The sequence below is a fragment of the Phacochoerus africanus genome, chromosome 1 (genome assembly GCF_016906955.1).
Source record: "Phacochoerus africanus isolate WHEZ1 chromosome 1, ROS_Pafr_v1, whole genome shotgun sequence".
Taxonomy (NCBI): Eukaryota; Metazoa; Chordata; class Mammalia; order Artiodactyla; family Suidae; genus Phacochoerus; species Phacochoerus africanus.
The window spans coordinates 262427315-262499403 of NC_062544.1; the positions used below are offsets into that span (position 1 = coordinate 262427315).

General features: G+C 37.5%; 1 protein-coding gene across 3 annotated transcripts; it reads right to left on the minus strand.

Annotated features, from left to right (window-relative positions):
- Positions 1–5771: 5771 nt before the first annotated feature.
- C1H21orf91 (chromosome 1 C21orf91 homolog) lies at positions 5772–39235 on the minus strand. 3 transcript variants are annotated; one of them, XM_047794784.1, is made up of 5 exons: positions 39139–39235; positions 37797–37930; positions 12014–12550; positions 10961–11023; positions 5772–9491 (listed from the first exon to the last, which is right to left on the minus strand). In XM_047794784.1, exons 2-5 carry the CDS (start codon positions 37921–37923, stop codon positions 9325–9327), a joined length of 894 nt encoding a protein of 297 aa, XP_047650740.1. In that variant the 5' UTR covers positions 37924–37930; positions 39139–39235; the 3' UTR covers positions 5772–9324. The 3 variants fall into 3 exon arrangements, with proteins under 3 accessions (XP_047650740.1, XP_047650731.1, XP_047650749.1); XM_047794775.1 differs by lacking the exon at positions 39139–39235 and adding an exon at positions 38843–38998; XM_047794793.1 differs by lacking the exons at positions 10961–11023; positions 39139–39235 and adding an exon at positions 38843–38999.
- Positions 39236–72089: the final 32854 nt, after the last annotated feature.

Here is a 72089-nt window from a genome sequence, read left to right on the forward strand (position 1 = left end):
TAATGGTAAAAAAATAAAAATCATTATAAAATAAGTCACAGATCTGAAACTCTTGTGTTTAGCTGTGTCTGGGCTTTCTTCCACCTTGTGCATACTGAGGGCCTCTGTAAACCTCCTTTTATCTAGGTTTCACATTTCCCCACTTCCTTCTGCTGAAGCTTGATACTAACTGATCTATAAGGTCTTAGCCTTCAAATCAGTCTTAGTCCGCTCTTGCCTTTAGGACCAATTACTGAGTGGACAAATGAAAATAATTTCTTGGAAATTATTGCTTAAGTTAAAGCTACAGAATTCATTTTGTTTCCTCTATACTAGTTAGAGGAGCTTTTCAAATTTTTCATTTTTCCCACACTTGAAATTTAATCTATTGAGTGGGGTTTTGTGAACCACTAATTTATCTTAGGTCCAGGTTCTATGTTCAGTAGTGCTTTCAATTTAGTTTTCTCCAATTACAAAAACACTCCCTCCCTGTGTGTATTTATAGCAACAAAATCTGAATGCAAATTTAGAGAAATTCAATCAGTGGGTGCCAATCTCTATCTCATTTAAAAAGTCTGGCAACCATCCCTGCTATAGCCAGGTACCTCAAGAAGCAAGTATTTAGCACTTTATCACTTCCCTTGAGCAGACCCCATCATCTTTTCCTTTTGTCTCAAAGAAATTAGAAACAGGTACTCTCTGAAGTTACTCTCCAATGAATCGCCCTCAGATACTTTCATCTGCAGTTTTGCATTCTCTCCAATGGCAAAGTCTGAGATGAACCTAGACCTCTTCAAGGACAATTCATTTTAGGTGTGCTAGACTGTTCTGCCTCTTCAGTATGTTACTCCTTTATTGCTACCTCTCCATCCCAGCCTTTCCACTAAATCTGTCTTCTCAGTATTTATTCATGTTTAACTACTTCCCAACTTGAAAGCAAACCTTAGACACACAATCCTAACTTCCTCAACTTTATGGTTAAACTTTCTAGAGCTCATACCCCAAATCCAATACCCTACTTTCTTACTCACACTCCAGTTCTTGCCATCTACTTTTGGTCCCATAGGTCCATTGAAACTGTTCTCATTGAATTCCTGGTTGTTAAACACAGTGGACCTTTGGACCTTTTTCAACCCTTATTTATTTAATCCTTGGGCAGAATCCTTTTCAGTTGGCCAATAAAGCCCTATTGGCTTTTATGTCCCCTAGCCCCGAAGCCTACAGGCCTTGTTAAGAGTTCCTGGAATACAATCTCAGTTCGATGGAATAATTAAAGTGGTATATAGGTGGGAGCCAAATGGTGAAGGCTTTTAATGCTGAGCTGTGGGGATTGCTTTCTGTTCTCTAGGTAGCAGTAATATAGGAAAGTCTGAGCAAGGAAGAAGAGATATCACATCTTTTGGGAAGTAAACTCTGAGGCAGTGGATGGTTTGGACCAGTGGTTTGCAAAGTCCTGTGTAGACCAGCATGAGCAGCATCTCTTGAGACTCTGATAGATGAAATTCTTAGGTCCCACTTCTGACCTATTGATTCAGAAGCTCTGGAGGTGCAGCCATGTGATGTATGCTTCCTGAAACTCAAAGTTAGAGAACCACTGGTTTGGAGGAGAAACAGAGACAGAACAAATGCAAGTCATCAAAGGCCTGAAATAGTCACAGAGGTGTTGTGGAGAGTGGGGTGTGTGGATGAGGGCCTTAAGTACTTTTGTGTGGGGGTAGTAGCTATTGATTTAGAGGACGTGCAATCCTGGTGCTGCATTTACTCATTCATTCAACATATGCTTTACTGGGCTGGGGCCATTTAGTATCATCAGGGAGAACAGAGGTCAAGCCATAGCTGAAGTTATGATGATCACTGTTTGTATTCAATCACTTCCTCCAAAGTCCTGGTGGGTACAAACTGTGATCGTGGTCAGTAATTAGTGGAGAGCAGTGAGACGTGCTCCAGTCACCCCACCTGGGAACAATGAACTTTTTTTAACAGGAAAACTGACATCAATGTTACCAAAAGCTTAAATTTTTTTTTCAAAGTCTTTTCATTAGTTTCTGCTGACCCAGCAGGTGGACCAAGTAGTCCTGAGGGATAGTTGAGGGAACTTGCAGTAGTTTCATTCTAGAAACCAATTTTGTAGGATCTCAGAATGGGACAGTACTGGCCATGGATTCCATGGATGAAGTGAGGTATAACAGGCTCTCAGTTACAAGCCAGAGAAGGTAACTGATTTAGGCTAGAAAGAAATTTATTCAATGCCTAGAGATCGCCCAGGAAGCTTGGAAACCAGGCAGCAGCGAAGGTGATTGTGTACTAGGTTCATGGCCAAATTCACACAGAGCAATGGCTACTGTTGCCCTCACTGGGTGTGAGATACCAGATGGTTCCCCTACTGGTAGGTAGATGCTGCTGCTCTCAGCTTGAATCCTTCCCTACCCAGCTGTTTCACCAGTTTCACCAGTTAGGGTGGAGTGTCCCAGATGCAAGGAAGTTGGGTTAAGTTTTTGCTTCCACAGGTAAAAGTGGCCTGTGACATTTGAACACTGGAACAAGATTCAGATGCAGAGCACACCCCTCCCACCCCCCAAAAGACAAAAATCCACTGATGGAATGGAGTTTAAGATAGAAGGGACCTAAGACATCTAGATCAGATTCCAAAGATAAATTAAAACCTGTTAAAATTCTTTAATGCATAATTTAGAATACCAGTATAGAAATGATATAAAAGCTGTGGCAGCTCTCCTTTCTATCCAACATATTCACACCTACTTGCCAGTCCCTAAGACACCTGCAAAAGATTCTGGGTCCTATAATGACATTTAAAAATGAGGACAAATGTGGAGTCCTGCTGTGGCACAATGGGATTGGCAGTATCTTGGGAGCCCTGGGACGCAGGCTTGATACCCGGCTCGGCACAGTGGGTTAAGTGTGTTGCTGCAACTGCAGCTTAGGTTGCAACTGCGGCTTTGATCTGATCCCTGGCTTGGGAACTTCATGTGCTGGGGGATAGCCAAAAAAAAAAAAAAAAATGAGGGCAAACAATCATACAAGTGTTTGAAAATTATTTTTTTGGCTGTTCCAGAGGCATGTAGAAGTTCTCAGGCCAGGGATCAAGCCTGCACCACAACAGCAATCCAGGCCGCCCCAGTGACAATACAAGATCCTTAACCTGCTGTGCCACAGAACTCCTGAAAATTCTCAGGGAGGCTCGGAATCTGGGCAGGAACAAAGGTGATGAAGCAGCAGTAGGCTTACATTTTACTACCTGTAAAGCGTAGTGAATTCAGGCTTAGAAAAGTTTAAGTGAGGAGTTTCCCTTAACATCAAGGAGTAGTTAAAGCTAAACAGGAGAACAATTTCATTTGTGGTCTGACGTTCTTTCCAGTACTTTCTCCGAAACAGATTCTCAGTCTTCAGTGCTTCTTTCATAAAACAGTAATCTGACTTAGACTGTTAGGCTTTGAAGAGACTTTCAATATTCTCTTAGCAACCCATTAAATATTTCCATTCTCAAACATCCCTGATTTTGTAATCTGCCTCTGATCTCTTGCACAACTGTCTTTGTTTCTTAATGTAAAATTATTACCACAAGGTATATAAATTACTTTAAAAATCATTTGTGGGAAAAATGGTAATTTAATATTCAGATTCATAATGCTAACCACAAGGAATCTTGAATATTTTATTTTTTCTTTTTTGTCTTTTTAGGGTCACACCCAAGGCATATGGAAGTTCCCAGGCCACAGGTCTAATCAGAGCTGTTGCCACCAGCCTACGCCATAGCCACAGAAACACCAGACCCAAGCTGAGTCTGCGACCTACACCACAGCTCACAGCAACGCCGGATCCTTAACCCACTGAGTGAGGCCAGGAATCGAACCTGCAACTTCATCTTTCCTAGTTGGATTCGTTTCCACTGAGCCACTACGAGAACTCCTTGAATATTTTAATTTCTATTTTTAATATCCTTTTAAAGGCCAATTTAAAAATATTCACAACAGCTTTATTCCTATAGCCCTAAACTGGAAACAACTCAAATGTCCATCAACACATGAATAAATAAATTATAATATATACAACAGAAGACTAGTCAGCTAAAAAAGAGGGAATGAACTACTTACTGATCCTTGCACTAATATAGATGAATCTCAAAGCAGCCGGTTGTGTGAAAAAAGCCAGAGGCAAATGAATACATCCTGTAGGATAATTCTGTCAAGTTCTAAGGCAGGCAAATGCAAATTATGGTGATGGAGTTCAGAAGAGCAGAGTGGAAGGGAACTGGGGAGTGAAGAGATTAGAAAGGGGTTGGGGGAGAGGATGATTATACAGTTGTATACACTTGGTAAAACTTAGACAACACTTAACATCTGTGTCTTTATTGTATGTAAAGTACACTCCAATTAAAAAGTTGCATAGACATCTAGAAAGCATGGGGCAGAGAGAATATTAACTATCAAGAAAAAGGTTCTCACAAAAAATTAAGAAATTATTAGATAGCAATTCTAAGAACAGACTCCCTAAGCCTGAAAAACAAAAACTTTTCATTTAGGCCAGTCATTTAAAAAAAATATAAGGAGAGTTAAAAAAATCCACTGAAGCTAACAGATAAATAAAATATTTATTTTATTGTTGTAAAATTAAAAATAGTAGACAAGCATAATGGTTCCAAAGCAGAGCAATACAAATATATAAATTATTGCAGTTCTAAAAAGAAAGTTCAACAGCCAAGCTAAATAAACTTCTTTGAAACCAACTTGGTTTTCATCACTGTAGCTTCATTTTCTTTTCTTAAAGATCTTAGCACAATTTGTATGCATTTCTATTCAAATTAAGCAAGGTTAACACACACACATAAATTATAATAGTGTGAATGGCATTTAGTATGTCACTACAGAACACTTTCTAAAATGCCTCTTTTGGAGGTAGTAGAATGGAAATAAACATTCTACACATGTTCGAAAGGAGAAATACACCCTTTCCTTTCTGTGTAGTTAAGTTTAATGAACACTTTTTTGAGGGGAGGGTGGAGGGCAATACTCATCTTCATGATTTTTTAATGTTTTAATTTGATAAGGTTAAAATTATGGACTAATTCAGTATCGTTGAAATGTATTGGTAATTTGGATTTTTTTTTTTTTTGGTCTTTTTAGGGTTGCACCTATGGCATGTGGAGGTTCCCAGGCTAGGGGGTCCAATCTGAACTGTAGCTTCCGGCCTACACCACAGCCAGAGCAGCGCGGGATCCGAGCCCTGTCTGCGACCTACACCACAGCTCACAGCAATGCTGGATCCTTAACCCACTGAGCAAGGCCGGGGATTGGACCCAAGTCCTCATGGATACTAGTCGGGTTCAATGCTGATGAGCCACGACGGGAACTCTTAATTTGGATTCTTATAAACTAAAAAGAATAGGAAAAGGGAGAGTTACAAACTAGATGTTAAAGAAATCTTAATGCCAGAGATTTGCTGATACAGTTCATAGCAAGGTGACCAAGTTGCTTAATAGGGTAGACTACACTAAAATAAGGGCAACTAGGAAAGGATGAAGTGAATGCATTGCTGGACGCTGGACAGAACCTTGTTATTCCAAGCACAGTATTATAGCCCTCCTCCAAGATAGCTTTACTTGTGCCAGAGCCACATTACCTTATTATTCTGGTAAATAAACTCTCTCCCTCCCCACCTCCACAAATTTCCCCAAATTATTATTTCCACCAACCTAAAGTTGAAAATGCAATGAAATGTCAAAGTGAAATAGTTGGGTTTTATAGCCACGTCTGAACAAAAGATATTTAAAAAAATTTGCAGAGTAGTACATTTTTTATTAAGTACTTAAAAATATTCAAATATCTTACTTTAGCATAAAAATAACACTACAAGAACTCTACATTGTACCACTTGAAAGTTTTCATGTCACGTAACCCTAATTTTATGATTACTGACCCAAACCTCCTATTAAGCTACACAAATAATTTATTCTTTAAAAGTTCCTACTGAAGTTTTGAGCATATACATTTTGTATTACATTTTACAACATTAATAACACAAGCAGATTTCTTTTAAAATAAAACAAAAATTGGTAAACATTAGCACATACACATTGATCCCTAAAAATCAATTAAAAAAAAAAAAAACCCAGCAAAAGCTGACAATCCTCAACAGTGTAAACACCGAAGTAAAAAAAAAAAAATAAATAAATACAAACAAAAAAGAACTCACTTTAAACCATTTTCAGTGGTAAGAAATATGGTAAAATGAAAAAACTCGAGAAATCTCAAGATGCCTGTCAAGGTGCCAGTAAGAAAATAGAATATATTTTGTCTATATTTCTGCAATCACTTTCTAACATGAATTTATTTAAAAATAATCCTCAAATGTATATGAAAATGAATACTTTGTGACAAAATGAACACATGATTTGAAAAACTAGTAACATTTCTTTGCTCCGCACTGTGTGTAAGGAACTACATAATGGCACAAAACACTATCCTGCCGCCTGCATGCATCATCTATTATTGGTGCATTATTTGACACGTGCATGCCTTAAAAAAAGGACTAATCTGGACATTAAGTACTGGGATTAAAGGATCATAATCCTAAAGTAAACAGATTTTTAGCTTAATTTAAAGGGCTAGAGGATTTTAAATATTTAAAGAAAATAATCTTGTGTGGTCAAAATTACTTTCCACTCGAAACTGATTTCTTAGTTCAACTTGTCTAATTATGAAATCTAAAGTGAAAAAAAAATTAGTCTTGTTTCATTCTCCTTAATCATTTGAGCTGTGAAAATGTTAGTAATGGCTGATTAGCAGTCTCTCTTTTGCCATTTTGAAACTGAAGTTATGTGTGAGATTTTCTTCTAAACTTCCTCAAAGGATACGAACAACTGTACAGAAAAATAGCCAAGTATGGTAATCAATATTTGTGGTATTTCATGTCCTCTCAAGGTAGAACTCGACTCTATCCTTTATTCTTATTTTAGCATATACAATATTGCATATTCAAGAAAACTGACATAGAAATATAAGATCACCAAATTTTAGATAAACTGCTGTGCAAAATATTTTTTTCAAAAATTTTTTTACTAGAATATCCATCCAAACTAGGTTCTAGTGCGAGTACCAGCACCGCAGATATTTTTTAAGAGCACCTTTCCTTTGAAGAGCTTAAGTAGAAATATCTAAATGGAATAAATCAGAATCCCCAATTAAGACCTTGGTACATATACGATCCCATCCAATTGTGCCAAACTCATTAGTAAAGCTATATATTTGCCAGAAACTCTTTAAGATATAAGCAAATACTTGCTTTGGGTAAGACTGTTGTATTTGAGACTGCACCATATGGCTCATATTCTAGAAACAAGCTACTATGTGTATCAAATGCAACATATCCCAAACTTTTATGACTGTCCCTAAGTGATCTAAATAGAAGCACAAATGTATGCAAGCACACTGGCTGGTAACATTCTTAATCAGTTATGACAAAAAAAAAAGTAAAGTCAAATTTGAAAATGTGATCACAGGAATGAAGCACTGAGATACTTACTAGTATCATCAGGAAGTATCTTTATTCAACCTATAAATTTATAGACATTTTGATATTGCACACATTAAATTTAAAGCTTATCAAAACTAAGGCAATGCATCCCCACTCCCTGGATTTTAAATTCATTTTGGATGACTCAATTGAGAGAAATTGAAAGCATCTTTCAAAAGCTCCCTCCAAAAAGCAATTATATTTCAAAAAAAGCAAAACAAAATTAGTGAAATATCAATTAATATCCTGAGGCAAATTTAACATACACATTTTAGCATCATAAAAGGCTGTCTTCTACTAGATTGAGGTGTTTCTTTGCTTAGCCAAATACTCTTTGTGTTTAAGACCAAAATCTGACCCAAGCCAGGGCCAGAGCCAAATGTAAGGCAGAAGTCATTCATACCTTTCTTTAGGCATGAAACTGCCAAGTTAAAGGGCTTTTTCGTAGTTTCTATTAAGCAAAGGATCCTACCTCATAAATACATTCTAAGCACCAGTTGAAAACAGAATTTAGAGCCCATTTTAATTCTGCATTGGTTGTAGCTTTTACTATAATACATTATTTGAAAACCTATTATTTACCTGTGAGACAAACTATTAGTTTCAGAACTCTTTGGAAACATAACAGGCAACTAATAAGAATATCCTCTTATAAATGGGCTTATTATTTTGGATTAGAGTTTTGTTTTGTTGTGTCAAGCAATCTTCTCTTTTCCTTTAGATTCTACAGTTTAGGAAAATATCTCACAATGCTTTCTTTGGGCTCAACTTTCAACGATGTTGACAGCAGAATTTGGACAGCTGAAGGATTCTTGAACTTTTATCCAGAGTGGCACACTAAATCATTTTAATTTTTCTCAAAGACAGGACAACAATTTCATGGCATATTCTATTTGAAGATAGATATTACATTTGACTTGGAAGTGAGGCTTGACTAAAACTGTCCAAATTCTAACACATCAAAGTCATTAAAAGTAATAATGATGTAGAATAGGCTTTTACTTCCAGAGACAAGCTGACATATAAAAACTAGATTAGCATTTTCTTCCTGAACTAACTCGTAACTGCCTTTGTTAGAAAAAAATATCTTCTATTTTCCTGCATTCTTTCTTTAAAAAGTTATTAATTCCTCTTTCCAAAGAGTTACCAGAAGTCAAAACAATTCAACTAGATAGATTTCTATGCCTAAATACATTTATCTTTGGAAAACAAGATAATAGTTGTAAAAACAGTGTATTAAGAGAATAAAATTCAGTGATCTGAAATATGGGCAACATATTCACACATGAAAGTGTAAATATAATATACAGAACCACTCAAATACACATTTATAAAGAGAATGAAAAGGTACCTAAAATAGCATTTTTTTTATAAAATTTTCATATTAAAATATTGCTCATAATAAATAAGAGGTGGTATTATGAATTCCATTTCCCTCTTAAAAATTATCTTTAGTAGTTCACACTAATCTAAGAACTCTGTAAACTGTCTATTGTTTTGACAGGTGAATTATATTAGAATATGTTTAATAAAATCACACTGTAACAGTATATTTAAGTAGTCACATGTGGTAAAAATTAGGGAGGGCCATTTAGTAATTATGGGAAAAAAACATTTCCCAAATGAACCAAAATGATTAACCCTAGAAGACTAGAGTTAAGATCTGCTTTATTTGACAAAGATGTTAAATGTTGCCTTAAGCTTCACAAATTTAATGACCATAAAATAACTGACCATAACCTTCTTCAGCTTCAAAGTGTGCATGCCTAACTGATCAAAAAATGGCAGGGCATAGGAAATAAGTGTAAACTGAGTTCAGTTGTTTATGGGTAGATGTAACTTCATTCCTGTTCGTCCCACTTGCAGACATGGTAACTTGGAAGAGTTCTTAAGAAGCTGTTCGATTGCAATGTGGCGGACATGGAGCTGTGAGGCCAAAGAATCTTTTTCTTGCACTTGGTGGGCTAACTCTTCAAAGACTTCTGTAAAGATTAAAAAAGCAGTTCCATTTTTAGTACATAGCAGGCTAATCCTATGATTTATATTTTAAGTGATATAACTGAAATGAATGTACAGGGCGAATGTTTGCAATGAAAGTAGTTGGAAACCAAGGAAAGAGTTGTGTTCTGATCACCCCAAGAAGCTGTATGCTTTGCATAGCCAACTGAAATATTGTATTTCTCCTCTTCTCCATTAAATGAAACTTGAGAGTCATAAGCGATGACTATAGAGATGCACAGCAGAAATGGCAGTTACAACTACATCTGAGACACTTTTCTGAGAAATCTGAATAGATAAATAGGCTCAGTCAACATCTAATATGCTTACGGACAGTGAAGTACTCATTAGTATCCAGGTCTGAAATCTCCTCTAAGAGGCATGGGAATCAGACTACTTGGATTTTTGAACCCTTGGTTTTGACTCTTATGAGTCTCAGGCAAGTAACTTATTATGTTTTAATTTACTCTATGTCTTTAATTTTCTATGTAAAATCTTGATAATGGAAGTAAGCACCTCACAGGGTTATCATGAGGATTAAATAACATCATACTTGTAAAGCACTTAACACCGAATAAGTACTTGATAAATGTAAGTTGCTATTACTATTACAATTTTATTACTCCGAGAGACTGTGGTCAAGAACAACCACTAGCTTTGGAGTTAAAAAGACAGGGGTTAGAATACTTAATATGTTACTACTGCAACTGTAAACAACTTAAAGTTTCTGAAGCATAGTTTCCTCCCCTATAGGGGAATCAATTGTAGGGGGAAATAAAAAGGAAGAGATGCCTGGGAAATCTGAACACTAACTGCTGTTTGTGTTAGCATCCTATTTGATGATGTTAACAGATTACCAGCCATTTATTTTTTTTAAGGTGTGATAGTGAAGTTGTGATTGCCTAAAAAATGTTATCTCCTTTAGAGTAAATCCTAAACTATTTATGGTCAAAACAGTATGTTGTCTGGGCTTTGTTTCAAAATAATCAAAGCTAAAGGTGGGGTGGGGCGAGGAGAAGGCTGCAACCAGAGATGAAGGAAAATTAGCTAAGCATTTGATAATGGTTCAAAGTGGGGAAGACAGGTTAAGGGTTTCACTGTACTATTCTCACTACTTTTGTGTTTGAAATTTTTAATAATAATAAAAATAGGGCCAATGCCAGCTGCCTCAGAGAACGGCTATGGAGCACATCTGTACAATGCCTGGCACAGTAGTAGGTGGTCAACAATGTGTTAGTAAGATGCAGAGATTAAGTTGTAGTTTGTTTTCACCTAAAAAAGAGAAACCCATTTGACCTGCTGTTCATTAAGAAGCTGTTTTCTTATTCTTTTTGCTCAGGAAAACTCTAATAAATTCTAATCCCATTTCTAAATTTAAATGCAGATGAAGCTAATAGGGGATTTTCTGTATCAAAAGTTGCACATATAAAAAGCACTGACACTGAATCTTTACCTTGTATTTGCTGTCGGAGCTCTGCATTCAGTTGCTTTACCTCACTAAGAGTCATTGAATTCACTGAAACATGAAAATATATTATTACCATGGCAATCTGGGAAAATAAGTTGTCTATACCACCAAAACAATATCCTATTAAAAAAAATTATTTGCACTTATCTCCCAACATAATGTTCAGCAGGATCCTAGGATTCATGAACTCCTATAGTGTTGAGTTTTCAAAACCTGACCACAAGCCACAGTAAAAAACATGTTTTACATCTCTGCCAGTCTACCTCCATCTGGAACAGAGTTCACTGAAAAATACTTTGTATCTTTCCCATGCTGTTTCAGTTTTTAAAAAGTGCTAGTCACTACCCATCAAGTTGATTTTGCTTGAGCACTACATGCTCCACGATCTGCAGCTTGAAAAATATTGAAGAGCTATGGAAATAGTTTGAAAAATCAGTTTGTCTATCTCCCTGTAGAACCTTACATAATTCATATGTAGAATCAATGAATTGTCAACAAATATACCCAAGGGCCCATCTAGCTCTAAGATCACTTGATTTTAAGTTAATTAAAATTATCTCAGCTTCTGTGAGTTTTTGTAGAAACTGATGCAGACTGAATGAGTCACCTTGTCTAAGTGCACACATTACCTCTGGCCTTTAGTAAATGTCAGATTTTTGCTTTCGAAATGCCACCCCCAATTAGTCTTGTAGGGATTAGCAACTTGACAGTGTGTGTTTGTCAATGGTTTGATGCTGTACTTTTAAACTACATGAACCCTGAACTTCCTAATTCACTTTTTGTTGATTCTATCCCATTAATAATTTAAAATGGCAAAATAAATGGTGGGACTGCAGAATTCTAATGCTTTAGGACATCCTGAGGAATATTCCAAAGAACTGAGGGTATTAAGATATCTCATTTTTGCTAAAGTGAATCTTTCATTTAAATACTGTATTTATCAAATCTATAATTCAGCAAAATTCTTGAAACATCACATATATAAAACAAAAAAATCCCAACAAAATTCCAACCTTTACATTTCCCCATTTTACTTACATTCCTCTCTGCTGTAATGTGGATGCTGGGTCTGGACGTTAGCCTCTGGGTTAGAGATTGTCTTTTCTTTTTTCTGTTCCTGGTTTTGACTATGAGGCCACAATACACTATTGTGGCACAGAGTGGTACTTGAATCTTGTAACACACTAAGCCCAAAGTCTGCATTTTCCCCTTGTTCCAATATTCTCTGTGTACAGTTTGCCAGACCACCTGCACTTCCATCTATCCACTTTGCAGAATACTTTGGAACTTGGGAGTCAAACTGTGGGAGTAACTTTTTATCTGATTTATGCCTGAAATTAAACAGGTGACGCTGGGGATTTTTAGAACATTCAGAGTCTGAATCCAGATCCTTATTTTGTGCATATTGTACAATCCAGTTTATCTTCTTACTTAAAATGGTTTTAACTTCTTCATAAGTACTTTTTGAAAGCTTAGATCGAGGACAATCCTGATTTGCAATCAAATGGTATTTTTCAAAGCAGTCTTTGTGGCCCCTTAACGATTTGGTGTGCAAGAGATTAGATTTTGGTATTCCTAAAGAAAAAAAAGGAAACAGAAGACTTGAGACAATTTTGTTTTTTATAAGTTGCATTAAGAAATACACATCTTGGGATTCCCTGGTAGTCTAGTGATTAAGGACTCAGCATCATCACCACTGTGGCTTTGGTTTGATACCTGGCCTGGGAATTTACGCATGCCCCAGGTGTGGCCAAAAAACAGAGAAAATACAAATCTTAAAAAAAAAAAAAAAACCAAATTTTTAGTAAAATAAGAGTCACTGATAATTTGTAAGTTAGGGGGAAAATACTAAAGAATGTTGATGTTAAAAATATAAAATATGGCCTAACAACTTACGCTTCAATTTAACTATATATTCAGTAATACTAAATTATTATGAATAGCAAAGCCTTTCTAAGGATTTAATAGTTCAACTTCAACCTTAGTCCAGAGGAATGTTATTGCACGATATAAAAAATACTACAGAACCAGCAACTTACATTTACAGAATCTTGGTCTTTATATTAAAAATAGTGCTTTCTTCACTTATCCCCCTGAAGTACACATATGCAAAAAATTTCTATTATAGGTTCAATTAGAGAAGTGCTTGACAATTTTTTTCTAATAAAAACACAGTAAATCATAGCCTCAAGTTATTATGTTTTTATTAGGGAAAATAAACCAGAACCAGAAACATACACATTAATAAAAGCCTCAAATTCATTGATTTTTTTAAAGTAATAAAAGCATCTAAAATGTTTTCACATTTGGTTGATACTAAAACTTTGTCAAGATAATTTTATCTCTCTCTCTCTCTCTCTTTTTTTGTCTTTTTGCCTTTTCTGGGGCTGCTCCTGCAGCATATGGAGGTTCCCAGGCTAGGGGTCTAATTGGAGCTACTGCTGCCAGCCCATGCCAGAGCCACAGCAACGCGGGATCTGAGCCAAGTCTGCGACCTACACCACAGCTCACGGCAATGCCAGAGCCTTAACCCACTAAGCAAGGCCAGGGATCGAACCCTCAACCTCATGGTTCCTAGTCGGATTCGTTAACCACTGAGCCATGATGGGAACTCCAAGATAATTTTATCTCTAGAAGAAATGCATTACACACAATTATTTTTCATACAGCAACGAATTCAATATACCAAGATATAATAGCCAGTATAATTCTTCAACTCACAAGTGTTCATCAGACACCAAAAATAATGGAAATGTTCTTATTATATTTTACCTTTTTAAAAAAAATTTTTTTGTTATTATGCTTTTTTATCTCCCAACTTTTGGTAGAGTTTACTGTCTCGATTTTTTTAATATAGAATACATTTTCAAATAGATAACACACTTTGAAATATAGAGTACATTCATACATTTTCATAAGTTTAAAGTTATGTAAAGTCAAACAGCAGTGCTTTATATTGAAGGTGAATAAGGGAACCTGACTAGTAACCATGAGGTTGTAGGTTCGATCCCTGGCCTTGCTCAGTGGGATAAAGGATCCCGCATTGCTGTGAGCTGTGGTGTAGGCTGCAGATGTGGTTTGGATCCTGTGTTGCTGTGGCTGTGGCGTAGGCCAGTGGGTACAGCTCTGATTCGACCCCTAGCCTGGGAACCTCCATATGCCCTAAGAGACAAAAGAAAAAAAAAAAGGGATGAAGAACTGAAAATTAATGCCTGCCAGAACCAGTCTACATCTGCTTAGGTTTGAAAACAGAGTAAGTGGAAAGCCACTCAGGTACTAAATTAGGAAAAAAAAAGTTTTAGCTGATGCATTAGAAAAAATTACATTCTGCATTCATCACTTGTTTTAAAAATTGAAGTTGTAACAATTTTAACAGAACTCCAAACTCTGGCTAACACTAAGAAAATGAGGTATTTGTACTTTGTATTAAATCAGGTACAAAAGTGCTTGCAAATATTAGTTTGTGCTAAAATGATGTAACATCAGCCAATGATGAGTCCTGCTGAGACTGCCAAAACCAGTGTGAAATGGGCTGTCAGTTCCCCCGCTAAGGAAGCTATGGAAGCACAGCTCCTAAACACTAACAGTGGACGTGGTCATGAACAACTGCTCTTACACGGTAAACTCAACTATCTCAGCCTTGTTTCTTCCACTGAGCGCAAAAACTGAAATCAAGCAGAATTTCAAACACATTTTATGTATCCATTTGGTAATTGTATTACAGTTGAGTGTGTGTGTGTATACACACATATACATATATATCTTACCAGTTATTGTCTGGCTAGGTCAAATTTCCAGCAAAATTAAAATATTTAAGTGCAAAACCTCAAAGTTCTACTTGACAACATGGTGTACACATTCAAAACCTGGTAAGTTAGCATAAAAAGGAAGTTCACAAACCTTGATTAGAATAAAATTATTCCAAGTTTGTTATTATGTAAATGTTGTATCATAATTAAGATAAAAAGGTAGTACCCATTATAGACCAAATAAGAAATATCTCTATTCTGCTGTTTGATTCTAATACTGTTAGGCAGAGAGAACCTGGAGCTTGCTTACTTTACTAATTTTGGAAAATTCATTAGTTTCTTTACCTGCTTCTCTATAAACTCTCTCAAGTCTCGCTGCCAACAGATGGCTAGCCAATCCCTGAAACAGTAAATGGTCTCATTCTCACTTGGTCTGTGGCCACAGCACTAATCCATGCAGGAATGATTTAGTTGAACCTAAACACTGTAAATTGGGTTTCTCCTTTACTTTATATGAAAGGAAATTCTTCAGCACAGAAAAAGAGTTCTAAACTAGACTACAGAGAGTCATTATTTTTTGCTGTTAAATTTTCTTTTGGATTTCTAAAAATTTGGACTGTTCAGAAATTGTATTAAAAAGGGTAAAAAATTACATGGAACGGATTTCCTGAGGCACCCCAGAGCTTCAATGACAATATAATAGATGTTTATCTGAAGAATAATGTAGGCTTTTAAAGGTTTTTTTTTTTTTTTTTTTAAACTTAACATTGCTTCTTAGTAAGTCATAGAACATAACTTTCTGTTCTCCAGGAATAATTTTTTCTTTTAGCTTTTACTTAAATCCTCAGATGAATGCTTGGAACCCAGTAAGCACATGACTATATGCCTATTGGTAATCTGCTGAGATGAACAGCAAATCAGAGAACTACAGTGTTCACTTTACTGTGAAAATACCTAAATAAAAAAAAATTCAGACATTTAGGTGAAAAATCCCCTAAAAGGACAATAAAAAAGTGCCATGGCAAGAAGAGTTCTGAATGCAGGGAGTATTTCTACTTAGCTGTCCCACAGCCTGGTACCTTAAACTCACTCTGCCTAAATGAAACTCCTCTTCCTCCATTCTTAACACCCAATCCTCAAACCCAATCCTCTTCCTAAGTCTGGCAGTGACCACCAACCGCTCAAGGAAGAAACCTGGGTGTGCTCCTTGACAGGGCCTCCCTGCACCCTCCGTCCACATGTTTTACTGTCTTAATAGATATCCCCTCTGAAATCTAGCAGCAAAACATCTTAAGTTCTTTCACCCTGTATCTGGATCTTCATCATTATCTCCTATCTGGTCCTCACTTCCTCCAAGAGCCTTTTCTAACCAGTAACACCTGAGTTAATCCCACCAGATTTTACAATTGCTTCTCCACTGGCCTTTATCTCCTGCTAAAAGCTAAGTTCTGTGAGAAACGGGACCAAACTGCTTTATGTCCATCTTCACTGTCATAGTGCCTGGCACATATAGAGTACTATAACAAAAACTAAATGAGTAAAGGATAACTAAAATTATATTAAAACACTTATTACCAATTATTATTTGAGATCTATTGCAATGAAGTTTTGCCCATCCTAGCAAGGTACCTAAGGATGTTTCCTTTCTTTTCCAGCCACCTTATGGCATATAGAGTTTCCAGGCCAGGGATGAAATTCGAGCTGTGGTTGCCACCTAGGGCACAGCTGCGGCAGCGTTGGAACCTTAACCCACTGTGCAGGGCCAGGGATCAAACTTGTATCCCAGCACTCCCGGGATACCCCCGATCCCGTTGCGCCACAGTGGGAACTCCAGGATGTGTACTTTTGTCAGGCTCTCAGAGGTTTATTAAAGGTATCTTCCAGTGAAGCTACTCCTATGTTTAGTTTAATGTGTCATCAGTCCCAGTAACTGATGAGTGATACTGACACAGAGATGGTATTCTTGTGGCACCATTCAATATGCCAAACATGAATTCCTACTCAGTTATGTATTTTTAATAGAACTATACATACAGTGAATATACAACAAGGCTGTTTTAATGTTAACTGTAGCTCATTCATCCAGGTCTGTACCTATAAATTTCTTTAGCACACTAAAAATTTAATTTCAATTTGAAAATATTTGTTTTATAAACATAGTTTAAGATATCCCATGCAGTAGCAGAGGAAACAAAAAATTCAAAAACTATAATACATTGATTACTTCATATACTTGAACGAAATAGTTTTTAATCTAGAAAAGAGAGTAGTTCACTTAATTTGTATCAACAACATGTGTCATTTTATAAACTCAAGTGATTGTTTTTTTCTATCTCATCGGTTCGAATTAATATGAGATACAACCACTGCTATTATCAGAGGTCCCAGTGAGTTTCAAAATAGACTTTACAATTTTAATTGCATTTACAAGTGTAAACAGCTCTAAGCACTAATTTGTTCAGCAGCTTTGGAAAGGGAATGAATCTAAATGCAATTAAATGAGTTGATATTTTTTAGAACCTGAGTTATAAGTAATTTCCAAACCAGTTCAACTAAAACTGCAGTACAACTTCCTAATAAAAATTTGGGAGGGCCAATGCAGTTGACATTCTAACTACTGTGAAAACTGACATACCCCAGTATGTCCATGTAACTTTGTGTCTTCAGTTCATGATTATTAGAGAACTAAGACCTTACTTGGCAACTATATTTGCTAACATTTTTTCTAAATTTATTTATTGTTATTTCCCCCAACACACTTTTTTTTCTTCCCCACTGTACAGCATGGGGAAACACTTTTTCTAAATTTATTTTTTACTGTTATTTCCCCCAACACCTTTTTTCCCCCCACTGTACAGCATGGGGACCCAGTTACATATACTTGTATACATAATTTTTTCTCCCATTGTCATGCTGCGTTGTAAGCATCTAGACAATAGTTCTCAATGCTACACAGCAGGATCTCATTGTTAACCCATTCCATGAGAAATAGTTTGCATCCATTGAGCCTAAGCTCCCAATCCTTCCCAATCCCTTCCCTTCCCCCAGGGCAACCACAAGTCTATTCTCCAAGTCCGTGATTTTCTTTTCTGTGGAAAGGTTCATTTGTGCTGTATATTAGATACCAGATATGAGTGATGTCATATGGTATTTGTCTTTCTCTTTGACTTATTTCACTCAGTATGAGAGCCTCTAGTTCCATCCATGTTGCTGCAAATGGCATTATTTCATTCTTTTTTATGGCTGAGTAGTATTCCATTGTGTATATATGCCACATCTTCCTAATCCAATTGTCTGTCGATGGACATTTGGGTTGTTTCCAGCTCTTGGCTATTGTGAATAGTGCTGCAATGAGCAGGCGGGTGCATGTGTCTTTTTTAAGGAAAGTTTTGTCTGGATATATACTCAAGAGTGGGACTGCTGGATCATATGGTAGTTCTATGTATAGATTTCTAAGATACCTCCATACTGTTCTCCATAGTGTTGTACCAATTTACATTCCCACCAACAGTGCAGGGGGGTTCCCTTTTCTCCACACCCTCTCCAGCAGTTGTTATTTGTGGATTTATTAATGATGGCCAATCTGATTGGTGTGAGGTGGTATCGCATGGTAGTTTTGATTTGTATTTCTCTAATAATCAGGGATGTTGAGCATTTTTTCATGTGCTTGTTGGCGTTTTTTAAAGTGTGTAATAGTTTCTTCTGGATAGATGCTGTTTAGAAATCTATATAGGCAGTATATTTGTATATGGGCAGCTGTATTTTAAAAAGAAAAGCTGTTTCTGTTTAATAGCTTTTTTTTTTTAAAGTCTTTTCCCACTTTCATTTCATTTCTGATTTTGTTATGCCATTCTCACATACTTTGAAAACCTTCCCACTAACCCATCTGGCATGCCATCCTCAGTTCTATTCTTTAAATTCCTCTTTAGGATCAATTTGCTTTAAGAAAACTTGGTTAAACCCATAAAAGAGCAAAAGCCATTCAGATATAAATTTTCCTTTCTACCTATCACTGTTACACTTTTGAAATAAAGATATTTCCATGCATATATTTGATATTCCTCTCATGTGACAATACTCCACATGGCACTAAAAAAAGTCTCAAAACCCAGAACACTTAACAAGTTCTATCACATGTCCCATCTCCCTCTGCTTTCACCCCTGGCCTCTTGAAGATCTTATTTATGATTTGGTGGTAATTAGGTAAGCTAAGCAATCATTTGCTGATGCCCAGCTGATCCTGTCAAATAGCATCATCTTTTAGCCAACTACATGGATGCTATATGGCTTTTAACTGCACACATTTTTTTTTTTTTTGTCTTTTTAGGGCCGCACCCACAGCATATGGAGATTCCCAGGCTAGGGGTCTAATCGGAGCTACAGCTGCTGGCCATAGCCACAGCCAGGCCAGATCCGAGCCGTGTCTGCTCACAGCAACACCGGATCCTTAATCCACTAAGCAAGGCGAGGGATCAAACCTGAAACCTCATGGTTCCTAGTCGGATTCGTTTCTGCTGTGCCGATGGGAACTAACTTTACACATTCTTGAATCATATCGTCCAACTGCCTCATGAATGTCTACTGTGCCAATTATCCTTCCTCTTGAATTTGACTATTTTACTTCCCAAAGGACTGGCTTCATATAATTTGGTATTCCATAGGTAAATATAATTCAACCAATAGCTGGATGCAAAGCTGTAATACATATTATCATATTAGTAGGAGACTGGAAAGCTCTAAGAGTAAGTGCTTCAACTTTAGTATTCTAATGTTAAAAAAAAGAGAACTGGCACTATTGGTTTTCCAAATGGTGGGTTTGTGTGTTCTTTCTTAATTTTTAAATAAGGCAAGAAAATTTAGTTATGATTTAAGTTCCAGGTTGTTAACAGGCTGTGAGGAAATTTTAAGCACACTGCCTTCAGACATGACCAACATTTGTGCAACAGTTTACACAGCACTGCTTCAAAATCTTTTTTATGGAGGCTCACATTTTGCCCAGCATAAATAACTTTCCAAGAGTTAAGGTGTTTTGTTTTTATGATGATCTTGTATTGGTTGCTAGGAAAGGGAGAACAAGCACCTACACATTTATGTGCTGCCCATGTTAAGCCATGTTTATGTGCTTCTCTAAGCATGTGTTAATTGTAAAAATGGGAGAAGAGCTAAATTTTGCTGTACCAAGAATGAAAGGATTGAGATACTATGTCTTTGTTTATGAGGATCAGATTCTCATTTCTGATAAAAGGAAAAGAGGTAAAGTTCTATAAGTAGAGGTGGCATGCCCACAGCGTGAAGTCTGGATCTGGACTGCAGCAAGTTCTGTTTAGCCTACAATTTTTTTTTTTTTTTTAAATCAGATCCACTTACAACTTCCAATTTCTTGGTTTTTCTTAAAACCAGAATTACCAAGATCTAATAGCAACTGGCTGGTAATGAGAAGCATCGACCATCAGAAAATTGGGCAAGTGCTCTTCAATTCAGTTTTTATCATTCCGTTTGAGTGTGCAGGTATACTTGTGACCTAGCAAGCTCCACAGCCACGTTGGTTACTGATTTTTACATGACATGAAGACTGTGATGATATAGGTCTGGACTGCTTCTGTGTAAATAACAGTTGTCCCAATGATGCTGTGACACTCACTGTGACCAGGCTACTCTGCATTTGATGATCTAGCAGCAGCAGCCATGCCATGATTCAAGAAGAGTTACTACCATTATACCTACTGCTAGTCATAGCCACTCAGTGAGAGGATGCTTGAATTGTCTATCCTGTCACTGATGAAAGGTAGATGAGATTGAAGCTGAGAAGGCAAGGATGGATAGCTGGAGCACCTCCTTCCTTCCTCTTGTTAAATTTTATGAGTTGTCTTATGTGCCTTAGTGATTACTGTGATAAACAGTGCCCGTTCCCCTCCCCCTCAACGCCACTCAGAGTCTGCCATGATCCAATACCCAACCTACTATTTATTTAAAATAGGTAACTGCTTATCTCTGCATCAAAAGCAGATGGAATTATTGGCAACTGTACCAAGCCAGTACACAGATGGATTCAGCAACTTGCTTTTCCACATTTTGAGAATCACTGCCTTAAAGAAAGATATACCAACAGGTGGTCTTTAGACAGCAGATTTCAGCTTAAGAGATGTGTATTCCATTTTAAAGTTCTTGTGTGTGCTAAAGAGAAGGATTAAGCAGTTAGTCAAAGCAGCTTTAATCCAATAAATGAGTTATAAGGGCAAATTTCAGTCACGGAGAGAGAGATGATGTTAAAAGATAAATCTCAACCTCAAATATCCAAGGTAGCCCAGGAGAATAGAGTTCTTGTATTGATGGATATATAAATTGCAAGTCATGTGTCAAAAAGAAAGCCTTTCTCAGTGAATTTTACTTTTTCTATAACACTTGGGAAATTGGGGAAACACACCTACATAACAGCTGTTTATTACTAACAGGGCATAAAAAAAAAATAACAATCCGCACTCAATTCTACTCTCAAATTTAGCTACCTGTTTTAACCAGAAATGTCCAATAGAACTCCAAGAAGATGGACATGTCCTTAGTCTGTGCTATACAATAGCCACACACGGCTACAGAGCATCTCAAATGCAGTTAGGACGACCGAGGAACTAAAGTTTTAATTTTAATTAACTTATTTTTTAATGATTTTTATTTTTTTCCATTATAGCTGGTTTACAGTGTTTTGTCAATTTTCTACTGTACAGCAAAGTGACCCAGTCACATGTACATATATGCATTCTTTTTCTCACATTATCATGCTCCATCATAAGTGACTAGATATAGCCCCCAGTGCTATACAGCAGCATCTCATTGCTTATCCATTCCAAAGGCAATAGTTTGCCTCTATTTTAATTAACTTAAATTTAAATAACCATGTTGTGGCTAGCTTACCAAATTGGACATGGCAGCCTGTCCATAGGTAACTGATGAAATAAAAGGGTACTTGGAAAAAGAACCAAATGGAAGCTATTCATATTCAGGATACCAAGCTCACGGCAGCCACACATATAAAAAGCTAAATTTGTTTTTCTAGCACATTAAAACATATCATATTTAGACTATAATTTTTAAGTGGTAAGTGGCACACAGAATTGAGTTATATTTTAAAGAATTTAATTCAGTAGTCCAATTGACCCAAGTAACCCTCTACTTGTTCTGTTTTTCTCCTAAATAGTTCTAACCGAATGTACTGACATTTAAAATTTTTGTGTGTGCATAAAGTTATCATTAGACTCCTAAAAAGCTACCCAAAATAACTAAAACATGACTAAGTTTTAAATACCCACTTATGTGGCATACATATGGAGACACTAGTGTGCAGGGGGGAAAAAACTTTCCTAAAAATAGGTAAGGTTAAAAAGATACACATTACCTAAACAAAGCTGGCCAGGAGAAATAGTCCTTCATAATAACACCAAATGAAAGAGGAGAGGTACACCGTTAAGACAAAGGAAATGTATGGCTTCAAAAGCAAAAAATGTGATAGCCTTAAGAACTTAGCCCTTTATCTCCTGAACTGCTTGTCTGCCCAGTTAAGGTTCTAACTTTTATTTACTTACTCACAAATAAGAAAAACAAAATGAAAAGATGCCCTGCAGCTATTTATAAAACATCATTTTTTGGTTTGTTTTTACTTATTTTTTGGCTGTCCCACAGCATATGGAGTTTCCAGGGCATGGATCAGATCGGAGTCACAGTTTCAACCTATGCTGCGGTTTATGGCAACGCTGGATTCTTTAACCCACTGTGCCAGGCCAGGGGATCAAACCAGCATTCTGGTGCTGAAGAAACACTGCTGATCTTACTGAATCACAGTGGGAACTCCTAAAACATGTTTTGCATCTCAACTTCTTTGCATACATTTGAATCACTGTTTCTGAAAATCTAGTTGTCTATGCCTTACATTCATGCTTTATAGAGTGAATTTGAAGGCATTTATAATTCAGTTACTACTATAGGTAAGTAAGTGGTAAAAATTAAGATTGATAGGGAATAATCACTACAAACTCACCAACCATTTGATAAGAAAAATTAAAGCCTGAAAAAGTAGCAACTGATGAACCATACTGCAAAACACTAAAATAGAAATATTATGACTATGTTATTATAACTGCATCATAGCAATTCTAGAGTAAAAAAAACTTCGATATGAACAAAGGGTTTGGAGAGCTAATGTATAATAAAATCTTTCCATGAATACAATCTTTTAGTTCTTAAAATTAAGGTCTAATGCAGTGCAACCTTTAAAAAAAATATCGTGGTAGAATTTTACCTATTGACATGAGAACGATACATCTGATATATTTAATAAAGAGACTGGTTATAGATTGTATATATAGCCTGATTTAATTTTTAAACAAATTTAGCACATACATGTATACATTCTACTGCAGAAAATAATTTAGAAAAACATGATGCAACTGATAAGGGCTTAATTTCCAAAAACAAAAACCCCAAATCAAAAAATAGGCAGAAGACCTAAATAGACATTTCTCTAAAGAAGACATACAGATGGCTAACAGGCACATGAAAAGGTGCTGAACATTGCTAATTATCACAGAAACACAAAACTACAACAAGGTACCTACTACCTCACACGGACAGAATGGCCATCGTCAAAAAGTCTATAAATAACAAATTCTGGGAAGATTGTGGAGAAAAGGGAACCCTCCTACACTGTTCATGGGAATATAAGTTGATGCAGCTGCTATGGAAAATGGCATGGAGGTTCCTCAAAAAAACCTAAAAACAGGAGTTCCCCTCGTGGCACAGCAGAAACAAGTCCGACTAGGAACCATGAGGTTGCAGGTTTGATCCCTGGCCTTGCTCAGTGGATTAAGGATCCAGTGTTGCCAGGCGCTGTGGTGTGGGTCGCAGATGGGCTCGGATCCCATGTTGCTGTGGCTCTGGCGTAGGCCGGCAGCTGTAGCTCCGATTCAACCCCTAGCCTGGGAACCTCCTTGTGCAGCGGGTGCAGCTCTAAAAAGACAAAAAAAGACAAATCAAAAAGCTGAAAATAGAACTGCCATATGATCCAGAAATCCCACTCCTAGGCGTATATCTGGACAAACCTGTAATTCAAAAAGATACCTGAACCCCTATGTTTATAGCAGCACTAGCCAAGACATGGTAAAAACCTAAATGTCAACAGAGAAATGGATAAAGGAGATGTGGGATGTGTGTGTATATGCATATAGGTAATATCACATACATATATGGATGCGCCTAGAAATTATCATACTAACTGAAGTCAGAAAAACAAAAGCCATATATCACTTATATGTGGAATCTAAGATATGACACAAATGAACTTATCTACAAAATAAAAACAGACCCAGAGACACAGAGAACAGACTTTTGGTGTCCAAGGGGGAGAGGGAAGGGAAAAGGATGGATTGGGAGTTTGGGGTTAGCAATTGCAAACCATTCTGTATGTATGACTGAATTACTTTGCAAAACATTATAAATTTAAAAATGTGATAGCCAACTGAAAAAAATTTAGAAAAAAAACTTAACCAAAAATACTGAGATTGGTAGATAGATGAGATTATAAATCTTAATATTCTTTTTGATTCCTATATTTTGATTTTTCTCTAATAGGCATAAGTTTGCTTTTTCAAGGAAAAAAAGGAAACTTTATTATGAGAGAAAGAAAATCTTTTATCATTTTAAATAGTGAAAATCTAAAACATTAAATATTTTGGTTTAGGAAGGAATACAGTGTTGTTCCTCAGTTCAAGACAAGTCAGGCTTTAAGTATTGTTCTGTGTGTGCCAATGAAGTGAACAAAAAAGATTCTAATGCAATACTGAAATGTTACAAGACATACATACCTAAAATATCCCAATATTCTGCATTTTTTTTAAGATGGAGAATTTCCTTAGGCTGACAATGTATCTAGCAAAGAAAAGTATTTAACCTTCAATGAAAGAAGTCCCTCTCCTCCAAAGTAATATTATAACCACAATATAGTTTTATCTGGCAATTCTTGTTGGAGACCCAAAGACTCTTCAGAGGGAGCAAGGGGAAAAAAAAAAAAAAAGACACTGATAAGTAAACACAATTCATTTTGCTGAAACAAAACAAAGCAAAGAACTGTAGTGAAAGGATTTTCTGGGCAGCTAATATATGAGGGAAACTATGGTGGTTAAAGCGGAAAAATGTGCTGAAAATTAAACCATAAAAAGGTAAACTTATGGGAGTTTCTACTGTGGTGCAGTGAGTTAAGAATCCCAAGAGAAATTCAAACCTGCTCAATATACATAAACATTGAATTATTTTGGCAAAGGAGGAGCTGTTCAAAATACAAACAAATGACAGCAATCTTTTCAGCAGAATTTCATCTTTTCAGATGAGATAAAAACCAAACCACTTCTACATTTCAATTTAAATCAAAACTAACATTTCCATCACATACTGTATTTACCAAAGAGCTCCTATACTCATCATTTGCAGTCCTCACAGCAGCTCCGTGAACAAAGGCAATGGTGTAATTTATCATCACCTCTATTTAATACACGTACTCCTAAGGTTAAGGAGTTGCACACTTAGGAGGAAGAAGTCACTGATGTTTAGGACAGAGGCAACTAGATAAGCAAAAGTACAGAAATGAGAAAGAAAGGGGAGAAACAAGGGGTGGGGGCACGAATGACTAACTGGCTTGTAGAGTATCTTTGAAGGGGTGAGCAGCCAGTTAGGCAGATACCTGGTCAAGAACTGTCTTATGTGACATGTTAGGGAGTTAACAGCCTAACCTGAAGAAAATGGTAAGGAATAAATGAAGAGTTATAAGAAAATGAATGGCATGATCAGATTTGCACTTTCAAGACCTTTCTGGTGATACTAAGAGAACTAGTGGTGTGGGACAGTGATGGGGAAAGGGAGATAAACTCCATGAAATTGATTAAGTGGGTCTTGAGGTGGAACTGGTAACAAGGAATAAGGCCTGGTCAAAGGTGTAGCAGTGGGAATCAAAGTCTGGAACAGACTGGGATGAATCAATAGGACGCAGAGCCAGACAGAATGGAGAGGGTGGGTGGGTAGGAAGTAGTGAGGGAACAGGGTTGCCACAAGTCCACAATGCGCCTTTGCAAACTGAAAAACCATTCCTACTAGGGCACACAGCTTGAAAAGCAGAGGTTAGGTAAGATTCTGGCAATAATTGATCCCTGCATCTACATAACGTTACATGGAAAGTCCTGAAGAAACTGGAACCATTCATTCACTACAGACAGTTTTCAAAGGTTGGATGTCAGACCACCTGCATAAGAATCAGCTGGGATTCTTGTTAAAATGCAAATTCTTAGAATCAACTATTGAAATAAAATCTCTGGAGTATGGGTCCCAGAATTCCATGTGAATCAAAAGTGAAGGAAATAAAAATGCATGTGTATATGGAAATATGGAGATAAATTTAGTTCAAGAAACTTAAATTCAAGACACCTGTAGAATAATATCTAAATGAAGTGGTCCAGCAGGCATTTGGATATATAGGTCTAGTGCTTAAAAGATACGGCCTGTGATATGTTTGTGGAGTTCCATCAGTTTACAGAAGTGAAGCCAATGTGAGTGCAGTATGAGAGGGAAATAAAAAATAAGGACAGAATTCAGTGAAACACTAGAATTTCAGGGACCCGTAATAGGCAACAGACCTAGGAAGAAGAAAAGAGGGCAGAAATAAGAGGCCAGACCTATTTTATTACAGAACCCAGGGAGCTCAGTATTTCAACAAAGAGGGAGATGTTAAATGTCAGATTTCAAAAATGGCAAGAACATGAAACTATTTATTGTGTTGACAACTAGGAAGTCACTGGTGAAAGCGAAGGAGGAGGCAAATTATAGAAGCACTGAAGAATAAGTTGGGAGTAGAGACAGAGGCAACCTTGAATGAAAACTGCTCTTTCAAGAACTACGGCTTAAGGCAAAGAGAGGAAAGCAGCTTTTTCCCTTGCTTTTTTTTCTCTTCTTTTAAATGTGGGAGACAAGAATATTTCTGCCATTCTAATCATCTTTTTGGTCACTATGCCAGGTTACAGAGAAGATAACTATAGGTGGCTAAGATGATGTATTAGTAAAAGGGAAAACAATGGAAGAGAGGATTAATAAATGAAGAGTGGGTGGTAGAAAACAGAGACAGGCTGTAAGAAGCATGAAATTGTTCAATAATTAGTCTCAACTGGGAATTGTGATACTCATTTCTTTCCCCAGATACTTACTTTCATTTGGTCAATAAATACATTGGTAATCTAAAACTGAAGTTTTTTGGAGAACTGTTTGATATATTATACAGGAGTTATATTTTATAATAGTGTATTTATTCTACTTTGTAATAGAAATATAGCCAAAATGTTGATTGATATTGAACTGAAACTCGACTGTTGGTATATTAAATTTGCTGAGCCAAAGTAAAATGGTCAAGATTATAAAGGATACTTAATATAAAAGAGTACTTCATGTTAATTTTGAAACACTTCCCCTCCAATACCACCAAACTTCCATACATGGGCACCGTTTTCAAAACAGACTAGCAATTGTCATTCACTAAATTCATTGTAGATAATATTCCACCAGTTATTGTGAATCTTAGCTATAAAAGATGTCATTAAAGTATACTTGTATATCACTTCAGGGGTCCAAAGGTACTTTTACTGTCTATTAAATTTAACCTCTACATTGATAGGAAATGAACACTAAGTGTGCATTTTAAATAATACATAGAAAAATGAATCAGCAATTGAATTTATACTACATAAAAGGTAAATAATCCTACATTGCCTTTCAATATACCATCTAACTTTATTTATTCCATTGTCCCATCTTTTCATGCAACCTTCACAATGGCAGGGATTCATGTTTGTTAACTACCTTTAGCTACTAGAACAATTTCCGGCATATAGTAGTTGCTCAATTAATATTTACTGAAAATATGTGTTTAAAAATTGCTATGAACAGAGCTTTAATTTTGAAATTCAGATTTTGATGAGTACACACAAACCACTATTTTGCCTTACTGTTATACAGTTGAGAGGGTAATGCCAAAAAGCTAACAAAGATAGTTTAAAATTTGTAAATAGACACTGTTATGAACTATAAATCCAAGGCTCAGTTTTAATGGGTTTATTGCCTTTATGAAAATCCTAACAGATGGTGTGACAAAGTGGATTAGAATAATTTAAAACCATTCTAACTAGAACCATAGTTGATAACATTTTGATAATTCTGCAATGTTACTTAACTACTTTGATTTCAATCATTTATACATTTCTCATGTATTACCTTATTTCAAATTCACACTTAATGTTAATTTTCTTTATAATGTGAAGATTAAATCTAAGGTTCTGTAAAAGCAACATTTAAAGTGCTATAAATATATAATTATGGTGTCTTACCACCTGTTTCTTCTCTCTATAAAGTTGTTCCAAGCTCAGCTACCAGGGTGGATGAGCAAAAGGAAGATGGGGTGCAGTTCCAGAATAGGTGCTGACATTTTCACTTTTGTTTGTACAGTCTGCCTTCACTTACTTAGAACCCCATTCCCTCTTGAGAAGAAAATGATCAGGCTAAGTATGTTAGCCTCCACTACCTGGATGGCTGGAAGGATTCAGAGCAGTGTTAGAACCACTACCTCATCACCAGCTGACGACATGTGCATGATTCTGTAATAAGTGTCTGTCTACAGCTCAACTTCCCTGTCCCTTCCAGGCAGGAACTAGCCAGACTGTTACTGTGTGTCTCTTCTAATTCTTTCCTCCTCTCTGATCACCATCTAATCCAAGAGTTTTATAGACTGTATTTTCTTGACAGATCATTTGTTTAGATTACAATCTACATGGAGATTGTATCACCCCACTCCCCTCAGTCATCAGAAATGTTTATTTTTGGATATTTCACCGAATGTATATTAATCAAATAATATCATAGGTAGAAATAACTTAAAAAAGCATTTCTTGGGACGGACACAAATTCTGTTCCTTGCTTGAACATTCCCATTTGTGTAATTCATCTGTAACTTTGCCTAAAAGTTACTTAATATTTCCTAAATTCTTAAGAGTTCATGTAATTTTCCTTTGGAGCAGAAATGATTGAGGCAGTTGGACTTTCTGGAATCTGAGACTTTAGGTTTGGACTTCCATGCTGTGCTCCCGACTCTCTACTTATTTCCCTCATTCATCAAATTGAGATAACCTATCATCTACTCCATATAGTTGTAAGAACAGAATAATATATGTAAAACATACAAAACCTGAAAAACAATATTAATTATTTAGATAAATCACTTACCTATAAGTGTTAATCCCTTAAGTATCTGACAGTTGAACTAGCTTCTCCCAACTAGAGAGTGATATTTTACGTCTTTCAGAGTAGACAGAGGAACTTATTTTGTTTTCTTTCTTCACAGGCCAGTATTATTTTGCATGTAACAGAAAAATTACCCTTTATTTCTGGACAGCTGATTTCTCTTGATCAACTTTCCAGTAACAGTTATTATAAATTATTTCAATCAAGTGTAGATTATTTTTGACCTAAGTATTAAAAGATTTTCAATCTAGATTTAATTTGTGTCCATATATCTTGTAAAACATTTCTTTTCATCTCTGTCAACATTTTGGAAGGAATGACTTATGAATCTGAATCAGAATGTCATTTTTATCTATTATAACAAATTATTTATAATTATGATGTTTCTATTAATAAGGTATTCTGGGTTGTATATTCTGCTTCTGCTTCTTTGTTTTCGACTTTAAACCACTGATTTAAAAACATTCTGGATCAAATGCTTTGGGGTCATCACTGTGAACAAACACCACTATGCTGAGGTGTTCAAAATAATAAGAGCTGCAGTGTGTAATTCAACGTAGAAACTTCTGTGCTGAACACGGTCCTGTTCAAAATATCTTGCTCTGTGTCTGGAGAAAAATATTATGTCTGTTTTCTACTGATTGAAAAGGATAACCAGGTATCACTGTTAGTATTATTTGCTACATTTTTCTTTGGAAAATGATCCAAAGTTCTTCTGTTAGTAAGACTCACAAAACTTTTAGTAGGTTCCAGAAAGATCTCAAGAAATTCTGTGAAAGGGCAGAAAAATAGCAGAATAATTTCACTGTGGGCAAATTTAGGAGAAAAAGATAAAGTTAAGACAGTTCTCTAAAGTCTCTTTTAGACTGATTCACTCATCAAACACTCATTTGTTACTTCTTGCCAGTCCCTGTGTTACTGCTGATTTTACCCTAGGAAATAAAACAGACTCTAATCCATGTCCTTGTGGAGATAAGATAGGGAAGGGGGAGCACATTAAATGAACACATAAGCAAATCCTTATTAATAAATTATGGCAAGTGTCACGAGAAAAAGGAATGCTATGAGGAAAAGAATTTGGGGTTGACAGAGGTGGTGGTGGGGAAAGGAGCAGTGACAGGGAGGGAGGCTGCTTTGAGAAGGTTCTTTCTGTGGTGCGTATAGGTTAGCCAGGCATGTAAGTCTACCTTCTCCATAGTTCACTCCTAACCCCAACATTTTTGTCTTTTTAGGGCTGCACCTGTGGCATATGGAAGTTCAGGCTAGGGGTCGAATCAGAACTGTAGCTGCCAGCCTGCACCACAGGTCATGGCAATGCTGGATCTTTAACCCACTGATCGAGGCCAGGTATCAAATCTGCATCCTCATGGATACTAATCAGTTTGGTTAGCACAGAGCCATAACAGGAATTCCTTTTTTTTTTTTAAATTTCAACCCCAACAGTTTTGGTTGTTGGAGGGGGAATTTGCTTACTTATTTGTTCATTCACTTTGAAAAGAGATATAGGTTACATAGGAAAAATAGTTTAACTTTAGACATGTAGTTTGAAGTATTTATAGGCCATACGAGTGAAGATGTTTACAAATTAGTTGCATATACTGATGTGTAGCTTGGGGGTGGGGAGAAGGAGGTAGGAGGAGGAATCTGCTACCTTTTAAGTTATCAGCACTGAAATGGTCAGAGAAGCCCAGACAGGACAATTGGAAGGTCTAGGATAAACATGCTAACATTAAAAAAAAAAAAAAAAATCACTACAAAGATTATCAGGACTAGTCAGTAAGTGAATGCCACCAACATAGAGGGACTGGTCCATAATTTAAAACTTAGAATATGGCAAAAGTCAACAGAGAAATGTCCATTTCTCATAGTGGTGATAACTGCTCTGACAGAGACCTGATCTGAATCCCTTTGTATCACTTACTATCTACATGATTTCAGGGCAACTTTACTTAACCTCAGGGCCTTCGTTTCAACACATATGAGTGGGGATACTACTACCTATCTTAGTCCTGATGGGAGACCTTTATAAACTTTAGCTATGATAAATGCTCCATTACGTTTAGAATTCAGTTTGTAAAGTAAGGGTTTCCAACCATTCTAATCACATCTATAGGCATTTTAGCCATATACCGTATCACTGAGTAGGAAAAAAATAAATATCACTCATTTCCTATTTAAAGCTTAGATGGGAATATTCCTCTAGTTGAATTGATGGAATAATAATACACAAAAGTACCCTGTCCTTGGTTGCACAGCTAGTAAATGGGGATTTGAATCCAGCCGGTCAGGTTCTGGAGTGTGTGCCTCCACTTGGAGTTTCAGGTCCTCATCAGCACAGAATTAGGAACCTGTGCTCCTAATTACCATGAGACAATTACTCTGCACCTTCATTCTAAGCATCAAGAGGAAACAGATCTGAGCTTTGCGGCTTATACTGCCAAGTATTCTTGGAACAAATGGCAACAATGGGAGTTGAACCTTTGAATTATATTCTGAAACAATAATTTCAGGATTAAGAAATTAAAATACAAAACTTACTCTTATTGGTAACATTTGAGAACAAGTATGACACAATAAACTTAGGTATTTTGCCAAGAACACCCAATTAGTAAGTGGTGGTGTTAGATTCAAGGTCAGGTCTGAGTCCAGGGCCCACATGCCTAAAAGGGGAGCAGTGGCAGATGTATTCAGCAAAGATACAAGGAAGGTGGAATTACCATTGTTAGTCCATCATGAACAGAGGCTGGGAGAAAGCAGAGAGGACTTTTTCTAAGTTTACAATATCTCACATATCTAGAATGAGTATTAATCATTATGTTTTATGTACCGAGATGGGTCAGAAATTTGAAAATTCTTATAGCTTTCTGGCAACAAATCCACACGAGATCTAGCTGCATGCCTGTCTTCACAATACAATGCCTTGTTTTGTTAAAATCCCTTCCATTTCAAACTCCTGGGTTAGAAAGAATCACCAGAGCATTCCTTGTTAGTGTCAGTTCTAACTCGGATAGTTTTGTCTTCAATGCGGTGTAAACTTTAATTACTAGAAAGGCCTTTCTATGACCAATTTTGCTAGTTACCTATTCAGTATCCTTTGTTTCTTTCTTTGTAAAACACATTTTATTTGGAGCAGGTTTTCTTGAATGGTTAGTGAAATGTATGAAATTTTTGGGTAGGACTTTAGGAACTGCTCTTTTTCAGATGCAGGAGAGAATGCTAACATGCACTTTTTGTCAGATTCCTTTCCTTTCTGAGAATAAAGAAGCAAAGGCTGGAGTTCAAGCAGCCACCTTAGTTCATACAATGATTTCGACAATGGCAAGTATGTGATAAGCAAAATGGATTAGAAAAACAGAAGCAGCCTGAGTCCTTCTGATCACGGAGCCACCATACCAATTCCAGACTCAACTTCTCTTTTGCTTTTTGGCTGTACACAGAGCATGCAGAAATTCCAGGGCCAGGGATTGAACCCATACCACAGTAGCAACCTGAGCCGCTGCAGCAACAACCAACTGCACCCAGACTGAACTTTTAATGAGACATATAAATATCCGTTCTGTTTTACTTCATCATTTATATTTCCTATTGCATATATCCAGACCTAATTCCTACTGGATTTATCTTTCTAATTGAAATTCGTGTATGATTTAAATTTTAAATTCATCCTAGACTTTAGAATTAGAAAGCTTAACAAAGTTAAAGGGAGAAAAAAAAAGAGGCCATTATACTTAGGGCAGGGGCAAGAATCTGGAAACTGGCTCCTCAGATATGGGTTGCTAGTTAAGTCACAAATACCAGTTGTTTTTAACATAGTTTCATTTATTTAAAAAATTCTCTAATTTAAATTTATCACCAATTAAACCTACAATTCACTTCCATCTGTCCCTATTCTTGTCCAAATAAATGAGGTTTCACTATCAGAGCCATTTTATTTTATTTTTTTTTGCTTTTTAGGGCTGCAATGGTAGCATATAGAAGTTCCCAGGCTAGGGGTTGAATCAGGGCTACAGCTGCTGGCCTACACCACAACCACAGCAACTTGGGATCCGAGCCATGTCTGTGAACTACACCACTGCTCACAGCAACGCTGAATCCTTAACGCACTGAGGGAGGCTAGGGATCAAACCTGCATCCTCATGGATCCTAGTTGGCTTCATTAACCACTGAGCCATGAAGGGAACTCCCGGAGCCATTTAAAAACTGTTCGAATTTATTTAAAGTGACAATAAAAGGCAGTTAAAGAAGTTCCCATCATGGCTCAGTGGTTAACAAATACGACTAGGAACCATGAGGTTTCGGGTTAGATCCCTGGCCTCGATCAGGGGGTTAAGGATCTGGCATTGCCGTAAGAGCTGTGGTGCAGGTTGCAGACTCAGTTCAGCTCCGATTAGACCCCTAGCCTGGGAACCTCCTGGGAACCTCCACATGCCGAGGGTTCGGCCCTAGAAAAGACAGCCAAAAAAAAAAAAAAAAAGGCAGTTAAAGAAAAAAAGTTAACTTTGTATCTGTATTTCTAGGTATATCAAAAGACAGCCAAGCCAAAGTTCAAAATCACATTAGGTGTTATATTTAAAAGTGCTATTTTAGTTAGTAGCAAGGCAAGATATTTGCAGTTACAGAAAACAAGCGAAAGAGGTTAATGTCAGATGAGTTAGCAGTTTACAGCCTTCTTATCACAAGTAACTTGGTGGGCCTTTACTTAGGTGGAAAGATGGTGGTATGCCAGAAGCAGGACAGAGGAAGAGTTGTTGACAGATGGAGTAGTTAATAACTAGTCTTGACCTCCAAGCTAAATCAGGGATTTAATATTGAGATTCAAACTGCTCCCTGACTACTAACCATGTGAACAGTGTTTCGGTCAAAGACACAGAGAATCAAGGAAGAACGAGATTAAAAGTAGCATTGGGCTTACCAGTGCCTTAACCAAGAGAAAATGACTACAATTTTCCTTGCTGGAAAGATTACCACAGATCTGAATTTGGGTCTGTTTCTAGAAAAGTTCCTGGAAAGTTCAACAAAGGAGAATGAAGTGAGATGGATTATAGTCCAAGCATGAGAAATGAGAAATGCGTGAGAAATGCGTGAGAAATGCTTACTAATCAACTAGCAAGATCAGCTATACATTGAAAACTTTTGGCATAAAAGGGATTGATCCTGTTTTATAAAAAAGTTTCTCTCTACAGAAAAGAAAGGAAGTCAAATATTGGAGGAAGATAAAAATACTAATTATTTGCACAGTATTTTGGCATAAAATGAAAACTGATAATATGAAGTAACTGACTGGAGCCCTAGATCTCTCCTCCATCCCCCAGCTTTAGTTTTATTTCTGACTTTGTTATATCACAGTTGATTTTCATCTGGCTCCTGACCACCCTGGGCTACCTTCTTCTCAGTCTTAATAGCCTAGGGAATGATAGTAAATAACTTTAGAGATTTTAGCACCACCAACTATGATGTATATATTAGTGTATTTGATCATACATGAATAAAAAGTTTATAGTGTCTTAGAGCCAAGGACAGGTCATAAGTATTAAGTTTAGGCATCCATCTCCTAATCCTAGAAGTAGATGAGTAATTCTAACAGTGAATTACAGGTGACTCCCCACCCCCACCCCACATCAATCTCCTTAAAGTGCATTTCTTAAGTCCTTGAAGTATATACCATCTATGGCTTGGAAGTGTATAAAATGTAGGTACTTATTTCCTTTTAAGTAAAATTAAGTCACACACAAAAAGGGCAAATTTTAGAGTCATGTTCAGAATATGAAATCTCTCCTACAAGACTGACTGTCTTTTGTTATTTCTCTTTCATCTTCACATTTTATAAACATAAGCATGTGTAATTTTAAACACTCTGATTAGATGAGTTTTGATTTGACATAAGCCACATTTGCTTAGACCAGTTTTGATCTGACATAAGCAACAATCCAAAAGGTGTAAAATATTTTTGTTTACTACAGATGTGTGGATTCAAAACCAGTGCTCTCAAAACTAGCTTAAAAATTCAAGAGAATGTTTAACTAGCTTAGCTGAAAAAAGAATAAAAGGCTTTAGAGCAAACATAGCAATTTGTAAGCTAAGAAACCAAGCAACAGCAACATTACCATCCACAAAAAAGTTATCTCAAACTAGTAAAGTTAAATGTCATATTTTTAGAAGTTCCTCTTAGCTAACATTTACTGACTGGCACTAAGCTAAGAATTTGGTAGGGGAAAGAAAACTTCAAAAACATTTAAAATGGTTTACTCCTGTGAAATTAGTGTTATGATCATTATACAACTACAGATGTGATAAATTCATTTGAGTAATAAAATAAAATGGTTTGCTGACATAGACAAAGAATATACCTTTTTATTTTTCAGTTATGTGATTACTTTATTGTCACTTTTTAAAATTGATTTTTAAAAACCATGTACTGATATAAAAATGGAAATTTTGTGGAATTCTCATTTCTCACTTTACCCTAAAATTTCTGAAGTTTTAAAAATAATCTTATGATATTAAAATGGTTATGATGCATAAGCTCATCATTGTAGTAAATATGAAATGTATTATTACACTTACGAGAATTGACTTCAGATAAATTGAGAAGAAAATTTAAAATAATTTTTCTCATAAAAGGTCTAATTGGCATTAAAAATATAAAACTTTGTATGTAGAGGATAAAGGGAAACAGTTCTAATTCAAATTGGGAATTATTTTTGTTTTTGAAGTTAAAGACAACTGTTATTTCAACAATGTAGGACTTATAACAAGCTTATATGTTGAGATAGACATTATCAGAGATGAAATATTTATAAGGATGGTACTTGAGGACTATTTGTATATTCTCTACATAATGATGAAGAACCAGTTAAAAGGCATTTAAAAAAAAAAAGGCCAGAGAGCAAATATGAAAGTTCAGTTTTTTGCAGAAAAATTCTATCACAGTATGAACACCACTAATGATGATTTAGCAGGAAGCACTGGTTATGAAAAGTTGGCCAACTGTATCAAGAACAGCAATTAGGATTCAGGAAAACAGGTTTCTAATATTAGCCCTATCAAATAAAATAACTATTGACTGTAGATCAATGGAATTAAAATCAAATATACTAGAACTAGATTGCCAGGCTTCAAAGCCTAGCACTGTCATTTACTGCTGTGCAACTTCAAAGTACATTTTTTAAGTCTTGAAGGTGAGGCTTCATCAACTTTACAACAGTAGCCATTCCAGAGCTATTTTGAGTTGAATAAGATAATCCATGTAAGGTGCTTAGTTCTGTGTCTGGCACATAACAACAGCTTGCATCACCACTAGAGCAACCTTGAACAGTCCAACTACCAGCTACCTGGTTGTCATGTTTCCCTCAATGTAAATACAGGTTTGCACTGGGTCATTTTTAATGCCTTTGCCCACCTAAAATTTAAATTTACATTGCAAAAGAATATATAGGGCCAACTCTTTTTCTAAAGAATGTACATTTAGATCTTACACTCTAGCATGATTAAGGACACAGTAATTTAAATGCTACAGAAGAATCATATTACGTCATCCCTTTGAAATTAGTTACTACATTTACTAAAGCCAAAGTTATATGTATTCTACACAACCCACGGGAAATCCATGATCTTGCATCCATTACCATGTTTAGCAACTCTAATTCTTCTCAGTACAATGGCAAAACTGTCATAGCCAATATGATTTTAAATGGAAAACGAATGTCATATAATTAACTCTACATGTTTTAGTAGTCTACTGATAGTTATAATTTTGACTTTTACTACCAAGATTCTAAATATATTAATTTGGTACCTACAACAATTTCTGAAAAACAAGTCCTAATATAGAAATCTCAAGGTAGATAATCCTATTTTTTTTTCTTTAGCTGAAAGAACATTTGATATCTCCTACTTAATAAATAGAACAAGATAATGAAAATTAAAGGTCTAACAAAATCTCTCTACTGAAATGTTACAATTCAAAATTCAAATGGCAGGCAAACTTTTTCTATTGCCAGAATAGTAAGATTCTTTTTAGTGTGACTCATAAATATTTAAAAATTAGAATTTACCACAGCAACATCAAGAACATATCCCACGCATTTCTTAGGGACAAACTATGGCTATCCATAGGAACATCAACTGTGCACCAACTCAAACGAATATTTTCAGTAATAGAGATTTTTTTAAAAATTACTTATAGAACTCTTTTCCATATACTCTGAAGAAATTTTAAAAGCTTTTTTAGCTTAAAAATTATTAAAAGTATGTATAAAAGAAGTTATCTAAAATTTTTAAAATGTTTTCCAGATAATAAGATAGCTCTGAGGAAAAAAAGTTCTAGTTCACCTCAATTAAATACTAGCATGTTAGGCCGAAAGAATAAAATTACACTTGCCTATCAATATAATGTTTGGTTACCGTAGTTCTTAATATTAAAACACACATACACAGTTTGTTAAAATCTGACAACTTAAGCTCTCAAACCGGTACAGTTTACCAATCAATACTCATACTTCATTTTACATTATCGGAACTGTGATTAATACTGTGGGAGTTAAAAAAAAAAAAAAAAAAAAGGTTTCTCTTAAATTCACAGCTGTGTTCACTTCAGCTTCATTTCCAGAAACCCTTATCTTTAACAGATCTCCACACTATATACGTGACACAATTTCCAACCATTCAAGAAACTTTAGTTTAACCTTATAACTAGTTCAGCATAAAGTAGTTCTGTAAAGGTCATGCCATAAAATGAATCTATACTGTATCCTTACCATCAATATTTAGTTCAAAACAAACGTGGCAGAAGGAGAGTGTTTCTTTATCTGTTCCCAGTTTACAAACACTGCAAATGTTGTCATCATTCAAATCAATGTTTACAAACTGCTCCTCTTCGTTCATAGTGTCCCTATTAAGAAACAAAAAAGGAAAGTTACACAATTTCAAGAACTCGCCATTACAGCAACATCAGGAACTTCTAGGAAGAGAGGACGCTGCTCAGTTTATCTAATGCAACAGCCCCATCAAACATCGCCATACTTGTACTTAAACATTTCACTTTTATTAAGTCACACTATGCCTAAGTACCTTTCTTGGTCCTGTTTTTAATTGATTGAGGATATCTGCCAGACAGCAGTTTTCAGGTATTCTAGTCCGCCCCCACCACATCGCGGATGAGGCACAGAAAGAAAGAGCTTAGTAGCGAGGCCTATGCAGCTCTCAGGGTCCGCAACCTACTTCACCCTGTTAAACGTAGGGAGAACAATCCGCTCGGGACACTGCTTCGCTAACTTCGTTGTGGGAACCTGAGATGCGTTTCGCTAGCTCGGCTTGGCGAGGTTTCCTATCCTGAGATCCGAGGCAGGAAAATGCACGTGGAAAAGCGAACACTGGGGAGTGGGTCCCGCCTGGGTCCAAAGCATCCACAAGGAAGGCCCGGCAGCGGCTCCGCTGTGCTGCTTGGCACGGTCGGAGGCAGGGTGGCCAGGCCAGGCCAAGGGTCCCGGAGCCTGGCAGACGGGACGGGACTGCCGTGTCCCTTCGCCCCGGGCTTCATCCCACTCAGGGAGAAAGCGTTCGAGGGCCACCGCAGCCGGTCCGCCCAGACTGGGCGCCTCGGGGAGCCGTGTTCCCGCCCGGTCTCGGGGGTTGGGGGCGAGCGGCTGACCCTCGGGGTGCCGCGGTCTCTTCGACCGTCCGCCCTGGCGCCCGGCGCGGAATGGCGCCAGGGTCCACGGAGCTCAGAGTGCAAAAGCGGCGGGACCGCGGGGCCGGGGACCCGGGCGCAGGCGGGTCGGGGTCAGGGCAGCGGGGTCTTTACCGTCCAGCCTCGCGCGCCGCCGCAGCCGATCCGCGCGGCTCGGACTCTTCCACTATTGTTTCCGGCCGCAGCGCGGGCAGCAGCGGCAGCGAAGACGGCCGCGCACCGGCCCCGCCCCCTCCCGCCGGTGCCATCCCTCCGAGGCTCTGGGGGGGATGGAGGGGCAGCGCGGCACAGGGGAGAGCTGCGCGCTAGCTCAGCAGCGCCGGCCGCCCCCCGCCCCCCTGCTGCACCGACGCCGAGTTCTCAACTCGGATTTTCTCCTGCTTCTGGGTCTCTGGGCTCAGGTCCCTTACCGTTCTGCGGAAGGTGGCTCCTCACACGCCCCCTCCTCGAGGCAAGTAGATAGAGGAGTCCGTTACCACCTCCCCCTTTTCGCGTAGTGGAAACTGCTGCCCCCGGGCGGGGGCCGCGGGGGGCGGGGGCAGAAAAGAGGCGAGTGGATGCGAGCGAGGGACTGAGATGCGGGTAGAACTTTGTGTGACATCGGTAGACTGAAGCAAAATAGTGTCGCTGAACTTTGAGTTATGTACCATTTGAAGTATCTAATGAGGGAAAAGTTCATGTTTCAAGTTTCATAATTTGGAGATAATTTCAAATTCAGAACCTTATTTTTTTACAGATTGTTATAGAAATGGGGCGCCCCTCCCCTGAAATATGGCTCATTCTTTGTACGCCCACGAGGATAATCCCTGAGCCCCACCTCTCATTTAAAAAAACTGTGGCATTTAAGATCTTCTTTTCCGGCTTGGCTTGACATTTTATGCCATTCTTATTTTTTAAAGATTATAATTCATGTAATACTTTCACTTACATTTTCTATTGTAAACTTCAGTCTAGAGAAGAGAAAAGGGAAGAGTTCTCTCTCTCTCTCTCTCTTTTTTTTTTTTGGCATCCGAAAAATGACTACCAGATTATCAGTTGGTTAGAAACAGCTGGGACTTGAACACAAGGTTGCCTATGGTTATTTTCCAGAGCATCACAAATGCTCTGTATTGGTTACACTGTATCGGATACACTAACACAGAGGAAGGGGATTAGGATGTTAACCTACATGTGATTGGTGGTAGGAATGGATTCTACAGATCTTGAGAATTTCTAGATCAAATTTGCATTTGATGTAAACCATCAGTGACTAAGAGAAGTGATCTGTGTTCTTGCTACATAAAGTGTAGGAAATGAACCAGCCACAATGGCCTCACTTTTCTGGTATCTTGTTAGAAATGTAGACCGTCAAGTCTCAGCCAAGACTTCTGATTAGAACCTGCATTTTAACAAGATTCCCAGGTCTTGATTCCTGTGTACATTAAAGTTTGAGACGATGTAATTGAAATAGAATAGTGTGTGTGTTTTCTATTTGAATTTCACATTCTAGATCAATATGACTAAAATATCTTGTATTTTGGATTCTACTCATCTTTTCGTTGAAAGTGCTTTCTAAAATCATTAGCAGTTTCCTTGTATGGAGCAAGTTCTTTTCATTTCTTAAGGTTATCTCTTTCTGTGGCATTTACCCTTTTAATTTCCCTTAAGATTTAATTTTTTTTTTTTTTTTGCTTTTTATAGCCACACCCAAGGCATATGGAGGTTCCCAGGCTAGGGAGTGAATTGGAGTTACAGCTGCTGGCCTACACCACAGCCACAGCAACACAGGATCCGAACCACATCTGTGACCTACGCTGCAGCTCACGGCAACACTGGATCCTTAACCCGCTGAGGGAGGCCAGGGATCCAACTGGCAACCTCATGGTTACCAGTCGAATTCATTTCTGCTGCGCCACAATGGGAACTCCCCTTAAAATTTATTTAAAATTATCCCTTTAATTTTCCTTCTTAGCTTGTTTTTTATTTTTACTTTTAAAACAGGAAAATTTTTATTTCTGTAAGTTATACCACGATGTATAAAGTTAAAAAAATACAGTCCCAGAGTTTTGTCAAATGTATACAATAGTATATCCGGCACCACAATCAAGATATAGAATATTTCTGGAGTACCTGTTGCTGCTCAGCAGTAACAAACCCGATTATATTCATGACCATGCGGTTTCCATCCCTGGCTCCGCTCAGTGGGTTAGTTAGTACTCTTGTTGCTGCCAGCTGTGGTGAAATTCAGTGTAGGTTGCAGATTGGATCTGGCATTGTTGTGCCTATGGTGTAGGCCAGCAGCTGCAGCTCCAGTTCCACTCCTACCCTGGGAACTTCCATATGCTGCAAGTGCGGCCCTAAAAAGGAAAAAAAAAAAAGAAGATAGAGAAAATTTCCACAACCCCAAATTTCCCTATCCCCCTTCTCAGTCAAGGTCCCTTCCAATATCTGATCTAATTTATGTCACTAAAGGCAAGTTTACTTGCTCTAGAACTTTATGTACCTGGAATTAAACAGTATGTGTTCTTTTGTGATTGACTGTTTTCAATCAGCGTGTTTTTGAGATTCACAATGATGTTTTGTAATAGTACTTCCTTTTTTTATTGCTGTATGATATTCCACAGTTTATGTATTCACTTAATTGATGCATGCTTGAATTGTTTCTAGTTTAGGGACTACTATAAAGTTGCTATAAATACTAATGTAAAACTCTTTGTTTGTTTATATTTTCTTTCTCTTAGGTAAATACCTAGGAGTGGAATTGCTGAGTCATATGGTAAGTGTACACTTACTTTTAAAAGAAATTGCCAAACTGCTTTCCCAAGTGGTCGTTCCATTTTACATTGTTAGGACTGTTTTGTCTTCTTGATGATTTGACCCTTTTATCACTATACAGCTTTTTATCTCTGGTATTATTCTCCTGAAATCTACATTCACTGACATTAATCTCCTGCTCTCTGTGATTAGTGTTTTCATATGTATTTTTTCTCATTTTAAAATTTTTACCTCCTCTGTGTTTTTATATTAATGTGCTGCCTGTTTCTATTAACAGATTTTTTTTTCCCCTCCTGGGTATGAGTCATATTTTCTTGCTTCTAATGTGATATGCTTTGATTGGATACTGAACATTTTAAAGTGACTTTGTTGAGTGTGGTAGTCAGAATAGCTTCCCAAATATGTTCACATAGTGAGGATACGTAAGTAACATAGCAAAAGAAATTTTGCAGATATAAGGGGAACTTCAGTCCTAACACTGCAAGGAACTGAATTCAGCCAAAATACTGAATAGGTTTGGAAATTCATTCCAATACCCTGCCAACACCTTGGTTTTAGCCTTGTGAAATTCTACATGGAAGATTAAAATTACATTGAACATGAATTTCTTACTTAAGGAGATAATAACTGTGAGATAATTAATGGTATTGTTTTAAGCCATTAAATTTGTATTAATTTGTTATATCAGCATTATAAAACTAGTACATTGAATGTCTGGATTTTTAAAGAGTTTTGGGCTTTGTTTCGGGAGGGTGTTGACTCTGATGGCTTATTAAACGTTGTGAGAGTCTAGACTATCCTTTTGTTAAAAGAATTTTCTAGTCCTCTCCTTAAGGAGTGGCATAGGCTTTCTATTGTATGTCACAGGTCTTCAGTGAAGTTTCTATACTCTAGTTGGGTAAAACTCAAATGATACTTTCCCTGGGAGTACCAGTAGTTCTTCAGAATATTTCCTTGGTAATTTATTTTTGCTCAGCTTCTTGGAGCTTCACCATGTACACACACAGCTTAGGTTTCAGGTGAAGACTTAAAGCATATTCTGAAACTTTCTATGTATAGTTCTTCCTTTCTAGAACTTATGATTGCAGATTGCAGACATCTCATACTCCCCAAGCTCAATCTTTGTCTCCTCAGTCCAACTTTTCTTGGATTTCCTTTGTGGACTATGGTCTGAAAATACCTCCCTAGTCATAAAACCAGGGCTCATCTCATTTGTTTCTTTGTGTTTGGGGGATCACGTTTTTGCTCTGCCTGTTTTTCAGTATCTGAAAATAGATATTTCATGTATTTGGCCCTGTATTCTAACTTTGAAGAGCTATTCTGGTACTCCTTACTTCATCCTGGCTTGAATCTCTTGTTATTTTGTCAGTGAATCCTTCATTCATCAAACAAGAGCTTCTTCCCAGGTCTCTTTGCTTCTGATCTAGTTTTTTTCAATTCATCTTTCACAGTCCATTATGAAATGAACACAGGTGAACTCTCCTTCTCAAAAATTTATCATGGCTTCTTGCCTTTCTCATAACAGTAATACATATATCTGTTTAGCATTTTAGTAGACAGTTACAATGGGCTTTCCAGTTTACTGTCTTATTTGAAAAACCTAACTTTTATTTGCTTGGATAGTCAAGGATTTTATCTTTAATTAATTGCAATCCTTTCCAATTTAGTAACTCAGTAAGGTGTGCAAAAATGTGCTAGAAACTATAAGGTGATATACAAAGATTAGTTATACAATTGGTTCTTGACCTGAGACAGACATTACCTTCACTTTAGGCTTAAATCAATTAGGAATCCTTTCAGATGCAAGTAACAGAAAATCTGATTAACAGTTTCTGAATCAAGTAAGATTTTATTTGTTTCACCAAAAAGATCAGAGGAACCAGCTGCTGGCAGTGTTCTCTGGTGAAGCCCCGCACAAACCCCTGAGTCCTTGTGTTTTGAAGTGAAAGGCTTTATCTTTAGCCTCTCAGGCCTCTCCTCAGTCTCAAAAGGCTGACTCAGGAGTTAATGATTAGGAAATATTGTTACAGCTAAAAACTAGTTAAAACAGTCTCCATTACGTCATGCCCTTCCTTGGCCCACTAACTTACTCTAACTTGCTTTTCATAAATGATTTCTTCCTTGTTTAATTGCTTTCTTTTACTAATGGTTAATTTCTAGAGTTGTAGTGCACCTGGTGTTTTCATTTCCTTTGAAACAGTTCCTAACACACTCTTCCTTTTGTGAGCTCTCTTCGCTGCAGAGAGAAGGTCAAGGTGCAATAATCCCAAAGACCACCAGAAACCATCCCTGGACCACCTGACTCAGACCTTGATAACTTTGAAATCTCTATGGAGGGAGAAGAATGCAGGCAACCGTAATCCTTTTCAACAGCCCTGGTTTTTTTTTTTTTTTTTGTCTTTTTGCCATTTCTTGGGCCGCTCCCACGGCATATGGAGGTTCCCAGGCTAGGGGTCTAATCGCAGCTGTAGCCACCGGCCTACGCCAGAGCCACAGCAACACGGTACCCGAGCCACATTTGCGACCTACATCTTTAACCCGCTGAGCAAGGGCAGGGATCGAACCCGCAACCTCATGGTTCCTAGGCGGATTTGTTAACCACTGTGCCACGACAGGAACTCCAAGCCCTGGGGTTTTTTTGAGCTAAACCTATAAAACCCCTTGCTATCCCTTCTCAAGTGAGGACACAGTTTTGAGGCATTAGCCTGCACTGGCCTCCTTTGCCTGGCAAAGCAATAAAGCTATTATTTCTGCTTCACCTAAAACTCTGTTTCCGAGACTTAATTGGTGCTGGTGTACAGAAGCCAGTTTCAGCTACACTGGTGCATTGTGTGAGGACTACCCTCTCTGCAGCTATTCTGGCTTTCCCCTCTCAAGAGCAGAATGGCTGCCCTACATTTAGGCAACACATATATTGTCTTCCAAGCAAGAGGTAGAAATAGAAGAGGTAGGGAGAAGTGGGAGGGAAAGCAGCCTCTTTCACTTTCGTAAGGAAGGAAAAGATTTCTTGAGAGACTCCAGCAGATTTCTGCTTATATCTAATCAGTGTATATGGCAACAATGGATTTTAGAAAAGTGAGTATTTAGTTTTCTCAGCCTCTAGGACAGAAGGCAAGGAAAAGAAATCAGGTAGATAAACCAACAATGACTGCTAGAGAGTTTACATAATTTTCTTTTCTGAAAATCATTTTTATGTCTGTTGCAGTGAAAGTGACCCTTACTCATCATTCTAATCAATGATTGCTAGAAAAATTTCTCTAATATCTTCTTGCTTTTCTGAATCTCACAGCTATTGTTCATGCCACTGATATTCTTGGTGTTTTTTTCTGACATGTTCCCATTTTAAAGGATTCAGTACTTAGTGTATCTGTCCAGCCATCCCTTACCTCTGCTGTTTTTGCTTCTCTTCATGTGTTAATTCATTTTCTGCTATTGGAGATGTGCTTCATCCATTTAGCCTAAAAGATTGGCACATGCAGCCCTAGGCTTAGAGCCTTCTAGTGCCGCAACCCTAAGGGTGCCTCAAACTCCAGATACGTGCATAATCTATTGCACAATTTTTTTCCACTTCTTTGTACCCTCTCTCTGCCAAGTGACATCATAGTTCACCATAGTGGACAGAATATATTTCCCCACCCCAAAGGAATATTAATCACATGACATGAGCAGAGACATTAAAAGTGATCGTGTGGTTTAGCTTGGCTTCTTGTGCCTCTGCTATACATCACTTAGAGATGTTAACCCTGATAGCTGCTGGACCAAGGAGGATGAGAAACATGTGAAGAAGAGCTGGGTCCAGTCTGTAGCCTAAAGCTAAGGAGGCCCAGCTGACCTGTAGACCCATCATAGATGCTTGTTGTTGTAAGCACTGAGTTGTAGGTTCTTTCTTTTGTGCAACATAATGTAGTGATAGTTGTTAATACAGAAGGCTTCTAAATGGCCAAGTTGAATTCATATGCTCATTCCTGTATCAATTATAGTAGCTAGCAGTTTAATGGGCCAGGGTTAGACGACATTCCCACTTCTCCTCCCTCCCCCTCCTTCCCCAAATAACAGGTTGGCTCTGGCAAGGGGCTACAGGAATTAAAATTTGATATCATGATATGGGAGAAGAATTTCTCTGAAGAAGAGTGGTTGTCGTTACCAGAAGAAGGGAGTTGCTTTAAAAATATAACTAACAGGCAAAAACTATCATAAGTCACTTTGGTGTTCTTTATATCTCAGTTTTCATTGGTAGAATTTAAGCTGATTGTATGCAAGGAACCCTGCTTTACTCATCTGTATTTCAACACTTACTTTACAAATTGTGCTTGTTATCAGGATTGGGTTTCACTGCAGTAGTGTAAAATCCCCCAATGTAAGTGATTTTAAAAGATAGGACTTTATTTTTTCTCTGGCATTAAAGTCTGGAGATGGGCAGTCTAGGGCAAGTGTGGTGTCTCTCACCCACAAAGTCCTCAGGAATGATGCTGCTTCTAGCTTTCTGCTCAGTGTCCCTGGAATATGAGCTCAACTTTTGGTGCAAGCGATAGTCCCTTTCCTTAGAAACAGATTTTAAACAGCAGGGTAGAGGAAGATGGGAAGACAGAGCTAGGAATATATACCAGCTGTTTACTCAGGATATTTCTCAGTAGCTGCTACAGAATGTTTCTGGTTAACCCCCACTCTTTCAGCGATAAGAGCCTAGCTGAAAGGAAGAATTGAGATCAGATTTTTAATTCAGCATCCATACGCCCAGCTAAAAATCAGGGCTTCTAAAATAAAGACTGAGGAGTTCTCCTTGGGCTCAGCAGTAATGAACCTGACTGGTATCCATGAGGACATAGGTTCGATCTCTGGCCTCACTCAGCAGGTTAAAGGATCTGGCGTTGCTGTGGCTGTGGCATAGGCCAGCAGCTGCTGCTCTGATTTGACACCTAATTTGGGAACTTCCATATGCCCAAGTAGGATCCTAAAAACAAACAAACAACAACAACAACAACAACAATAATAATAATAATAATAAAAATAGAGACAGAATTCCTGCTGTGGTGCAACGAGATCAGCTGAGGTCCCTGCAGTGCCATGGTGCAGGTTGGAATCCCCAGCCCGGCACTGTGGGTTAAAGGATCTGGTGTTGCTACAGCTGCAGCTTGGATCTGATTGCTGACCTGGGAGCTCCATATGCTGCAGGGTGGCCAAAAAAGAAAAAACAGGGACAAAGAGTATTAGAATAGGCAACAGGGAATCTCTGTGAATAAATATTTCTTGAGTGAACATGTTGAGAGAATGAATCCTGTATTAAAATTAAAATTGGGGAGTTCCTGTAGTGGCTCAGTGGTTAACGAATCTGACTAGGAACCATGAGGTTGTGGGTTCGATCCCTGGCCTCGCTCAGTGGGTTAAGGATCCGGTGTTGCCATGAGCTCTGGTGTAGGTTGCAGACGCGGCTCAGATCCCATGTTGCTGTGGCTCTGGCATAGGCCGGCAGCTACAGCTCCAATTAGACCCCTAGCCTAGGACCTCCCATATGCTGCTAGTGCAGCCCTAGAAAAGACATTAAAAAAAAATTAAAATCGGTTATTAAAAACTGAAGACTAAATTTTCAATCTTAGATTTAATGCTGGGTTAAAGAATCTATTCGAGATAAAATATCTAATTTATTTTTAGTAATCAAGAAAGCCAAAATTGACAGTTTTATAATTCTTTTTGCTTTACACTCAAATTGTACAGTGTGGCAGGATCAGTGCTGTTGATCCATTTTCTAAAACTCTAATTTTTATAGGATTCTAGACCAAGTTTAGTGCTGCTCCACTGGAATCCTTAACTCTGATGAAAATGGCTCTCTTAAAATTATGGGTCCTCTTAAGCTTAGATAGGCATCCCTTTGAAAGTTTGGGCTACAAATATTTGCATTAAAGAGATTTACCTCCTGTGGTTTCAGCAATGATGACATTATGGGTAAGCTGTCTGCTGATCCATTGTCCTGTTGTGCAAGCAGAACAAACCAAACCTATTTCCAGTCTGTGGATAAATTCACTGTTGGTGTTGCTGGGAGGAGATTGGGAGTTAACTACCAAGCTATTGATTTTTTTTTTGTTTCCACTGTGGGTCAAATCTAGGCTTTAGTAATGTGCACAATTCCTGCTGTTAAATTCAAGGTGATAAAAAGAAAGTTTGGGATTGATGTCTGAAGTTAGAAAAGAGTCTATAGTATTGTACCAGAGGTTTGTTCTTATATTTCGCAGTACAAATATCAGCTGTCTAGGTATGGAATACTCAACTAGAAATTTAAATATTTCTGAATTAACTATTGATGAGCCTGTTGATCTTTTTTTAATTTTTTTATTATTATTTTTAATTTTTTTTTCTTTTTGCCTTTTCTAGGGCTGCTCCTGCAGCATATGGAGGTTCCCAGGCTAGGGGTCTAATTGGAGCTGTAGCTGCCAGCCTATACCAGAGCCACAGCAACGTGGGATCTGAGCCGCGTCTGTGACCTACACCACAGCTTACGGCAACGCCGGATCGTTAACTCACTGAGCAAGGCCGGGGATCAAACCTGCAACCTCGTGGTTCCTAGTCAGATTCGTTAACCACTGTGCCATGATGGGAACACCAGCCTGTTGATTTAGACATAGAATATTTTAAATTTCAGAATTTAAAATTTTCAGAATTTTCTTTAATTCAGAGAGGTTTGTTGATGGGAAGTGATAGCATTAATGATAAATGAAAAAGAATACATTTTTTTGAATTTATACTACTATGTTACTTTTCCACAGAAGTTCAAACTAATTAAAAGTTTTCAATACTTTTTTCACTAATTCAGTCATTTATTTATTTATTCAATCAACAATTTTTAAATTAAATGATATCTATATTTGAGATGCTGTTCTGGGTCTTAGTTATATAGTAGGGAGCAATGGAGTCCCTACTCTTGAGGAATTAACATCTAACACAAGAGACAGGCATTAAATAATGTCTTTTGGAGTTGAGTTTTTAATGGCATTGAAATATATATTCATTTTAATTGCTATACCACATAAAGATGTCTAAGTACCACACTGGCAAATATCTTTGTTTTTTTTTTTTTTTTCGTTATTCTGCTAAATTTTACATGTTAAGTGTAATAATGATTCGATTTTCTATAATCTGTAGGAAAAGATGTATCCCATCACAGTTTTTTAAAGATAACTAGAAAATGATAGTTTTTAAAACTTAAAGAAATTTAGCTATTTTGAAAGAAAATTCCATAAACTGAATGTTTATGTTCTCCCCAAATCCATATATTGACATCTTAACCATCAATGTAATGTTATTTGAAGGCAGGGCTTTGGGAAGTGATTTGGTTATAAGGGTGGAGCCCTCATGAATAGGATTAGTGCCCTTGTAAAAGAAATCTTAGAGAGCTCCCTTCCCTATGAGGACTCTGAAAAGGTGGGTGTCTGCGAACCAGGAAGTAAGATCTCACCAGACACTGCAGTGCCTTAATCTTTGACTTCCAGTCTCCAGAAATAAATTTGTGTTGTTTATAAGCCACCTTATTTATGGTATTCTGTAATAACAGCCCAAACTAAGATAAAAGTTTTCTAAAGTGTATTATGTTCTTTTTTGTCATCTTAGCCTATATAGAAGATAATTTCTACATTAGCCAGGAAGTTAAATTTCTGTGTTAGGGTAGACTAAGTTGTTGTAAAAATAGGCTTACAATATCAGTGACTTAATGAACAGGAAGGTTATTTCTCCCTCACAGAATAATCAAGGGTGCCTCAGGTTGATAGCAGCTCTTTTCCACATTCAGGGACCTGAATTCTTCCATCTTGTCAACTTGCAGCTTTTTTTATCCTCTGGGACCTTGTCAGCAGCTCAAGGCTTGTTCACTACTTTGGGTTTCAGCCAGTAGAAAGGGGAACAGTGTGGACAGGGTATGCCTCTTTTAGAGACGTGAATCCTGAAGAGGCAGGAACATATCTCATCTACTTGCATATCATAGCCAAGATTTTAGTCACATGGTTACATAGATCTGCAAGGGAGATTGGGAAATGTAACCTAATTATGTGCCAGGAATGAGGGGTGGATGAATATTGGCTATCTCTCCCATAGCCTGTGACTCTGGCTGCCAGGTTTTTAAGCATATTCTTCTCACATTCATTGGTTCTCCATGCAAGACACATAGAGCATGTTCATGCCTCTCCCGAGGGAGACAACTCAAAGTTCCATCTGGTTACTGTATCCAGCTCAAATTCAATGAGTCCTGGTTCATATTTCATCTTTTCGTTCAGTTGTAACTCAGGTAGATCAGGGTGGGTCAGAAAATTAAAACTCCTATTCATGCAAGGGAAGAATGAGAGCCACAGCTGTCACTGGTCTGTAGCACTGATGGTGATGACCCGGGCAGGTCTCAAAGCCCTCTGCTCTAAAAGTGCAGAAAGTTCCTTGATTGGATCCTGTTTCTGGAAGTCCTGTCCATTGCTCCCTGTGGTCCCATGCTCTACTCTCTAGAAGGATATTCCTTATCTGTTATTCTTCTTGGCTCATAGATTCTTTACCAACAATCTTAGTAAGCTCCTAGTTTACTTGCTCCCAATATCTTTAAGCACAGCCCCCAATTTTTCTGGCTATATTATATACAGTACTTCAGTTTTTGCTTTCTTGATCTTCCTCTGACATGTTCTTTTGTTTTACTGGCAGCTGTCTTGAGGCCATCAGAAAAATTAGGCTGAGCTGGGAAGGCAACATTTAATCATTATCATGTCCTCAGGAGGCCTTCTCTGATCTTTAAAAAAAATTCATCACCTTCATATATGTGTGTGTATATATATATATATATATACTTATCATACTTATTGTTAATTGTCTCTCTTCCTCATTTAGCATATAAATTCCATGAGGTTTGAAAGTTATATTTTATTTTCTCATGCATCTTAAAGATAGAGTATTGTACCTCCCAAATATTTGTTGAATGAATAAATGCACAATTTGAGAGTGTGCTGACTTTTCAGGATCTGCTATGTATATCATGCTGTTAATGCACTGTGCAAACACTGTGGGTTACAGCCATTTCCAACTCTTCAATGTAAACAGAATCATCATTTTGTTCATTTGGTAGAACAGTGCAGGAAGGGTGCATCTCTGTTCTCTGTTTTCTGGCCATAGAAATCTCTTCTGTGCCAGTTATGGAAATTCCATTCTTCTTCATCTAGTTCAACAAGGACAAGTTTCAATTCTTCTTTGTCTAGTTTAACAAGGACAGGTGGCTAGTGAGAGGTAAGCAAAAGTGTGGTAGAATGGAAAAACCTCTGGAAATAAAGCTCACCCTCTTCCTTTTGGTTTTGGCTCCCCTTTACTCTTGTGTTGATGTGATGTTGAAGTGTAAGCAGCCGTCTTGTGCCCATGAAGGCAGACATTGCTAACATAGTGAGGCTGGAAGAGTGGCAAAGTAGAAAGAACCCAACCCATATGACATAATTGAATCACTATACCAATCTTAGATTTGCCTCAGTCACCATTTGAGAGAGGCGCTTTTCTGTTGTCACAGAAGGAGTGGCACCAATATAGGCAATTTGGCCTTATTATTTCCTGTCTATTTAGACATTATCTCATTGGTGGAGAAGATTATAGGGTTAAGGAATAAGGTGTGTTAGTTTGCTTCTTTTTCCTCCATTTCTGCTTATAGGTCCTCCTTAAACATCCAGGAGAATGGAATGTGTTAGATCAATTTGTTAGATGTGTTGATCAACTTGTGGCAGCTTCAGTACTTTGCTTAGGCTGTTGGTAAAATTTGTGTGTATGCCTAGAAAATAAAGTAGTTTCAGATTGTTAAATATTTCAGTTAATTCTCTGAAAAACTATAATTTTTTTTCCAAAAATAAAACGGGACAAAAAAGCCTTGCAGCTCTATTATCCTGAACTAGCTGTCTAGTCATGGATACATTGAACCATTTTTTTTTTCAACATCATTCAGTATGTGCAAATGGTAATGTTATCTGCCAAATGAGAATGTGGGCTTTATATCCAGAAATCAGTAAGAGAAGATGACTATATCTAGGTCTTTTTCATAATTAAAGTTCAAATAACAAATTCATGTATGCTCAGGATGAGTCAATCTCTCAAAGTGCATCATAATATGAGGTTCATTGGCTTACATTTTATGCTGGGCTCATTGACAATTTATATAGGAAAAGAGCTTATATAGCAAACTCATTAAAAGGTAGTAACTTGGAGTAGTACCCTGATTTCTGATAGAATTAACAGGTGGGTTAATTTATGTGCTTATGGAAACTGTTCAGGAGCTACTCTTAGTTCTTAGTTTGGTTTATTGAAAGTTTGTGGTCAGAGCTCCTTGCTGGCTCAGTTTGTGTCAAATACCTTTGAGTAGTTTGAGAATTTCCATTTTGTCCTGTCTATGCTCTGGTCACCTACTTCTCTAATGGCATTTGACTCTTCCCTTGTGTTTGCTTTTGCTTTCTGATATATAATGGCAAAGTGCAGTTAACCAGACGTAGGGGAGAAATTATAATTTTCATTTTTGGTACACATAAACTTGTTATTTTACAAAGAGGAACTATTTATGTATATATCCTAGAGGAAAACAAAAAAATAGAATATTGTGAAAAACATCTGGGGAAATAAAGCTAGTGACTATCCCTGAACCAAAGCATATTTTGATTTTTATAATGCCTTCCTTCAGAGGCCATCAAAGTGTTTCATGCATTATTTTATGTTAATGACATTCCTACTATTGTATAGGAACAGATGCTTGTCTAAATTGTGGCATTGAAGAGTGACATATTCATGGGACAGTGATAAGAATGAGTCTAACAGCAGTGAATTTCCCATCAGTCATGAAAGATATGTTTATTCACTACCATTCCGTATATGGTACCCTGTATTGTATACTGAGTTGTTATAATGCCTACCAGGGGGTCTGTGAAAATTCTGGCTTGCAAGACTTCCACAGGGTGTACTTGGCATCAGATTGAATTGGAGTAACATAGGCAGAAAATAAAACTTGCTCGAAGGGCATCATTGAGTACCCCTTTTGAGACTTCTTGCAGCAGCCTCGGACCAATCAAGGGACTAATTTCTGCTTCCAAGGTGACACTTCAGGTGAAAGGAGATGAGATACCTACATGTGGTCCAACTTGGCTTGAAAGCCTCATGTCTCAAATAGAAACAAATATCTCTTATAATGATGTTTGAGGCATAAATTCCAGAGTCCCTGTGAGAGGCCTGCCTAGTTTTGAGAGTCATCACACATAGGGAGCCCAAAACTGTGGTTTCCCATAGTTCTTAAAGCTCATATATAGTTTCTCTCCTGCCAGATGCATTTTGTCCTTTTTTATCATAAGAAGTGTTTGTCTAGTAGTACCATTTCCATGCTACCTTTTTCAAGTTTCCAGGGAAACAGTGCTGTCAAGTTAACCAAGTCAAGTTTGTTCATAAAGGACAAAAAGTTTTGTTAAGGCTTTATTCACAGTCTCTTCTGTGCTATTAAGACTAAGTTAGAAGCTTAGCAGATCTTGGTCACTGATCAAGCGTACACTTACTCTGGCCCCTAAAAAGATGGAGTAGGTTACATTTAATTTTATAGCTAACAAAAATATTTTCCAACCTTGTTATTTGATAAATAAAATCCTTTTATAACATATTTTGTATTTACAGCTTCAGGTAGAGATTGAATTAACTCTTGGCACTTGCCCAGGAATACAGATCAAACGTAGTAGAGAACACAGCCCCACTGTTGGGAATTCCCGCTGAGTTAAATGTTGTAATCCAGAGTGAAACAACCTTCAGCACATAATCTGACTCTCTACTTACATCTCACAGGGCACAGGTGAGGACAGATCTCCCCATGACTATAGGAAATACAGGCATATCCTAACAGGATTTCTCCTCATGTAACATTTTTTTCTCTCAGAATGCCTGTGGCTTTTAATACCGAACGTCATAAAGTGTGTAGATCTTAGCTGTGTATATTTAGGAGAAATTTATATTTAGCTTGTAAAATGCAATAGGATGTGTATTTTTTGAGGTGTAATTTACATGTGGTGAAATGCATATATATTTAAATGTACAATTCAATAAAAAAATCACCCAACGATAATCCATATCATTGTCAAAATATAAAACATTGCCAGAGTTCCCGTTGTGGCTCAGTGGTAGCAAACTCAACTAGTATCCATGACGATGCAGGTTTGATTCCTGGCCTCACTTACTGGGTTAAGGATCCTATGTTGCTGTGAGCTGTGGTGTAGCTCGCAGACGCAGCTGGGATCCCATGTTGCTGTGGCTACGGTGCAGGCAAGCAGCTACAGCTCCGAGTCGACCCCTAGCCTGGGAACTGCCATGTGCTGCAGGTGTGGCCCTAAAAAACAATATGTGTGTATATATATATATATATATATAACATTGCCATCACCTTAGAAAATTCCCTTATACTCCTTCTTGTTCAATCTTTTGTTTTGCTATACCTAGTGCAAACATTATCAGTATCAATTAGTTTTACCAGTTTTGAACTTCATATGAAAGGAACGATAAAGTATTACCTCTTTTGTTTCTGGCTTCTTTTTTACTCATCATATTTTTGTGACTCATCTATATTATTGTTTGCAGCAGTAGTTCATTTATCATTGTATGCATATACTACAGTTTGTTTTTCTGCTACTTCTTTTTGAACAGTTGTGTGGCTTCCAGTTTCAATCTACTATGAATATGGCCACTATAGGCATTTTAATACAAACTTTAGATGGACATATTTTCAATTCTCTTGAGTCAAATACCTAGAGTAGCATTGCTGGGCCACAGAGGAGGTATACATTTAACATCTTAACACACTAAGCAGTTTTCCAAAGTGCTTGTACCATTTTGCACTCTCATCAGCAATTTATGAAAGATCTGGTTGTTCTGTATCCTTGTCTACACTAGGTGTTGTCAACCTTTATTCTTAGCCATTCTACTATGGGTAAAGCTTCTAGAAGAAAGAAACATGAGAATATCTTTATGACCTTGAGGTAGGTAAAGATTTCTTATATAAATCACTAACTATAAAAGAAACAATTACATAATTGGATTCATTAAAATTAAAAGTTTCTGCTCTTTGAAAGATACTTAAAAAAATGAAAAGCAAACTACAAACTGGGAAAAAATATTCACATTACATATATTTGACAAAAGACTTGTACCCAGAATATATAAGCAACTCTTATATCTCAATGGTGAAAATACACACTATTGAATAAAAGAAATAGCTAGATGCTTGAAGAGACATTTAATAAAGGAAGACATGCAAATACCCTGTAAGTACGTGAAAAAGTACATAGCACTGTTAGTTATCAGTGAAATGAAAAGTCAACGAAGTATTTCCAAAGAAACAACGCATAGGAAACTTTTTCAGTTATTTTAGCCACAATAGCAGATTCACCTGTTGAAAAGCTCTTGAGGCATCAGAGAGGAGATGTTCAGTATATTGCTTAACTATTAGTCATAGTGATTTGTTCGTTATCGTTTGTTGGGAAGTAATATTTTAAGAACCTTATGTCCTAACATGATAGTTAATCATTTAGGAGTATTTTTTACTGAGTTAGAAAATTGGCTGTGGGTTTTTGGTTTACAAATGTAGATAATTTTTTTCCATTTTAAATCATGGCAATTAGGGTCACAGTAAGTGTTTTTATACAGAATTATTCAAGAACAGATTACTAAAATTGAGGGAGATGAGTTTATTGATTGATTGATTAATTGAATTCTACAATTAAAGGAGGAATGAAAAATATTTAAAGACTGTACTTTTATTTTTATTTAGAGGTTAAAATATTTCTTAAAATAATCTAATGATCATTTTAAAATTTGAAGTTTATATTTTTCCAAGCTAATATTACTAAATGACCTAGTAATTAGTTTCCTATATAATAGAAACAATAATATTACCTTTTTTTCTTAAAGACTTCTTCCTTTCCCTCTTTTCTGTTCTTCCCCTATCTCAATATTTAAATGCCCAGAATATAGAGTCTAAAATAGACAGATGAGTAGATTGTTATGTGTGTCTTTATTGAGCTAAACTGTAACTTGAACTAAGATTAACTGAATTTTATTATTATCATCATCAGGAGCCCTTTAAAATAAAATGTATTTGTAGTTCCTGTTGTGGCTCAGTGGAAACGAACATGATTAGTATCTATGAGGATGTGGGTTTGATTCCTGGCCCCACTCAGTGGGTTAGGGATCTGGTGTTGCTGTGGTATAGGTCGCAGATGTGGCTCAGATCTGGTATTGCTGTGGCTGTGGTGTGGACTGGCAGCTGTAGCTCCAATTCGACCCCTAGTCTTGGAACTTCCTTCTGCTATACCTGCGGCTCTAAAAAAAGAATAAAATGAAATAAAAAGTATATTTGGTAACTGTTCTAGAAATTCTATCCAAACTCTCCCCAGAACCAAAGATCCTGTGAATACTAAATGTTCTATATTAGCAATTCAAAGTGATAGGTCAATGTCATGAGGCTGCCAGGATTCTCAGTGGGATTAGGCTTCTAACTCCCCTCTAGAGCAGGCCTCTCAACCTTGGCATTGTTGACGTTTTTGGTTGTTGATTGTTATAGGGACTGTCTGGGCATTGTAGGATGTTTAGCAGCACCTTTGACCTTTACCCACTAGTTACTCACAGCAGCACCCGCAGTTGTGATAACCAAAACTACCTCTAGTACTTTCCAGTTGTCCTATGGGGAACAACCCCTGTCCCTCCCATCCCCCAGCAACCTGCTGCTTCTCCCTCATCGTCTCTACTGAGAACCACTGCTTGAGAGTTTATCTAATTATCAGGTCAACTTTAATACCACATGCATTTTTTGGAATCCTTTAGACTTTAGAATGGACAGATCTTTGAAATGTCCTATACTGAATCAGAATATTGGCTAGTGACCCTTAGTGATCCAAACCCAGCATTAAATTAGAATCATACCAAGCCTCAAAGGGAAGGCCAGACATGAGGAAAATAGCCATTCACTTTGTTAATTTCAATTTGTTGTTGAAGCATTTCAGTCAATGAATTATTTTGGTTTCTTATAAAATATGTTATAGTTCCCCAAAGAGTGCTCTTTATTCTCTTAAGAATGCAATAAACTCCTTTATACCTGCTGTAAATATAATTTTCATGGGCCCTAAAATCATATATATATATGCCAGACAGGTAACATTTTATTTGCCCATTATTGCATTTAGTTTCTATTATATACCCTTTTCCTCCTGATGCTATGAAACTATATCTAGTCATTTCCAGGTGAACTCAGTCTTTGTCATGCTTTTTTCAGTCAAGTTTAAAATTGTGTCAGTGGATTTTACCTTCCTCTGCTCCTCTTTAGGGTGACACTCCCATTCCAAGGCTTATTTATGGTAATGACAGAACAGAGGTTGGGGTGGGAAGTCAGGGAGGGAGAATATCTGCTCTTTAGTGGTCATAGTATTTGTCACTCTTCCCAGAGGTCACCTGAAATCTTGGCAGTTGTAAAAACTTCAGTTGCATGATTCACACTGACGTTTGAATTACAATTTTAAGCCCTTTTGGCCCTCAGCTCTCTCCTTCAACTGAGTCGGGCTTGGGGAAGTGCAGAAAGTTTATTTGTCCACTTCTCAGTGGTGAGTGTAAGGTAGAATCAAAGTTGTCATCAAAGCCTCTTTTTTTTTCCCCCTGATGTCACACTCAGCCATGTCTAATTGTTGATTGGATGTCATCATGGTCCATGCCACCATTTTTGCTCTGATGCTCTGGTACCAAGTTGAAGTGCTAGATCCAAGACACTACACTTTTCTCTAACCTTCTGCCTCCCAAGCAACACTCCTGGGAGAGAGAGTCCCGTTCCAGTCCTCCTGGCATGTGCACATAACCTTTCTATGACTTCTCATCATATTCAGAAGACTCTTATTTTCTTGAGTGGAGAGGAAGGATGTAGTATCTCTCAGTGAGTTCTTTTGCAATGTCTTCGCTGTCCTAGAACACTGCTTTTTAAAGCTGAAAGTAAAGAATATGACATTCTTTTCTGCTATTTTACAGTAAGTTTTCTTTTCCTGAGTTCAGAAATATCTCAGAATGAATAGAGTGAGGGAAAATTCTTGGGGCATCTTTTTTTTTTTTTTTTTTAAATAATAGAAATTACAGAACATTTGCTTTTTAGGGCCTCACCCTGAGGCATATGGAGGTTCCCAGGCTAGGGGTCCAATTGGAACTACAGCTGCCGGCCCACTTCACAGCCATAGATAGCAATGCAGGATCCGAGCTGCGTCTGGACCTACACCACAGCTCATGGCAACACTGGATCCTTAACTCACTGATCGAGGCCAGGGATCGAACCTGCAACCTCACGGTTCCTAGTTGGCTTCAGTTCCACTGTGCTATGATGGGAACTCCAGAACATGGATTTTTTTTTTTGTCTTTTGTCTTTTTTGTTGTTGTTGCTATTTCTTGGGCCGCTCCCGTGGCATATGGAGGTTCCCAGGCTAGGGGTTGAATTGGAGCTGTAGCCACCGGCTTACGCCAGAGCCACAGCAACATGGGATCCGAGCCGCGTCTGCAACCTACACCACAGCTCACGGCAATGCCGGATCATTAACCCACTGAGCAAGGGCAGGGACCGAACCCGCAACCTCATGGTTCCTAGTTGGATTCGTTAACCACTGCGCCATGACGGGAACTCCCAGAACATGGATTTTTAATGAATTTCATATTGCAGTGAAGACACTGATCACTTAAAAACAATTACATTAAGTATCCACACACTCACTTCAGTTCATCATTTTGTCACTTGAGGTATGAAAACATTACATCCTCTTTTCCTTTTCCACCCAGAACAAATCAGGTTCTGGCATCTTCCTAATTTTATCTTATGAGCTGATTCTGGTCTATTGCCATGGCATGGCTACCCCTTTCTACTCAACATAACTAGCGCTTTTCAATAGCCTGACAGCTAGGCTCTAGTTTCATTCCTATTTTTGTATCCTTACATACTGATTCCATATGAATATGTCTAATAAATAGTATAAGAACCTTCAATGGTGTTGTATCGTATCTGAGATAAATTACATTGACATCCTGTATAATCTGACACCAACTCATTTTATAAAATTCACCTCCCATTTCTTCCTATAATGAAATCTGTAAATCATTTGTGCAGGAGAAAACACTGAGAGTGCTTACTGTGTTCCAGACACTGGGAAATAGGCAAAAGTTTCATTCACTCAGACGGAAAGGTTCTTAATGATAAGAACCGTGACCAACAAGAAACAGTGGGAGTGTTTATTACTTCGATAGATTTCATGTGTCTATGCATTTTTCTATCTCAGCCAGGCTGAATTACTGATGTAATTTAAAAAATTTTAGTAGCTACATTAGAGAAATTAAAAACAAACAAGTGAAGTTAATGTTAATAATACATTTTACTTAACCCGATGTATTTAAGATATTATGATTGCAACTAATCTGTATAAAATTATGAAGATAGTTTACATACTTCTATCCCCTAAATTTTCAAAATCTGTTGAGCTTACACTGCTAGCACCTCTTAATTTGGACTAGCCATGTTCAAGGCCTCAATAGCCATGTGTTGCTAGTGGTTACCATATTGGATAGCTGTATCTAAAGCATTATTTTGCCAAGAGTAAGGCTTTGATAAGGACTGGAACACTGATTAATCAGTAGAGTGAATGGCCTTTATGAAGAGATAGAAGGGAACCATCATATACTAACCATATACCATGTACTTATACTATTAAAAGCCCTGTAGTTTGTTTTCCCCCCAAAAGCAGAGTCTGAGGTAAGCATTTGGAAGAAGGTAATCCCTTAGAGAGATGATTCCAGGAAGCCAATTAAGGGTGCATTATTGAGCCAGTATTGCTATAGGCAGCTGATGCTCAATTCTACTGAGCATCAAGCCAATTCTACCCTCCAAAGAACTGGGTAGAATTGGCTTGAGAATTGTCCCTTCAAAAATAGAAGACAGGCATTTGTCCACTGACTCCCATTGATTGAGGGTTGCTCCTCTGGTTGTTAACTGCCCCATGTTTCTAGAATGTTCTCAGAATGCTGAAAAATTTAATATCTTCAGAATAAGTCCTGAGGCAGAAAAGCTGAGAGATAATACAGGTACTTGGGTAGAGTTTTGCTGTAAGCATGGGAATTATCTACCATGAGTTGGAATTGGAATCAAAGATAGACCAGACACATGGCAAAGCCTCTGCTATGCACACATTACACAATACTTGCAAACTAGACATTATTATTTCCAGTTTAAGAACGAGGAAAACAAGAATCAGACAAATTTGTTTCCTGTTCAAGGTGACATAGATTTTAAGTGATAAAATGTGTTTCTAGGAGTTCCTGATGTGGCGCAGTGGTTAACGAATCCGACTAGGAACCATGAGGTTGCGGGTTTGGTCCCTGACCTTGCTCAGTGGGTAAAGGATCCGGCGTTGCCGTGAGCTGTGGTGTGGGGCGCAGATGTGGCTCGGATCCCGTGTTGCTGTGGCTCTAGCGCAGGCCGGCGGCTACAGCTCCAGTTGGACCCCTAGCCTGGGAAGTCCATATGCCGCGGGAGTGGCCCAAGAAATGGCAAAAAGACAAAAAGAAAAAAAAGTTTCTATACATATATGACTTATAACAGGGATCACAAAGGTGATGATTATCCTTTTTTCAAGGGAAATCTCTAGAAATTTTTTCCTCTATGCATCTTATTTATTATTTCAGAAATTTAGACAAATTTAACAAAGGAGTTTTTGATTGAAATCTCTTTAAACCAGTTTTTTTTTTTTTTAAAGGATAGCACAGTAAACTTTACATCAGAGTCTCAGGAACATGATATACTATTTAAAGAATGTACATTTGCTATTGTGCTTGATACGTTCTCTGACCTTCAGAAAGAAATTTCCAATAAATGTTGTAAGCTCACTTATTTCCATTATTCAGTGCTAAATTTCTAGTGCAGAGTTCATTTTCAAGTCATTATTAGTACAACAGATCCTCCCTAAATGGAAGAGACTGAACAGATCACACTCTGGACAGCTCCCATTATCTGAAATAGCCGTAAGCTGCTTTAATGTTAGAGATTTGGTTTAAAGGATTGTCCTCTTGGAAGACTGGCTGTGGTTGTTTGCTAGGCAGAACAAATTATAAAATGATTATGGCTTCAGAGATGTATGCTTCCAAATGATTGCTTTGCCAGTCCATAAAATGTCTGCTTTTAAAAAAACAGGTGAAATATGAGAGCTTTAAGAGATTAGATTGTTGGGATATTATTAAAAATGTCTTTATAGAACCTGGATGCAAGGCCACTGGAGTATAACTTACCAGGAATACTGACAGGAAGTCATCAGCATAAAGAAAGAAAGGCACATTTAAAAATGAAAAAGAAAAGGCTTAAGAAAAAAATAGTAACAAAACTAACCTAGAAAAACAGTTGAGCGTGTACAGTTTAAACTGCCTTCCTCTGCAGAGGGCTGTGGAAATGGGGGTCCTCAGGGATGAGAGGGGGATGGCAGAGGAAGCTTTTCTCTAACTCTCTATGTTTCTGTATTTGCTGGAATTTTATATACATAAACTTGTATCATCTGCAATTCGTGCAACTAAAAATAACTTTAGAATAGAATGCCACCAATAGACCTTGCATTTCAGTTTTATCCTGCCATTTTCACCTTTGATCTAACATTCAAGTCTAATAACATGCAGGAAAACACTGATGAAGTGAGGGAAACTTCAGAATTTTTGATGTTATCAATAGTTCCATTTTGTAGTTGAGGATACATTCCAGGTTCTTAGTATTTTCTTCAAAAAATTAAATTTTACTGTTAAATACAATTTTATGCCTGTCAGACTCATTCTCTGCAGTGAAGGACATGGCACTTGGTGCTAATAGGCATTCAATAGAAGCTTTTAGACTTTATGATGATGAAAAAGAACCTGCCTAAAACAGAGAGGGGATGTTTGACAAAAAGAGGGGAAAATGAAGTTTTTAATATTTTTTTGCCTCTTTTGATCTCTTCCATGTAAGTGTTTTAAAGTGTTTGTTCTTCTTATTAAAGTCTTACGTGCTTTTTTAGAGATATATTTGGGATCCTGCTTGGCCTGTTTCATTGGAGTTACCTCTCTTGCTGTTTCTGGCTGATGGAGCCAAACAAGTTGGAACCCTAATTCAAGCTGAGCCAATCAGCTTGCCTCTTATATATCTGAGGGAAGACAAAGACTCAGTTAGGTGATGGTAGTCTCTGGAACTATGGGCTAAAGTAAAAGCAGCCACACTGGGATCCTGTGCATTGGATCCACAGGCGGCGGGAATCAAGGGAGTGATTCTGATACCTAGAAGGAAGCATAAGATGCTTGTACTCATTGAGAGTGTGAGAGCAGAGACAGAAATAATAATAATAATTTTTTTTTTTGCTTTCAAATTTAAATTTCTTGTAAGACCTGGCCCTACTTCCTGCCTTTGATTATATGGGATAGTCTCAAATATCAGTTTATGATAAATTGAGCTTTGATTTTTGCAAAAAAAAATATAGCGAATATATAAGAAATTAAAACTGCGTGTACAATCACACCCAACATAAACATTTTCTTTCAGTCTGTTTTTTTTCCCTATGGAAGTGCTATAATCACACACTCTATAAAATCTGCTATCTTTCTTTCTTTTACAAAGTTGTGGGCATTTTCCAATTTTGTTAATCCCAGTGCTGGTTGAAGCCAGCTCTCATTTATTAGGCAGGACCTGCCCCCAAATGACTGAACAGGTCTGGAGTAAAACACCTCCTTGCTGACTGGTATCACTCTTAATTCATGAGTATTAACCACAGGTGGTCACTTGATAACTGTCTGGCAATGATACTGTACTTCACTAGTTCTCCATTTGCCCATTGTCCAAGGACCATTTTCTTTTTTCTTATCTCTTCTTCAGGTTTCCACCCCCATCCTCAAACTCTGCTGAGATCTTTTCTATTTTACTGGGATAAGAAAAGTCACCAGAAGTCAGTTTCCATGTGCTTGTACTGCCTCGACCACCCACATGCTCTGTGCCCATATATTCTGTTTTTATTTATTTTTAATAATTTTTATTTATTTATTTTTTCCATTGTACAGCAGGAGGAACAAGTTACACATACACGTATACATACTCTTTCCTCCTATTGTTGTGTCGCCATGTAAGTATCTAGACATAGTTCTCAATGCTTTACAGCAGGATCCTATTGTAAATCCATTCCAAGAGCAATAGTTTGCATCTGTTAATCCCAAGCTCCCAATCCCTCCCACTCTCTCCCTCTCCCTCCGGGCAGCCACAAGTCTATGATTTTCTTTTCTGTGGAAAGGTTCATTTGTGCTGTATATTAGATTACAGTTATAAGTGATATCATATGGTATTTGTCTTTCTCTTTCTGAAATTTCACTCAGGTTGAGAGTCTCTAGTTCCATCCAGGGTGCTGCAGATGACATTATGTTGTTCTTTTTTATGGCTGAGTAGTATTCCATTGTGTATATATGCCACATCTTCCTAATCCAATTGTCTGTCGATGGACATTTGGGTTGTTTCCAGCTCTTGGCTATTGTGAATAGTGCTGCAATGAGCAGGCGGGTGCATGTGTCTTTTATAAGGAAAGCTTTGTCTGGATATATGCCCAAGAGTGGGATTGCTGGGTCATATGGTAGTCCTATGTATAGATTTCTAAGATACCTCCATACTGTTCTCCATAGTGGCTGTACCAGCTTACATTCCCACCAACAGTGCAGGAGGGTTCCCTTTTCTGTTTTTAATTACTGTAGATGAACTGGCCACACCCTTGGCTAAGGCCCATCCCTTCCACTGGCTCACCAGTTGCCATTCCCTCTTGCATGTTCAAGGACTGCTCATCAGCAGTTGGCTTCTCTCTTCTGTGAAATCATCTTTTCTCTGCTGCCTGCTCATTTTCATGAGCTTATAAAATGCTATTATTTCTCCTATCTTAGGGAGAGAAAATTTTCCAGACTCTGTTTCACGTTAGTTACTGGGTCATTTTCCTGCGTCTGTGGAAAGCAAATCTCCTCAGTGGTTCTATCTACTTGTTATCTTCAATTTGCTCATCTCCTATTTTTCTAATCAGGGCTTCCTTCTCATGACTCCTATAGAACAGCTCTTGTAGAATTGCTACTGACTTTCACATAGCTAAAACTGATGCTTGCTCTTAGTTTTCATCTTACTAGAACTGTTGGCAGATGATCCCTCTTCTTTAAATACTTCCTTCACTTGACTTTTAGGACCCGTATTCTTGGTTCTATTCTATTTTACTGACTCCTCCTTTTGAGATCCTTTATTCTCTGCCCTGTGCTCTGGTTCCTCTATATACCCCAGCCTTTAATACAGCTGTGCCCCGGACTCAGCCTCAGATCTTTACATTTTTTTATACTAACTTTCTAGGTGATCTCACCTAATACCATGGTTTTAAATACTATCTATATACTAAGGAGTTTTCACATTTACCTTTCAAGCCCAGACCTTTCTCCTCATTTCAAAATTCACATACCCAGCCCCCTACTCAAAATTTCCTCTTGGAAGTCTAATAAGCATTGTAAATCCCCAAATGTCTGATGGCCCCTGAACTCAAACTTTGGAACTCTCTTTTTATTTTTTAAAATTTTATTCCTTATTTGTTTTATTTTATTTTTAAATTTTGGATAGTATTATTGAGATATAATTCGTAGCATACAATTGAACCATTTGAAGTGTACTATTTAATGGCTTTTGGTATATTTACAGAGTTGTGCAATATTCACTGTAATCAATTTTAGAACATTATCATCACCTGGAAAAAAAAAAAAAGCCCATGCCTCTTAGTTTTATTCCCTACCAAGTTTTTCTTCCCCCTACTCCCATCCCTAGGCAACCACTGCCTCTATAGATTTGCTTATTGTGGACATTTTATATAAATTGAGTCATGCGACATGTGGCCCTTTGTGACTGGCTTCTTTCATTTAGAATAATGTTTTCAAGGTTCATACATGTTGTAGTATGTACTTCATTCCTTTTGATTTCCAAATTACATCCTATTATATGAGTTTACCATGATTTACCCATTCAATAGTTGATAGTCAATTGGGTTGTGTCCACTTTTTTACTATTATGAATACTCCTGCTATGATCATTGACATACAGCTGACCCTTGAACAACAAGAGTTTGAACTGCATAGGTCACCTATGTTTGGATTTAAAAAAATGAATGGGTACTACAATAATATACCATCCATAGCTGGTTGAATCTGATGATGTGGAACCTCATTGATGGTAGGTTTGGCCATGTGACTTGCTTTGGCTAGTGGGATATTGATGGACAAAATGTGAACAAAGGTTTGAGGTGTGTTCATTTGTTTAATGGTTGTCTGCCTTCTTTCATTTCTGCCATCACTATTAGAAAAAGATGCCCCAGGTAGCCTGGTGGTCCAAGGAGAATGGGATGTATGTAGAACATCTTGAAGATCCAACTGAGCTCAAGTTAGCTATGCCAACTTCTACCAACCTGAAGGTACAAGAACAAGTGATTATAGTGAGCCATCTAGTTTTGTTATGCAGCATTATTGCACCAATAGCTAACTGACAGATAAAGGTAGTGAAAATTCTTGGTAGTAAGCAGTGAGTCACTTGTAAAGTCTGGCTTGCAGGGGTGATGCAATATATTAAATTACTCACCTTGTAATATAGAACTAATTGTAGGATGACTTTTTGTTAGGGGAGGGGACAAGTTAAATTCTGCTAGAGACCTGTAGGAAGAGCCATGTAAGAATTGTGGCGTATACTATTTGCTGTTAAAGTTTCCACAAAGCTTACAGAAATAAATTCACTAATGCCAGTGGTACAATTTCCTGCTAAAAGCACGCATTGAGAATCAGTGGCTTTTTATGACTCTGCAAAAGAAACATCACATTTCTTGCAGCCACTGGGTTGAGAGAGCCAAAACACGCACACACACACACACATGAGCCTGTGGGTTGTCTAAATTCAGTTTCAGTTTAATTTAAGGCCTTGTCATGTGTCTGATGTAGAGTTTTGGCATTGAAAAGGAAGAAGTAGGATGCTGATGATGGAGATTTTGTTATATGGGTGGAACTTTTAAGTCTCCACTGAGTTTTGTTGCCAGCAAAGCAGCCCTCTGTCTTTCTCTGATGGTACACTTTCCTCTTTGCTTACAGACCCTTAACAAATCCTTTAATAGACCCATCTAAGGGATTTATCTGGCTCAGGGAAGCCAATTCTTCTTCTGTCCCACACTTACCCCCCTCTTTGTTCCAGAGCTTTAGCTATTGTCAGATCCCAGCGTACTTTGAGAACCAATGTAAAAGCAAATCTCTGAGGTGAAAGAATTCCCACAAAAAAGTGCAAAACTTTATTAATTTAAATAAGAATTTTATGTGTGCACATGCATGTATGCATGCAGATGCATGGATTATGAAGAAGTAAGCCGAAAGGAGAAATGATGATTTTAGATCTTGCTGATTTTAGCATGATGGGGACATTCAGTGAGATTCTGGATTCAATGTGCCTCTTCCAGCTGGGAGTAATTCTAATTGTTTGCTTGCTTGGTTGACTTGTAAGAAACAAAGCCTCATACTGTGTTTGAATCAGAAACAACCAGTGGCATTATTATTCTAAAAACCAGCAGATGCTGGGAAAGAAGAACAAACTGAACTGACTTCTCCTCACTCAACATTATTTTATAATACATGTAGATTAGAAGAGTGTGGGGGAAAAAAAGGAGGAGAAAATAAATTGGGGGATTTTCTGACATATAACTAAATGCAAGTGAATAAGATCAGACATATTCAATTAACAATCCAGTTTGTTTTTGATCCATTAGAATACTCTGAAACAAAATTTAAAATTTATTAGGACTTTTAGGGGGATAAGACTCATTCACTCATTCATTTATTAAAATATTTACTTTTTTTCTGTATAAAAGTTATGCTATTTGCCTCAAGGTGGTTATTAAAACATTTTAAAAATATAATTGATTTATAGTGTTCTGTCAATTTCTGCTGTACAGTAAAGTAACCCAGTAATGCATATATATACATTCTTTTTCTCACATTATCCTCCATTATATTCCATCACAAGTGATTAGATATAGTTCCCTATGCTGTATAGAAGGATCTCATTGCTTACCCACTCCATAAAATATTTATTGAATATCTATTATGTTCACATAGTTTTCTAGGCACTGGATACATAGCATTAAGCTAGGCAGATGAAAGTTCCCTCCTCTAACCAGTATTCTAGTAGAAGAAAACAGAATAAACAAATACATTGAAACATACAGTGTACTAGGAAGGTGATCTGTATAAAGAGAAAAATAAATCAGGATAAATTAAGATTCCTTGGGTGGGGAAGGGTTTAACTTTAAAAAAAGAATTGTCAGGGAACATGTCACTGAGAATGTATTGTTGGCACCACACAGCTTGAAGGAGGTGTTGAAGGAGCTTGTGCATTTCCAGGGCAAGAATATTCTAGGCAGAAAGAACAAGAAGGGCAAAGGTCATGAACATGACTGGCTTGTTGGAGGAAGAGAGTAAGTAACTGAAGTGCAGTGAGCCAAGGTGATACTAAGAAAAGTAGGATGATGGAGTTCCCATTGTGGCTTAGTGGGTTAAAGACCTGACGTTGTCTCTGTGAGAATGCAGGTTCTATCCCTGGCCTCACTCAGTGGGTTAAGGATCTGACATTATTGCAAGTTGTGGCATAGGTCACAATGCAGCTTGGATCTGGAGTTGCCTTGGCTGTGGCATAGACTGCAGCTGCAGCTCTGATTCTATCCCTCATCCGGTAACTTCCCTATGTTCAGGTGCAGCTGTAAAAAGAAAAAAAAAGAAAAAAAAATAGGAGGTCAGAAGCAATTGAGGCAGTTGGAGTATTCCCTTATCAATAAGATGAAGAATAGAAGGTTGTAAAATAAGTAGGGAAGGATTAGAAACTAACACTGACATTGGACACAGCCTGAAGTCCTCTACCAGCAAGTAGTGATATATCCAGGATTGGGTCCAATCCAAGTGTAAAGGAAGAAATAAGTTGCATAAGGAGTTTCACTAACTCTCACCTCATCTCCTCCTGCAGTATTACAGTCCACTCTCATGGGAGAACTACTTCAGAAGTTGACTAAAGAGGAAATCATTTGAGTCTGGTTAAAAATGGGTCTGCATACATTAGCCCCAATCAGGAATAGATCTCTGCAACTTCCTTTCCTCCCTTAGAAGTGGCCCTGTAAGACAGTGGAAAAAGAAAATCCTCCCAGTGGACCTAATTTCAAACAATTTGTCTTCTTGTTCATTTTGCTAGTAGAAAGCCTGAGGGAGGTATCTATGCTGACTGATTGATGGGCAGTGGCGAATGATACAATGAGATTGGTAAGGACTGAAAAGAAAGAGAATTGTAAGATTGATCACAAAGAGTTTGAGAGGAGACATGTATGACTGAACCTCTTTGAATGAGGTTCCAAAGTATGACTAAATGTAGCCTATGTGAATGACCAACAAAAGGCCACTGTGGATAGGCTTTTAGTTATCAGGTGGACCAGATAACTCACTCTATTTATGCTGTCCTGCCTTTTCCCCAAGCTTGATCAAAGTGGATATGGTGACAGGTATTAAAACATGGACTTCTTCTCAAAGATCTAACTTGGCTGCACTTCCCAGCAACAACCACCAACCTTGAACTGAAATGTAATATCATACCCTGGAGGCGGGGCAGCTGGATGCCTTCCATCATGGAGGGGGCTGTGACATTTCAAATTTTAATTTGCTTTTCCTCCCAGTTTTTTTTTTTCTTTCAGTACCACTATTCATGGACTGATTACTTTATGAACTATTATAGTATTCTAGCCAACATTCTTCTGAGCAAGGATGTTTATTTTACAGGGAAGGAAGTGGGGCAAAAAGTGGTTGAGTGGTCTCAGGGCCTAGAAACATCTGTGGTCTGACTGGAGTCTTGAATACAGGATAGCTGAGATATAATACCCTGCGAGTAGCAGACTGCCTTGTAATATCTTTTTTAGCCAAGGATTAATATATGGTATTATGTCTCTCATGGATGGAATATATGGGTTTGGAGATAATAGAATGAACATGAGAGTGGAGCTCCTCTGTATTGTACTTAATAATCTACTTCCAAATATTTTACCTCCCACTCCATTCTTCCAGGTTTAGTTTGAATATTTTTGTATTGAGTAGTGGGATGTTTCCACCTGGGATATAGGAATCATTCCATTAAACCTGAAGCTTAGACTGCCTCTCAGCCATTTGTTTCCTCATGCCACTGGCTAGGTAGACAAAAAATAAGTAATTGATTAATCCTGTGAAAGGTTTTACTACACAGTTGCCCCAGGGAGCAGCATGGATAGAATGAAGGTAGAATTTTCTCCCAGTACTGCCATGTTCACTGGTGCTATTTAATAAAAGGCTTAAGCAACCCTTTATAAGCAGAAGCATCCATGGCTCAGATACATCAGGGCCAAAATTTTGAGCCATCCATTCATTGAGGAGCCATGGCTATCTGGAATACTGGTTGAAGGTGCTCCATGAATGAATCATGTAGAAGGGATATCACGAGTGCTGTCCCTTCTTAACAGAAAGCCTTGGAGTTGATCAAGACCTCCCTTTCTTTTTTTAAATTTTTTAATTAGAATTTTTTTTTTAGTGAAGACTTTTATGTTTAGAATTAGCCAGCTGGACTCTGCTAGATGATCCCAATTTTGTTAGCAACATCCGAACATCATAGTCAGGTGCCAGGTCGAACATATGCCTTCTTCTCTCCATCAGGCCTGATCAGAGTGTTGAACTTAGCCATTTCAATGTCATAGAGTTTCTTTACAACCTGTTTAATCTGATGCTTGTTGGACTTGACATCCACAGTGAATACAAGCGTGCTGTCTTCTCTCTTCTTCATGGCTGACTTGGTGGTGAGGGGGAACTTGATGCTGGCATAGTGGTCAAGCTTGTTTCTCATAGGGATGCTCTTCTGAGAATATTTGGGCTGCCTCCTGAGCCACAGTGTTTTAAGCTGTTGGAAGGTAGGTGACATCCAGATCTTTTCTTTTCTTTTTCTTTTTCTTTTTTTTTTTTTTTTTTTTTTTGTGGCTGTGGTTGCCTTTCAATACTCTCTCTTGGCCTTCAAAGCCTTTGCTTTGGTTTCAGCTTTGGGAGGGGCAGGGGCTTCCTTCTTTGCCTTCAGTGCCATCTTTGTGAAAAGGGACCCCCCCTTTCTTTGTGGGCCCTGAACTTCAACTTTTGTTCCCCTGCCCCATGAGACATTAGGAAGCTCTGTTCATTTTCTGAGCCTCCACTGAGAATTAGCAAATGCCCTAAGAGGAAAAGTCTCTCTGACTGTCAGCTTCACCTCCCTACACTTTCCTCCTCTCTTGGATTTTAGCCCCATAAGTCCTCATAGTTTTAGTAGATTTATGACATATTCAAATGGATTTTTAAAAATTGATGTATAGTTGATTTACAATGTTGTGTTAGTTTTGGGTGTATAGCACAGTGATTCAGTTATACATACATATGTAAATGTTCTTTTTTAGATTCTTTTCCCTTAAAGATTATTATAAAATATCGAGTATATTTTCCTGTGCTAATATAGCAGATCTTTGTTGGTTATCTATTTTATAATAGTAGTGTGTATATGCTAACACAAAACTCCTGATTTAATCCCTCCCCCTCTTTCCCCTTTGGTGACCATATGTTTATTTTCCATGTAGACGGGTCTATTTCTGTCTTGTATGTACATTCATTTCTATCATTTTTAAGATTCCACATATAAGTGATATCATATGATATTTGTCGTTCTCTGACTTACTTCACTCAGTATGATAATCCCCATCCATGTTGCTGCAAAAGGCATTATTTCATTCTTTTTTCATGGTTGAGTAATATTCCATTGTATATATCGACCACATCTTCTGTATCCATTCATGTGAACAGTATGGAATTTCCTTAAAAAATGAAAACTAGAGCTGTATGATCCTGCAGTCCCACTCCTGGGCATCTATATGGAGGAAACCATAATTTGAAAAGATACATGCATCCCAGTGTTCATTGCAGCACTATTTACAATAGCCATGACATGGTAGCCACTTGGGTGTCCATCTACAGATGAATGGACAAATGTTTTTTTTAAAATTCTGTTTTCTTAGATTACTTGGTAGCTCAGTCTAAAATAAGCTAATCTGTGATTAGCAGACTCATAGAACCATATTCCTTTCCTTCCAGCACTAATCTCGTTTTGTAGTTGTAAATTCATTTCTGTGATAATCAGTGTAATACCATAGTACCTATGACCCAGCACTGTGCTAATATTAGTAAATCAATGAGTGAATGAACCTTGGACACATGCTTATGTTATTAAAAACATGCACTTATTAAGTGCAAAACATCAGTGTCAAGATATTATATTTACAGTCTAAAAATATCTAATCTCAAATTGTATCATTTATCCTTAAAAACAAAACAAAGCAAAATGTTTTGTCCACTGGATCAAGGCTTTATCTTACACAGACTTTAAATGGCTCAGAAGTGAATGAGTAGCAGAAGAAATTGCCAACAGTGAATGACCATCCACTGGGAGGGAAGAGCTCTAAAGAGTGACATAGAAACAGCTGGTGACACAGACTCTGAGTGGTTCAAAGCCACTCAGAAAATGGGCACTGATGGTTGTTGAAAAATTAGCCTTTAATGCCTGGAGGAGAGGCCACATGTTGCCAGAATAGTAACTGAATACTGTTTAAACTGAGTCAGGATGGTGTGAAAATGTCCTGTGGTTGCCATGAGGGGGGAACAGTATTAAAAGGTGAGTAAATCCTTAAAAACACATGGTATAATACCTGTTAAGTTGGGGGCAAGGAATCCAATGTATGTTTGAAATTTGGGTGTATATAGTATGTTATTGTTTTCATTGTTTTATTTTATACTTGATAAATGGAGACACTAAGTAAAAAAGTAATAATTTATTTTTGCTATCTGTGTAAAGATTTCTATCTATGCATACACATAGATACATGTAAATACATAATGGTTTATTAATGTTATTTTGGTTGAAAATCTGTCAAATAACTCAAATTATTCTGCCCTTATTTCTTAATTAGGCACTGTGAAACCCCTGTAATCGCTGCTAGCTGTGAATAAAAGTAAAGTTACTCATGTAACTCCACCTCTACTGAAGTGACAAGTCAGAGAGTTAAATAACAGTTGGAAAAACGAAGTAGTTCACTATCTATTAAAAGTCACCCTGTCTGCCAGTTTCTGGATGAAATTGAATAGAGCAATGCATTTAGAAATAGAAGTATGTTCATCCTAGATGATCTCAGTTAAGCACTTTGTTCATGATTATTTTTAATTTTCAGTTGCATCATTTAAGAAGAAACTTTTATTCTGAAATAGTAGCCATTATTGCACTCAGCTTCTGGTAACAAAGACACAGGCTAAACAAAATACAGGTCATGGTCTTTCATGTAACAGAAGTCTAAAAGAATGCTGTCTTAGGCTTGTATGAAAGCTCCAGGTTACTGGATTCCCGTCTTTACAGCATGGATTTGCATCTTCAAGGACACACAATGTCTTCTGGAACTCTAGACATTGTGAACATGTTTCAGGCAAA

Bases quoted from the DNA above. Each gene is read 5' to 3' on its own strand.
- C1H21orf91 (XM_047794775.1), bottom strand. From the start codon at position 38,976: ATGGCACCGGCGGGAGGGGGCGGGGCCGGTGCGCGGCCGTCTTCGCTG. The intron at 37,931-38,842 runs GTAAAGACCCCG...GTTTCTTAATAG, and splicing joins GCGGCGCGCGAGGCTGGACG to GGACACTATGAACGAAGAGG. The intron at 9,492-10,960 runs GTAAAGATTCAG...TAATCTTTACAG, and splicing joins GCTCCGACAGCAAATACAAG to AAGTCTTTGAAGAGTTAGCC.